The 71,380-nt window shown below is 48.6% G+C and overlaps 1 protein-coding gene across 4 annotated transcripts; it reads left to right on the top strand.

Annotated features, from left to right (window-relative positions):
* The first annotated feature begins 31,792 nt into the window (after positions 1-31,792).
* Positions 31,793-63,803, top strand: gfer (growth factor, augmenter of liver regeneration (ERV1 homolog, S. cerevisiae)). Of its 4 annotated transcripts, none has more exons than XM_072480854.1 (4): positions 31,793-31,983; positions 38,668-38,904; positions 40,451-40,483; positions 59,503-63,803. In XM_072480854.1, exons 1-4 carry the CDS (start codon positions 31,808-31,810, stop codon positions 59,516-59,518), a joined length of 462 nt encoding a protein of 153 aa, XP_072336955.1. In that variant the 5' UTR covers positions 31,793-31,807; the 3' UTR covers positions 59,519-63,803. The 4 variants fall into 4 exon arrangements, with proteins under 4 accessions (XP_072336955.1, XP_072336953.1, XP_072336954.1 ...); XM_072480855.1 differs by lacking the exon at positions 59,503-63,803 and adding an exon at positions 35,660-35,753 and having other exon boundaries at positions 31,890-31,983; positions 38,693-38,904; positions 40,451-45,980; XM_072480852.1 differs by lacking the exon at positions 59,503-63,803 and having other exon boundaries at positions 40,451-45,980.
* The last annotated feature ends 7,577 nt before the right edge of the window (positions 63,804-71,380 follow it).

Raw genomic sequence — 71,380 nt, 5'->3', positions numbered from 1 at the left:
GTGGTGCAGTCTATGGTGAAGATATGGAATCAATTGAGGAAGCATTTTAGGGTGGAAGGGATATCGGTGTTAACGCCGCTGTGTGAGAATCATGGGTTTGAGCCAGGGGGATGGATAGTGTTTACAGGACGTGAAGGGAAGTGCAGCTGGCCAAGGGATCTGTATTTGGAGGAAGGGTTCGCCAGTCTGGAGGAGTTAAGGGAGAGGGTAGATCTGCTGAGGGGGAGTAAGTTCAAGTATCTGCAGGTTAGGGACTTTGCGTGAAAGATCTGGAGGGAGTTCCCTAGGTTACCGGGATACACCCTGCTGGAGGGGCTGCTGCTTCCGGATGTGGAAGGGGAGGGAAGAATTGGGGATATATACAAGTGGCTGGGGGAGCAGGGAGGCGAGCGGGTGGTGAAGATCAAGGAGAAATGGGAAGGGTAGTTGGGAGGGGAGATCAATTGGGAAGTATGGAGTGAGGCACTGCGTAGGGTAAACGGGACCTTCTCCCGTGCAAGGATGAGCCTGATACAGTTTAAGGTAGTGCGCAGGGTGCATATGACTCAGGCGAGAATGAGTGTGTTCTTTCAGGGGGTAGCGGATGAGTGTGAGAGGTGTGGGTGGGGACCAGCAAAGCGAAAAATTGGGAAGATTCTGGGCGGGCGTGTTTGCGGTCTGAGCCAGGCTAGTGGAGGAGGAGGTGGACCCGGACCGTTTGGTGGCGATATTTGGGGTTTCAGAGAAGCCGGAGCTCATGGGTTGTGGGGGCGACACCCACGCAAGCACGGGGAGAATGTGCAAACTCCACATGGGCAGTGACCCAGAGCCGGGATCGAACCTGGGACCTCAGCGCCATGAGGCAGCAGGGCTAACCCACTGCACCACCATGCTGTCTCTTGGCGGCGAATATTACTGGAGTGGCGGTCGGCATTGCCACCGGGAGTAGCGGTTGGATAAGATAATACATGAGATAAGGGGCTCTGCAGAGAAGTTTCAGATAAGGTGGGTGATGTTTGAGACCGTGTTTGAGGAGCTGTTCATTGCAGGGGGGGAGGGAGGGGGAGGGTGAAATAGGTGAAAACATTTGTACAGACTGTACAGTTGGTTGCTGGAAAGTATGTTTCCTGGGGTGTTTATGTGTTGTAACCTGTTTTGATACGCTTTTGTAATAAAATACTTTAAAAAAAAAAAGTACATCCAGGATGCTGTTCGGTAGGGAGTCCCGGGTGTTTGACCCAGCAATAATGAAGTATTTCCAAGTGATGATAGATTTACATAGATTTACACAGAAGATAGGAGCAGGAGGAGGCCTTTTGGCCCTTCGAGCCTGCTCCGCTATTTATCACGATCATGGCTGATCATCCAACTCAATAGCCTAATCCTGCTTTCTCCCCATAGCCTTTGATCCCATTCTCCCCAAGTTCTATATCCAGCCGCCTCTTGAATATATTCAAAGTTTTAGCATCAACTACTTCCTGTGGTAATGAATTCCACAGGCTCACCACTCTTTGTGTGAAGAAGTGTCTCCTTATCTCTGTCCAAAATGGTTTACCCTGAATCCTCAGGCTGTGACCCCTGGTTCTGGACACACCTATCATTGGTAACATCTTCCCTGCATCTACCCTGTCTAGTCCTGTTAGAATTTTATAAGTCTCTATGAGATCTCCCCTCATTCTTCTGAACTCCAGCGAGAACAATCCCAACCTAGTCAATCTCTCCTCATATGACAGTCCCGCCATGCCTGGAATCAGTCTGGTAAACCTTCGCTGCACTCCCTCAAGAGCAAGATCATCTTTCCTCAGAGAAGGAGACCAAAACTGCACACAATACTCCAAGTGTGGCCTCACCAAGGCACTGTACAATTGCAGCAACACATCCCTGTTTCTATACTCGAAACCTCTTGCAATGAAGGCCAACATACCATTAGCCTTATTTACCGCCTGCTGCACCTGCATGCTTACCTTCAGCGAATGGTGCACAAGGACACCCAGGTCCCGCTGCACACTCCCCTCTCTCAATTTACAACCATTCAGGTAGCAATCTGTCTTCTTGTTTTTGCTTCCAAAGTGAATAACCTCACGCTTATCCAAATTATACTGCATCTGCCATTGGTTTGCCCACTTGCCCAACCTGTCCAGATTTTGCTGTAGGATCCCTGCATCCTTGTCACAATTCACCCTCCCAGCTAATTTGGTATCATCTGCAAACTTTGAGATGTTACATTTCGTTCCCTCATCCAAATCATTAACATATATTGTGAATAGCTGGTGTCCCAGCACCGATCCCTGTGGTACCCCACTGGTTACTGCCTGCCAATTTGAAAAGGACCCATTAATCCCTACTCTTTGTCTCCTCTCTGCCAACCAGTTTTCTATCCACCTCAATGCATTTCCCCCAATCCCATGTGCTTTAATTTTGCACAATAATCTCTTATGCTGGACTTTGTCAAATGCCTTCTGAAAGTCCAAATATACCACATCGATTGACTCCCCCTTGTCGACGGTACTGGTTACCTCTTCAAAGAATTCCAACAGATTTGTCAAGCATGATTTTCCCTTCATAAATTCATGCTGACTCTGACTTATCCTGACACTGCTTTCTAAATGTTCTGCTATAAAGTCCTTGATAATGGATTCAAGCATTTTCCCCACTACATATGTTAGGCTTACTCTTCTATAATTCCCTGCTTTCTCTCTACCTCCCTTTTTGAATATCGGAGTGACGTGAGCTACCCTCCAATCTGCAGGGACAGCTCCAGAGTCTATAGAATCCCGGAAAATGACCACCAATGCATCCACTATTTCCAGAGCCATCTCCTTAAGCACTCTGGGATGCAGATTCTCAAGCCCTGGGGATTTATCCGCCTTCAATCCCATCAGTTTTCCCAGCACCATTTCTCTACTAATGTTGATCTCCCTCAGTTCTTCCCTCTCACTAAACCTTTCATTCTCCAACATTTCTGGGATCTGATTTGTGTCCTCATTTGTGAAGACAGAACCAAAGTATGTATTTAATTGCTCAGTCATTTCTTTGTCCCTTTTTATGCATTCCCCTGTTTCTGTCTGTAATGGGCCTACATTTCTCTTTACCAAACTCTTTCCCTTCACATATCTGTAAAAACTCTTAGTGTCAGTCTTTATGTTCCCTGCAAGCTTCCTTTCGAACTGTACTTTCCCCTTCTAAATCAATCCCTTTGTCCTTCTTTGCTGAATTCTAAACTGCCCCCAATCGTCAGACCTATTATTATTTTTGCCAATCGGCATGCTTCTTCCTTGGATCGGATACTATTTCTAATTTCCTCTGTAAGCCAAGGTTTGACCCTCTTAGCCCCTTTGCTTTTGTGCCAGACAGAAATGAACGGTTGCTATAGTTCCTCCATGCGTTCCTTGATTGTTTGCCATTGTCTATCCACTGTCATCCCTTTAAGTAACTCCCCCCAATCTATCAAGGCCAACCCACGCCTCATATCCTCATAGTTTCCTTTATTAAGATTCAGCACCCTAGTCTCCGAATCAACTACTTCACTATCCATCTTGATAAAAAATTCTATCATGTTATGGTCGCTCATCCCCAAGGGGTCTCGTACAGCCAGATTGGCAATAATTCCCTTCTCATTACACAGTACCCAGTCTAAGAATGCCTGCTCTCTAGTTGGTTCCTCCACATATTGGTCAAGAAAACCATCCCGTATACACTCCAGGAATTTCTCCTCTACGGCATTGTGGCTAATTTGATTTGCCCAATCTATGTGAAGATTAAAATCACCCATGATCATTCCCTTGTTACATGCATCACTAATTTCTTGTTTAATGCCATTCCCAACCTCACCAGTGCAGTTTGGGGGTCTATATATGCCACCCACTAATGTTTTTTGTCCCTTGGTATTACTCAACTCTACCCAAACAGATTCACGATTGAGTTAATTTCCTCTTTAACCAGCAGTGCCACACCACCACCTTTTCTTTTATGCCTGTCCTTCCTAAATACTGAGAACTCTGGGACATTCAGTTCACATCCCTGTTCACCCTGCAGCCATGTCTCCGTAATCCCAATTATATCATACCCATTTATATCTATCTGTGCGATTAGTTCATCCACTTTATTGCAAATGCTCCATGCATTAAGGCACAGAGCCTTTAAGTTTGTCTTTTTCACAATACTTGTCTTGCTCCCAATATTTTTCTCTACTGCCCTGTTTGAATTTTGACCTTGGTTTGTCATTTTTCTTATTCACTTTTCTACCTTTTGCCTTTGTCCTTGCTCCCTCTTTCTCTGACTCCTTGCGTAGGTTCCCATCCCCCTGGCATTTTAGTTTAAACCCTCCCCAACCGCTCTAGCAAATAGCCCCCCTAGGACATCAATTCCAGTCCTGTCCAGGTGTAACCCATCCAGTTTGTGCAGGTCCCACCTCCCCCAGAACCATTCCCAATGCCCCAGGAATCTGAAACCCTCCCCCTGACACCATCTATTCAGCCAGGTATTCATCCTAATCCTGTAATTTCTACTCTGACTAGCACATGGCACCGGTAGTAATCCTGAGATCACTACCTTTGAGGTCCAATTTCTTAACTTTCTTCCTAGCTCCCTGTATTCTGCCTTTAGGACCTCATCCCTTTTTTTACCTATGTCGTTTGTACTGATGTGTACCACGACCACCGGTTGTTCACCCTCCCCCTCCAGAATGTCCTGTACCCACTCCGAGACATCCTTGACCCTAGCACCAGGTAGTCAACATGCCATCCTGGAGTCTCATTTGCGGCCACAGAAATGCCTGTCTATTCCCCTTACAATTGAATCCCCTATAACTATTGCACTGTCACACTTATCACCCCTCCCCTCTGCAGCAGAACCAACCGTGGTGCCACGGGTTTGGCTGTTGCTGTTTTCCCCTGAGAGGTCATTCCCCTCAACAGTATCCAAAGCGGTATATCTGTTCTGCAGGAGAATGGCCACAGGAGATTCCTTCACTACCTGCCTTTCTCTCTTGCTCTGTCTGGTGGTCACCCATTCCCTTCCTGCCTGCGGAGTATGAGCCTGCGGTGTGACCACCTCTCTATATGTGCTATCCGCGATACTCTCCGACTCGCGGATGCTCCACAGTGTCTCCAGCCGCCGCTCCAGCTCTGAAACTCAAGTTTCCAGGAGCTGTAACTGGAGACACTTCCTGCACACATGCTGACCCTGGGGACTGGAACTGACCACAGCCTGCCACATGGAGCAGGAGGAGCAGACCACGCCTTGGAGCTGTCCAGCCATGAATTATTCCTTTCAATTAAACCTTTGAAATTAAACTTTAGAAAGATGTTTTTGTGTCAGATAAAACCCAATCCCCGTATACTATTTAATTAGATTTTTTTTAAAAAGCTGAGTATTTATCCCTCTTGATCTGACAACAAATTAAAAATGGTCATTTAATTGAAATTTTAAAAGTTATTTAAATCAACTTAAAGATAGTAATTTAAATCATCCCAAAATAGTTATTTAAGTCAAATTAAAAATGTTTTAAATAGTAATTCAAATCAACTTAAAAATAATTATCTAAGTCAAATCAAAACTAGTATTTTAATCAGTAACTCCACAGATATTTAAATTTAGCCCAGTCTGCCTTTCAGCCAATCAAGTCACAGTTTCATGTGACGTCACTTTAGCGGGTTTTTTTCAATTTTGAAACAATCTTACCCGATAGCGCCCTTTACTGAAGTCTCGCCCTCTCTCTCCGTGCTCTTTACTGAAGTCTCGCCCTCTCTCTCCGCCCTCTTTACTGAAGTCTCGCCCTCTCTCTCCGCCCTCTTTACTGAAGTCTCGCCCTCTCTCTCCGTGCTCTTTACTGAAGTCTCGCCCTCTCTCTCCGCCCTCTTTACTGAAGTCTCGCCCTCTCTCTCCGCGCTCTTTACTGAAGTCTCGCCCTCTCTCTCTCTTTACTGAAGTCTCGCCCTCTCTCTTTACTGAAGTCTTGCTCTCTCTCTCTCCGCGCTCTTTACTGAAGTCTTGCCCTTTCTCTCTCTGTGCTCTATACTGAAGTCTCCGCCCTCTCTCTCTCTCCCCGCTCTTTATTGAAGTCTCGCCCTCTCTCTCTCTTTACTGAAGTCTCGCCCTCTCTCTCTCTTTACTGAAGTCTCGCCCTCTCTCTCTCCGCGCTCTTTACTGAAGTCTCACCCTCTCTCTCCGTGCTCTTTACTGAAGTCTCGACCTCTCTCTCTCCATGCTCTTTATTGAAGTCTCGCCCTCTCTCTCTCAAGTCTCGCCCTCTCTCTCTCTTTACTGAAGTCTCACCCTCTCTCCGCGCTCTTTACTGAAGACACGCCCTCTCTCTCCGTGCTCTTTACTGAAGTCTCGCCCTCTCTCTCTCAAGTCTCACCCTCTCTCTCTCTTTACTGAAGTCTCGCCCTCTCTCCGTGCTCTTTACTGAAGACTCGCCCTCTCTCTCCGTGCCCTTTTCTGAAGTCTCGCCCTCTCTCTCTCTTTATTGAAGTCTCGCCCTCTCTCTGTGCTCTTTACTGAAGGCTCGCCCTCTCTCTCTCCGTGCTCTTTACTGAAGTCTCGCCCTCTCTCTCTCCGTGCTCTTTACTGAAGACTCGCCCTCTCTCTCCGTGCTCTTTACTGAAGTCTTGCCCTCTCTCTCTCCGTGCTCTTTACTGAAGTCTCGCCATCTCTCTCTCCGTGCTCTTTACTGAAGTCTCGCCCTCTCTCTCTCCGTACTCTTTACTGAGGTCTCGCCTCTCTCTCCACGCTCTTTACTGAAGTCTCGCCCTCTCTCTCACCTCGCTTTTTATTGAAGTCTCCCCCCCTCTCTCTCCACGCTCTGTATTGAAGTCTCGCCCTCTCTGCCTCCGTGTTCTTTATTGAAGTCTCCCCCTCTTTCTCCATGCTCTTCAATGAAGTCTCGCCCTCTCGCTCCGCGCTCTTTATTGAAGTCTCGCCCTCTCTCTCCACGCTCTTCCCTGAAGTCTCGCCCTCTCTCTCTCCGTGCTCTTTACTGAAGTCTCGCCCTCTCTCTCTCTCCGTGCTCTTTATTGAAGTCTCGCCCTCTCTCTTTCCACGCTCTGTATTTAAGTCTCCCCCTCTCTCCCTCCATGCTCTTTATTGAAGTCTCCCCCTCTCTCTCCATGCTCTTTAATTAAGTCTCGCCCTCTCGCTCCGCGCTCTTTATTGAAGTCTCGCACTCTCTCTCCGCACTCTTTACTGATGTCTCGCCCTTTTTCTCTCCACGTGCTTTATTGAAGTCTCCCCCTCTCTCTCTCCACGCTCTGTATTGAAGTCTCACCCTCTCTCCCTCCGTGCTCTTTATTGAAGTCTCCCCATCTCTCTCTCTCTCTGCGCTCTTTACTGATGTCTCGCCCTCTCTCTCTCCGTGCTCTTTACTGAGGTCTTGCCCTCTCTCTCCGCGCTCTTTATTGAAGTCTCGCCCTCTCTCTCCGTGCTCTTTATTGAAGTCTCGCCCTCTCTCTCTCCGCGCTCTTTACTGACGTCTCGCCCTGTCTCTCTGCGCTCTTTATTGAAGTCTCACCCTCTCTCTCTCCGCACTCTTTACTGAGGTCTCGCCCTCTCTCTCCGCGCTCTTTATTGAAGTCTCGCCCTCTCTCTCCGTGCTCTTTACTGAAGTCTTGCCCTCTCTCTCCGCGCTCTTTACTGAAGTCTCGCCCTCTCTCTCTTTACTGAAGTCTCACCCTGTCTCTCTGTGCTCTTTATTGAAGTCTCGCTCTCTCTCTCCGCGCTCTTTATTGAAGTCTCGCCCTCTCTCTCTCCGTGCTCTTTACTGAAGTCTCGCCCTCTCTCTCTCTCCGCGCTCTTTACTGAAGTCTCCCCCTCTCTCTTTCCACACTCTGTATTTAAGTCTCCCCGTCTCTCCCTCCATGCTCTTTATTGAAGTCTCCCCCTCTCTCTCCATGCTCTTTAATGAAGTCTCGCCCTCTCGCTCCGCGCTCTTTATTGAAGTCTCCCCGTCTCTCCCTCCATGCTCTTTACTGAAGTCTCGCCCTCTCTCTCCGTACTCTTTACTGAAGTCTCGCCCTCTCTCTCTCCACGCTCTTTACTGAAGTCTCGCCCTCTCTCTCTCAGTGCTCTTTACTGAGGTCTTGCCCTCTCTCTCCGCGCTCTTTATTGAAGTCTCGCTCTCTCTCTCCGCGCTCTTTATTGAAGTCTCGCTCTCTCTCTCCGCGCTCTTTATTGAAGTCTCGCCCTCTCTCTCCGTGCTCTTTACTGAAGTCTCGCCCTCTCTCTCCGCGCTCTTTACTGAAGTCTCGCCCTCTCTCTCCGCGCTCTTTACTGAAGTCTCACCCTGTCTCTCTGTGCTCTTTATTGAAGTCTCGCTCTCTCTCTCCACGCTCTGTATTGAAGTCTCGCCCTCTCTCTCCACGCTCTTTACTGACGTCTCACCCTCTCTCTTTCCACGCTCTGTATTTAAGTCTCCCCGTCTCTCCCTCCATGCTCTTTATTGAAGTCTCCCCCTCTCTCTCCATGCTCTTTAATGAAGTCTCGCCCTCTCGCTCCGCGCTCTTTATTGAAGTCTCGCCCTCTCTCTCCGCGCTCTTTACTGATGTCTCGCCCTTTTTCTCTCCACGTGCTTTATTGAAGTCTCGCCCTCTCTCTCTGCGCTCTTTATTGAAGTCTCGCCCTCTTTCTCTTCACGTGCTTTATTGAAGTCTCCCCCTCTCTCTCTCCACGCTCTGTATTGAAGTCTCGCCCTCTCTCCCTCCGTGCTCTTTATTGAAGTCTCCCCCTCTCTCTCTCTCTGCGCTCTTTACTGATGTCTCGCCCTCTCTCTCCGCGCTCTTTACTGATGTCTCACCCTCTTTCTCTCCACGTTCTTTATTGAAGTCTCGCCATCTCTGTCTCCATGCTCCTTACTGAAGTCTCGCCCTCTCTCTCCGCGCTCTTTACTGAAGTCTCGCCCTCTCTCTCTCCGCGCTCTTTACTGAAGTCTCGCCCTGTCTCTCTGCGCTCTTTATTGAAGTCTCACCCTCTCTCTCTCCGCACTCTTTACTGAGGTCTTGCCCTCTCTCTCCGCGCTCTTTATTGAAGTTCGCCCTCTCTCTCCGTGCTCTTTATTGAAGTCTCACCCTCTCTCTCTCCGCGCTCTTTACTGACGTCTCGCCCTGTCTCTCTGCGCTCTTTATTGAAGTCTCACCCTCTCTCTCTCCGCACTCTTTACTGAGGTCTCGCCCTCTCTCTCCGCGCTCTTTATTGAAGTCTCGCCCTCTCTCTCCGTGCTCTTTATTGAAGTCTCACCCTCTCTCTCTCCGCGCTCTTTACTGACGTCTCGCCCTGTCTCTCTGCGCTCTTTATTGAAGTCTCACCCTCTCTCTCTCCGCACTCTTTACTGAGGTCTCGCCCTCTCTCTCCGCGCTCTTTATTGAAGTCTCGCCCTCTCTCTCCGTGCTCTTTACTGAAGTCTCGCCCTCTCTCTCCGCGCTCTTTACTGATGTCTCGCCCTCTCTCTCCGCGCTCTTTACTGAAGTCTCACCCTGTCTCTCTGTGCTCTTTATTGAATACTCGCTCTCACTCTCCGCGCTCTTTATTGAAGTCTCGCCCTCTCTCTCTCCGTGCTCTTTACTGAAGTCTCGCACTCTCTCTCTCTCCGCGCTCTTTACTGAGGCCTCGCCTCTCTCTCCACGCTCTTTACTGAAGTCTCGCCCTCTCTCTCACCTCGCTTTTTATTGAAGTCTCCCCCTCTCTCTCTCCACGCTCTGTATTGAAGTCTCGCCCTCTCTCTCCACGCTCTTTACTGAAGTCTCGCCCTCTCTCTCCACGCTCTGTATTGAAGTCTCGCCCTCTCTCTCCACGCTCTTTATTGAAGTCTCGCCCTCTCTCTCCGCGCTCTTTACTGAAGTCTCACCCTCTCTCTCCGCGCTCTTTATTGAAGTCTCGCCTCTCTCTCTCCATGCTCTTTACTGAAGTCTCGCCCTCTCTCTCCGTGCTCTTTACTGACATCTCGCCCTGTCTCTCTGCGCTCTTTATTGAAGTCTCACCCTCTCTCCGCACTCTTTACTGAGGTCTCGCCCTCTCTCTCCGCGCTCTTTATTGAAGTCTCGCCCTCTCTCTCCGTGCTCTTTACTGAAGTCTCGCCCTCTCTCTCCGCGCTCTTTACTGAAGTCTCGCCCTCTCTCTCCGCGCTCTTTACTGAAGTCTCACCCTGTCTCTCTGTGCTCTTTATTGAAGTCTCGCTCTCTCTCTCCGCGCTCTTTATTGAAGTCTCGCCCTCTCTCTCTCCGTGCTCTTTACTGAAGTCTCGCCCTCTCTCTCTCTCCGCGCTCTTTACTGAAGTCTCCCCCTCTCTCTTTCCACGCTCTGTATTTAAGTCTCCCCATCTCTCCCTCCATGCTCTTTATTGAAGTCTCCCCCTCTCTCTCCATGCTCTTTAATGAAGTCTCGCCCTCTCGCTCCGCGCTCTTTATTGAAGTCTCGCCCTCTCTCTCCGCGCTCTTTACTGATGTCTCGCCCTTTTTCTCTCCACGTGCTTTATTGAAGTCTCGCCCTCTCTCTCTGCGCTCTTTATTGAAGTCTCGCCCTCTTTCTCTTCACGTGCTTTATTGAAGTCTCCCCCTCTCTCTCTCCACGCTCTGTATTGAAGTCTCGCCCTCTCTCCCTCCGTGCTCTTTATTGAAGTCTCCCCCTCTCTCTCTCTCTGCGCTCTTTACTGATGTCTCGCCCTCTCTCTCCGCGCTCTTTACTGATGTCTCACCCTCTTTCTCTCCACGTTCTTTATTGAAGTCTCGCCATCTCTGTCTCCATGCTCCTTACTGAAGTCTCGCCCTCTCTCTCCGCGCTCTTTACTGAAGTCTCGCCCTCTCTCTCTCCACGCTCTTTACTGAAGTCTCGCCCTCTCTCTCTCAGTGCTCTTTACTGAGGTCTTGCCCTCTCTCTCCGCGCTCTTTATTGAAGTCTCGCCCTCTCTCTCCGCGCTCTTTACTGAAGTCTCGCCCTCTCTCTCCGCGCTCTTTACTGAAGTCTCACCCTGTCTCTCTGTGCTCTTTATTGAAGTCTCGCTCTCTCTCTCCACGCTCTGTATTGAAGTCTCGCCCTCTCTCTCCACGCTCTTTACTGAAGTCTCACCCTCTCTCTCTCCGCGCTCTTTACTGAAGTCTCCCCCTCTCTCTTTCCACGCTCTGTATTTAAGTCTCCCCGCCTCTCCCTCCATGCTCTTTATTGAAGTCTCCCCCTCTCTCTCCATGCTCTTTAATGAAGTCTCGCCCTCTCGCTCCGTGCTCTTTATTGAAGTCTCGCCCTCTCTCTCCGCGTTCTTTACTGATGTCTCGCCCTTTTTCTCTCCACGTGCTTTATTGAAGTCTCGCCCTCTCTCTCTGCGCTCTTTATTGAAGTCTCGCCCTCTTTCTCTTCACGTGCTTTATTGAAGTCTCCCCCTCTCTCTCTCCACGCTCTGTATTGAAGTCTCGCCCTCTCTCCCTCCGTGCTCTTTATTGAAGTCTCCCCCTCTCTCTCTCTCTGCGCTCTTTACTGATGTCTCGCCCTCTCTCTCCGCGCTCTTTACTGATGTCTCACCCTCTTTCTCTCCACGTTCTTTATTGAAGTCTCGCCATCTCTGTCTCCATGCTCTTTACTGAAGTCTCGCCCTCTCTCTCCGCGCTCTTTATTGAAGTCTCGCCCTCTCTCTCCGTGCTCTTTATTGAAGTCTCACCCTCTCTCTCTCCGCGCTCTTTACTGACGTCTCGCCCTGTCTCTCTGCGCTCTTTATTGAAGTCTCACCCTCTCTCTCTCCGCACTCTTTACTGAGTTCTCGCCCTCTCTCTCCGCGCTCTTTATTGAAGTCTCGCCCTCTCTCTCCGTGCTCTTTACTGAAGTCTCGCCCTCTCTCTCCGCGCTCTTTACTGATGTCTCGCCCTCTCTCTCCGCGCTCTTTACTGAAGTCTCACCCTGTCTCTCTGTGCTCTTTATTGAAGTCTCGCTCTCTCTCTCTCTCCGCGCTCTTTACTGAGGCCTCGCCTCTCTCTCCACGCTCTTTACTGAAGTCTCGCCCTCTCTCTCACCTCGCTTTTTATTGAAGTCTCCCCCTCTCTCTCCACGCTCTGTATTGAAGTCTCGCCCTCTCTCTCCACGCTCTTTACTGAAGTCTCGCCCTCTCTCTCCACGCTCTTTATTGAAGTCTCGCCCTCTCTCTCCGCGCTCTTTATTGAAGTCTCGCCTCTCTCTCTCCATGCTCTTTACTGAAGTCTCGCCCTCTCTCTCCGTGCTCTTTACTGAAGTCTCGCCCTCTCTCTCCGCGCTCTTTATTGAAGTCTCCCCCTCTCTCTCCATGCTCTTTATTGAAGTCTCCCCCTCTCTCTCCGCGCTCTTTATTGAAGTCTCGCCCTCTCTCTCCGTGCTCTTTATTGAAGTCTCGCCCTCTCTTTCTCCATGCTCTTTACTGAAGTCTCGCCCTCTCTCTCCGTGCTCTTTACTGAAGTCTTGCCCTCTCTCTCCGCGCTCTTTATTGAAGTCTCCCCCTCTCCCTCCATGCTCTTTATTGAAGTCTCGCCCTCTCTCTCCGCGCTCTTTATTGAAGTCTCGCCCTCTCTCTCCGCGCTCTTTACTAATGTCACGCCCTATTTCTCTCCACGTTCTTTATTGAAGTCTCCCCCTCTCTCTCTCCACGTTCTTTATTGAAGTCTCGCCCTCTATCTCTGCGCTCTTTACTCATGTCACACCCTCTTTCTCTCCACGTTCTTTATTGAAGTCTCGCCCTCTCTCTCTCCACGTTCTTTATTGAAGTCTCGCCCTCTCTCTCTCCGCGCTCTTTATTGAAGTCTCGCCCTCTCTCTCTCTGCCCCCTTTACTGAAGTCTCGCCCTCTCTCTCCGTGCTCTTTATTGAAGTCTTGCCCTCTCTCTCTCCGCACTCTTTACTGAAGTCTCGCCCTCTCTCTCCGTGCTCTTCATTGAAGTCTCGCCCTCTCTCTCCATGCTCTTTATTGATGTCTCGCCCTCTCTCTCCGCGCTCTTTATTGAAGTCTCGCCCTCTCTCGCTCCGCGCTCTTTACTGAGATCTCGCCTCTCTCTCCACGCTCTTTACTGAAGTCTCGCACTCTCTCTCACCTCGCTTTTTATTGAAGTCTCGCCTCTCTCTCACCGTGCTCTTTACTGAAGTCTCGCCCTCTCTCTCCGCGCTCTTTACTGAAGTCTCGCCCTCTCTCTCTCCGTGCTCTTTACTGAAGTCTCGCCCTCTCTCTCCGCGCTCTTTAATGAAGTCTCGCCCTCTCTCTCTCCGTGCTCTTTACTGAAGTCTCGCCCTCTCTCCGCGCTCTTTATTGAAGTCTCGCCCTCTCTCTCTCTTTATTGAAGTCTCGTTCCTCTGCCTCTCCATGCTCTTTACTGAAGTCTCGCCCTCTCTCTCCGCGCTCCTGATGGTCTGTGACTTAAAGGCTGTGGTGTTCTCATGTGCTTGTGCCCTTGTTTCTATAGGTGGTGGAGGTTGTAGGGTTGTGAGGTGCAGTTGAAGAAGCACTGGTGACTTGCTGATGTACATCCTGTGGACCGTGCAGACTACAACCACGGTGGCATGCTGGTGGAAGGAGTGAATGTTGAAGTTGGTGGATGGAGTGCCAATCAAGCAGGTTGCTTTGTCCTGGATGGTGTTGCGATTTGTGAGTGTCATTGGAGCTGCACTCATCCGGGCAAGTGGGGAGTATTCAGCTGCACTCCTGACTTGTGCCTTGTAGATGGTGGACAGGCTTTGGTGAGTCAGGAGGTGAGTTACTCTCTGCAGGATTTCCCAGATGCTGACCTGCTCCTGCGGCCACAACATTTATGTGGCTGTTCCAGGTGAGTCTCTGGTCAACGGGGAAGATGAAAAATTCAGGAATGGGATGAACATCAAGGGGAGCTGATTAGACTTTCTCTTGTTAGTGTGCGTTATTGCCTGGCATCAATGTGGTATGAGTATCACCTGTCACCTATCAGCCCCATCTTGAATGTTGTCCAGGATTTTCTGCAGTGAAGAACGTCAGTACTGACATGATAGAGGGAATGTCACTGATGAGGCAGCTGAAGATTGTTGGACCAAGGATGCTGTCCTTTAGCTAATTGGCCTCCAACAACCACAATCAGCTTCCTTAATATAAAAATATGATAGCACAGTGGTTAGCACTGTTGCTTCATAGCACCAGGGACCCAGGTTCGATTCCTGGCTTGGGTCACTGTCTATGCGGAGTCTGCACGTTCTCCTTGTGTCTGCGTGGGTTTCCTCCGGTTTCCTCCCACAATTCCCGAAAGATGTGCTTGTTAGGTGAATTGAACATTTTGAATTCTCCCTCAGTGTACCCGAACAGGTGCCGGAGTGTGGCGACTAGGGACTTTTCACAATAAATACACTGCAGTGTTAATATAAGCCTACCTGTCACACTTTTAAAGATTATTATCATTGAAGAATTTTCCCTCTAATCCCATTGACCTTAGTTTTACTCGGGCTCCTTTATACTACACTCAATTCAAAGCTTGAGGTCAAGAGCGGTCACTCTCACATTTTCTCTGGAATTCAGCTCATTTGACCTAAGGTCTGGAAATGGCTGGTGTGGCTAGATCCCAAAACTGAGTATGGGTGAACAAGTTATTTGTGAGCACGTGCCATTTGATAGCACGATGACCCTCAAAGCCCAACATACTGATTTGCTCATACAGGGCAGCACAGTGACACAGTGGTTAGCACTGCTGCCTCACAGCTCCAAGGACCCGGGTTCAAATCCGGCCTCGGGTGACTGTCTGTGTGGAGTTTGCATTTTCTCCCTGTGTCTGCATGGGTTTCCTCCACAGTACAAAGATGTGCAGGTTGGGTGGATTGGCCATGATAAAAATTACCCCTTAGTGTCCAAAGATGTGCAGGTAAACTGTCCCTTAGTGTCTAAAAGGTTAGTGGGTTTACTGGGTTATGGGGATAGGGTGGGGGCATGGGCCTAAGTAGGGTGCTCTTTCCAAGGGCCGGCGCAGATGCGATGGGCCTAATGGCCTCCTTCTGCACTGTAGGGATTCTATGATTCTATGAATTGGGAATAAAGAGCTCCCACAAACAGCAAGGTGAAAATGACCTGGTGATCTATTTTCACAATGTTTATTGAGGGATAAATACTGGCCAAGTGGCCGGGGATAACTCCTCTGCACTTCTTCGGGATCGTTTATCTCCAACTCATCTGAAAGATGGTACCGCTGACAGTGCAGCACTCACTCACCATTGCACTGATGGATTAGCTTTGATTTTGTGCTGAACTCCTGGAGTGTCATTTGAACCCACAACTTTCAGGCGCAAGCGTGCTACAAGCAGTGGCACGGGTGGCACGTCTTTTTTGCATCTTGTAGCAAAAGGTCTCAAAGTTTTAGTAGCAAACATTGACACTGAATCATATAAGGAGGCATGAGGACCAAAAACCAAAATCATGATCAAAGAGGTGGGTTTTACACAGCATCTAAAATGAAGGGTGAGGCGACGAGAGGAAGAGAGGTTTAGGAGAGAATTCAGAGAATAGACCATATCATATCATGGCTGATAGGTTTCTCCCCCATTCTCCTGCCTTCTCCCCGTAAGCCCTGGTCCCCTTATTGATCAAGAGCCTATCTATTGCTGTCTTAAAGATACTCAGTAACTTGGCCGCCACGGCCTTCTGTGGCAATGAGTTCCACAGATTCACCACCCTCTTGCCATGATATCCAGATCAGCATATCATGGTGCAATCACACACACACTGATGGACAGGCATTTGGACCAACCAGCACACACACAACATCGCTGCCAATCACTAGTAAGAGCACACGCACTATAAAAGGGGGAACACGAGCGTTCCCGCTCATTCTGGTAGGAGACAGCTCGGGACACAGAGCTTGCAACATGACACTCAGACATAGACCAAGTGCTGAGTGCCTCACCAACATTAGTGATAGGGCTAGGTCCATAGGTTAGCTGGTAGCGAACGTACCCAAGTCTATAGTTAGTTGCATCTGTTAGTTAACATAATAAAATCAAGTTGTACCATCTACAGCTGTGTTGGCTCATTTGTGTATCAGGACACGCAACACGACACCTCTGACTGAAGAAATTCCTCCTCATCTCTGTTTTAAAGGAATAATAGACCAGTGCATTTTCATTGGGACTCAAAGTGACCACGGGGGTGGCATGGTGGTTAGCACTGCTGCTTCACAGTGCCAGAAACCCGGGTTCAATTCCAGCCTTGCGTGACTGTCTGTGTAGAGTTTGCACGTTCTCCCAGTGTCTGCGTGGGTTCCCTCCGGGTGTTCTGGTTTCCTCCCACAGTCCAAAGATGTGTAGGTTAGGTGATAAAATTCTCCTTTAGTATCCAAGGATGTGTGTAGGTTAGTTGGGGTTACGGGGATAGGAAGGAGGAGTGGGCCTAGTTAGGGGGCTCTTTTAGGGGCCGGTGCAGACTTGATGGGCCAAATGGACCCTTCTGCACTGTACGAATTCTATGGTTCTAAAATGGTGAAACTTTAACAAACTAATCTCTCCCATTGCCCTGAGACACCATGATCAAAAAAATAGCACAATTGGGCGGACTATTCGGAAGCCTTACACCACTTTCCAGCTGGGCTTTGGCAAGTTCCGTCCAACATATGCACTTAGGTCTAGGCCATGAAAATAAAACCTTTGATAAAGTATAGGCAAAGGAATGTTTTATGCTGGTGTGCAGAATGGTAAGGGAGTAATGTGCGTGAGTGCGGGCACGTCAACACAGAATGATGCAAACTGAGGCGAGCTTTGTATATAAGCCACAAATCTGAATCAATTTAGACACTCAATTTGATTCGCTCGTATTATCATTACCTGTCACGTGCAATGTGGACAAGTCCTGTGGGTGAATGTGTTCATTGGGAGCTGTATAATTTAACTTAAATATGGGTAAATTAGGAAGCTGCGTTGATGACATACATTGTCCAGATTTTGTGGTGAGTGATGACCCCCTTTCGTCATGCTTATAGATTGCTCGTGCATGCCTGGGAGGGTGGATGAGGAAGAGATAACATGAAGGGTTGGGGAAACTGGCACGTACGGGTGAGGGCCAGTGTACAAAGCTGTGTAAATATATCATTTTGCCATGTATATATCTTGCTCTGCGCGATTTCTCGGTTTTTTTTGTTACGGGGGGGGGGGGGGGGGTTATTGTTTGTAAGGGAGAAAAATTGTGTTGAGAAACTTTAATAAATATATTTAAAAAAAATTTTTTTTTTAAAAATAGATTGCTCATGCAGCAATTTAGGATCCTTTACAGCAGTGCCCTCTACTGGCGATCTGTGGCATGTGTGAATGGGGCAAGTAACTTTCTTATTTACTGATTGATAACTTCTACTTTCTGGCAGGATATATAAAAATGCTAGTTGGTCATCTTTATATTTGAGGGGTGACATTCACCCAGCGATTGAATTATAGGTAAATAATATAAATCATATAAAGAGTAAGAATCAGGGACGCGATTCTCCGCTCCCGTGCCGGTTGGGAGAATCGCCTGGGATGCCAAATTTTCCCGCGACGCCAGTCCGACGGCCTCCCGCCATTCACCCAAGCGGCGAGAACGGCCCCGTCGGGTTTCGCGCGGCGCAGGCCGGAGAATCGCCCGAGACACCCAAAATGGCGATTCTCGGCACCCCCGCTATTCGCAGGCCCGGATGGGCCGAAGTACCGACGGCGTGACCCCAGTTCACGCCGTCGCTGTTCACAGCCGCTATTTAAAGTCTGGCTGTCGCTGACCAGTGAGGAGGTGAGCGGACTGTTCTGCAGCTCCTGGAGACCGGGTCGGCTTCCCCGGGAAGGTTGCGGCCAATGGGGGGGTGAGGGAGCGGAGTGCAGGTGGGAGGGGGTGAGGGAGCGGAGTGCAGGTGGGAGGGGGGATGAGGGAGAGTGTGCAGGTGGGGGGGGGATGAGGGAGAGTGTGCAGGTGGGGGGGGGGGTTGAGGGAGAGTGTGCAGGTGGGAGGGGGGATGAGGGAGATTGTGCGGTGGGGGGGGGGATGAGTGAGAGTGTATAGGTGGGAGGGGGATGAGGGAGAGTGTGCAGGTGGGAGGGGGGATGAGGGACAGTGTGCAGGTGGAGGGGGGGATGAGGGAGAGTGTGCAGGTGGGAGGGGGGGTGAGGGAGAGTGTGCAGGTGGGAGGGGGGTGAGGGAGAGTGTGCAGGTGGAGGGGGGGATGAGGGAGAGTGTGCAGGTGGGAGGGGGGGTGAGGGAGAGTGTGCAGGTGGGAGGGGGGATGAGGGAGAGTGTATAGGTGGGAGGGGGATGGGGGAGAGTGTGCAGGTGGGAGGGGGGTGAGGGAGAGTGTGCAGGTGGAGGGGGAATGAGGGAGAGTGTGCAGCTGGGAGGTGGGATGAGGGAGATTGTGCAGGTGGGGGGGGGGGTGAGTGAGAGTGTGCAGGTGGGAGGGGGGTGAGGGAGAACGTGCAGGTGGGAGGGGGGATGAGGGAGAGTGTGCAGGTGGGGGGGGTGAGGGAGAGTGTGCAGGTGGGAGGGGGGATGAGGGAGAGTGTGCAGGTGGGGGGGGGATGAGGGAGAGTGTGCAGGTGGGGGGGGGGTGAGGGAGAGTGTGCAGGTGGGAGGGGGGAGGAGGGAGAGTGTGCAGGTGGGAGGGGGGATGAGGGAGAGTGTTCAGTTGGGAGGGGGAGGAGGGAGAGTGTGCAGCTGGGAGGGGGGTGAGGGAGAGTTTGCAGGTGGGAGGGGGGGTGAGGGAGAGTGTGCAGGTGGGAGGGGGGATGAGGGAGAGTGTGCAGGTGGGGGGGGGTGAGGGAGAGTGTGCAGCTGGGAGGGGGGTGAGGGAGAGTTTGCAGGTGGGAGGGGGGATGAGGGAGAGTGTGAAGGTGGGAGGGGGGGGTGAGGGAGAGTGTGCAGGTGGGAGGGGGTGAGGGAGAGTGTGCAGGTGGGAGGAGGGTGAGGGAGAGTGTGCAGGTGGGAGGGGGGTTGAGGGAGAGTGTGCAGGTGGGAGTGGGGGTGAGGGAGAGTTGCAGGTGGGAGGGGGGATGAGGGAGAGTGTGCAGGTGGGGGGGGTGAGGGAGAGTGTGCAGGTGGAGGGGGGGGTGAGGGAGAGTGTGCAGATGGGAGGGGGGGTGAGGGAGAGTGTGGATGGTATCGTCCATCCGCGGATGCCACATGTCAGCCGCCCTGATATGGCAGGACGGTGACGAGGACACGGCCGCAGGTTGCCGTGTGGCTGATAGGCACAGGCGACTGGCACACTGGTGAGCAGTACGGTGTGAACTGACCGTTGGACACAGACAGTGACCAGGTGTTAGGCTGGCTGCGTGTCTGCAGCGTGACCAGGCCACCGGGGCACACAGGTATCCCATGCAACCCGGCTGGCGAGGTGTGGAAGAACCTCCGTGTAACATGTTGCTCTCTGCCCCCCCACCACCCTCCTGCAGGTCACCATGTATGCCAACCAGACAGCGATGTTCACTGCCGTGGTTGGAGCCGCAGCTCTGGAGTTTGCCATCCGGCAGCGTAGAGTCAGACGGCCCACAGTGGCTGCAGATGCAGCGGTCGCCGGTGCAGCAGAGGGGATGGCCGCGGAGTGGCCCGTCGTCGCCGCGCAGGTCGCAGGCGTTCAGGACCCGAATGTACAGGGGGATGCCGAGGGGAACATTGACCCCCTGACGGCGAGGAATGCAGAGGAAGTGCTTGGGGGGAGCAGGAGGAGGAGGAGCAGGAGGATCCACTGATGGTGGTGCCAAGGCGCCACAGGCGTCCAGCAAGGCCGAGGGTGTACCGTGACAGAATGTCGTTCGAGGCCCTAACGGACATCACATGCAGGAGGAGATTACGGTTCAGCGGGGAGACGGTCGCACATATATGCCACCTTGTGGCGCACCTCGCACCACTTGGAACTGGTGGAGGACACGCGATACCAGTCTCCGTCAAGGTGACGGTGGCCCTAAACATTTATGCGACCGGTTCCTTCCAGGTGCCGAGCGGGGACCTCTCCGGGATCTCACAGGCATCGGTCCACAGGTGCATCAGGGCCGTCACCAACGCCTTGTACGCCATGGCGGACAGGTACATTCAATTCCCCGAGGACCGAGCACAGCAGGAAGCACGGGCACGTGGATTCGCCAAGGTGGCCGGGACACCGATGGTCCAGGGTGTCATCGATGGTGTGCCTGTCCCCATGCGCCCACCTGCAGACAACAGGGGAGTGTTCATGAACAGAAAGGGCGCATATCCCATGAACATTCAGGTGGTGTGCGACCCCCACATGAAGATCATGCACGTGTGTGCAAAGTACCCCGGGAGTGTGCATGACGCCTACATTCTGGCACAGTTGTTCATCCCCGCAATGTTCGATGGATGCCCCCCCCCGGCTGAGGGGCTGGTTGCTGGGCGACAAGGGCTATCCGTTGAGGTCATGGCTGCTGACGCCAATACGGAGGCCTCAGACCAACGCGGAGAGCCTATACAACGAGGCCCATGCAGCAACCAGGGGTGTGGTGGGGCGGTGCTTCGGGCTGCTGAAGATGCGATTCAGATGCCTGGACCGATCCGGGAGGGCCCTGCAGTACCGTCCCGACAGGGTCGGTCGCATAGTTGTGGTCTGCTGTGCGATGCACAACATTGCCATGCAGAGGGGAGATGACCTGGTGGAGGAGTCGGAGGGAGGACCCGCCGGCACCGGAGCTAACGCAAACGAGGGGGATGGGGAAGAGGAGGATGCGGAGGAGGAGGATGATGGCGCGCATCAGGGTGGGGGGAGGGGCGCAGGATGCAGACACTGCCCGGCTGCTCGTTACGTCCAGGAGGCTGCGCGACGGCACCGCCGGGGACAGCGGGCACGCGACACGTTGGTGATCGCACGGTTCACGCACTGTGGGGGTGGGATTCGCTGAACACTGCCACTTGCACCATCACTCCTGCACACGGGCACCACACAACAGCACCCACCACCACCAACACCCCCCCCCCCCCCCCCCCCGGCACCCCCGCACCGCGTTCATGGCACCAATTCCACATCACCTTACCATTGCGGCACTATGGGATCGCACAGCAGTGATGATTGGGTAAACGGGTGTGATCAGTGCCATGTTGAATGATGACAGCCCGCTCTGCGCTGAGCTGTGTGCTCAAATTCGCCAGCCGAGGTCTGACTCATGGCTATAGCTGAACCATGCACTCCGGTGGTCACAGCCTTCCTGACGGATATTTCACCACATGCCCGTGTGGGGTGGCTGACGTCGGTGTGCCGAGGACAACGGTGTCCGATTATGGGAGGCAGGGGGGAAAGGGTCAGCACACCCGGAACAGACCTTGAACCGCTCGTATACCACTGCCCCACTCGGTCACCCTCACGAGCCCCCTGGCACCGGACATAGCACAGAGTCTTACAAGTCAGATTTAACAGGGAGTTTATTTGTGTGATTAACATAGGTGCCCTACCCCCTACAACTAAACTGTGCCCTGCACCCGTGCCAACTTCTTATGTGCCTAACTTCTTTGCCTTACGGGCCCTACCACTACGTCTAGGTGTGTTCCTAGATGGTACAGCAGGAGTGGAGGCGGACTGCTGAGAATCACGCCCTTCGACATGGCTCCCCTTCAGCACGCGTTTCCTGGGGCGGCCCGGCTTCGATGGGCCAGGCTGCTCTGCAGGCGGGCTGGATGGCGTGGTGCCACCCTGACCTGCCCGCTGCCCACCAGATGCGCCAGGGACGGAACTGGGGGAGGCCGATTGTACCGGGATGTCCCTTGATGGAGCTACCGGAACGGGCCCCAGAACCTCCTCCTCCCTCGGGGAGCCCGGTGGCCCCCGGGCCTCACTGTGGGACGGAAATGCAATTGGAGACATGCCCCGTCGCACCACCGACACCTGGCGCTGCCAGTCCTGGAGGCCTGCAGCGGGATCGACCACGGTCTGAATGTTCGCCGAGACGGAGCCCAGGAAGTGCGACATTCCTGCCAAGGACTGTGCGATCTCAACCTGTGACTGCGCCACGCCATCCATCATGTGCGTCAGGCGGTCTATGCTCTCCGAGACTGACTGTTGAGACTGTGCCATCGCCTGCTGGGACCGGGCTATAGCATGGTGAGACTCGGCCAGGGCCCGGAGAGCGGCGGCAATGTCGTGTTGGCTCTGGCACATGGCTATCTGTGAGAGGGCAGCCCGCTCCTGGGCCATGGATGACGCGTGCACGTTAAGCCCAACGCCTTGCAGAACCTGACCCATGGCCGAAACCCTTTCACCCATTGCCTCCACCGCGGACGCCACCCGTGCGGTGTCGGCCTGGGTGGCTGCGATGAGCGGCACCACTCCCTGCTCCTGGACACGGATGGACTCCTCCAGCTGCGTGTGCAGGTCCTGGAAGATGGCCCTCATCCCGTTATTCAGTCCCTGGGTGTCCACATGCATCAGTTGTCCGGGTGGGTCAAGTACATCCAGGAACCCGGGAGCAGTCTGGGTGGCAGCTGTTTGCTGGGCCTGGGCTGCCCTCCGACCGTCCAGCCCCTCGGCTGCTCCAAACTCCACCTGCTGTACCGGCTCGGCTGTGGGGTGTGCACCAGACCGTGACCCGGGAGCCTCATCACTTATATGCCCAACCGAGGTGGGTGTCTCGGTGATGGTGAACGGTGTGGGAGACCGCAGTGCCGCAAGCTCGAGGTCATCGTCCGTTAGGAGTTCTGGTGTGGACTGGTCCCCCTCATGGCCCGGCGCAAACTTCATGCCGGCCATGTCGTGCTGACCTCCAGGTGAATCCACCGAGTGTGTGGCCGTGATGTGCGATTCATCTTCAATGTCTGCCTTGTGCCCCTCACTATTGTTTCTCTCGGTGGTGTGAGCTTCCCGGTCCTGCGTCCCATACTGAGAGGTTTGCCCTCCTGTCCGACCGACTGCCAACCTCTGGCGTGCGTCCCTGGGTGCACTTGTGGTTGGCGATGTTCCGCTGTCTCTTGGCCGAGACGTCCCTGGACGTTCGGCGGCTGGCCCTGGGGAACATAAAGATTCGGGGTTCGTTAGACACGGTGGCCCGGGTGTATGGTGGTGGTGGGTGCAAAGTGTGAGGGGGGGAGGGGAGCGAGGGTGCAGTGGCATGAGTGTGAAGGGGGGGGATCGAGGCTGCAGTGGGCAATGTGTGAGGGAGACGATGACGGTTTGTGGGGGGGGGGTGCGAGGTCATGCAGGGTTGTCTCACTTGCTTCCGCGCCTCTGAGCTGGCATGTCGCGACCTCCCGGGTGGCGGATCCCCCAGTGAGGTCCAGGGCCCTCTGCTCATGAATGTTTAGGGGGTGCAGCACAGGAGAACCCCCTCCGGTTCTCATACGCTCACGCTGGTTGTGAGCTGTCTTGTCCTGGGGGGGGGGGGGTTGGATAAAGCATCACAATTAGGCGGGTATCATCAGGGCGTGCAGATATAAACTACATTTTTGCTGGTTCAGGGGACAGCACGCCATGGCATCGCTCCGGCGGGGGTCCCGGGGCTCATGTGGGTCGAGTAAATCGTTGGGCACCTGACCCCCCCAAACCCCCCCTGATGCACCCCTGATCCCCCCAAACCCCCCCTGGTGCCCTGACCCCCCTGTGGTAGTACCAGGTATTGCGGTACCTAAGAGGTGGATGACTATTGGTTAGACCCAGGAGTCTACCATTGGCTGTTGTACATAGCTCCACCCTGATAGGCGGAGTATAAGAACTGGTGCCATCCCAGCAGCCTTAACATTCTGTATCGAAGCTGCTGGGGAAGAGTTCTATCGGATTAAAGCCTTCAGTTATGAATCACTTCGTCTTGAGAGTAATTGATTGCGCATCTATTTAATCTGCTACAACTTCAGTTGGAAGGATGGATCTCCATATCAAACCGGAGTGCCTTCAGCTCAGCCCCCACGCGGACAACTCTGCTGCTATTTTTAAACATTGACTGGCGTGCTTTAAGGGCTACCTCGACACGGCCGCAGACACCCCCACGGAAGGACAAAAGATGAATCTCCTACGCTCACGAGTAAGCCCTGGGATCTACCCTCTTATCGAGGAGACGGAGAATTATGCTGCCGCGATCAAACTGCTAGAAGGACATTAAATCCGTCCTGTGAACCAGGTCTACGCTCGTCACCTGCTGGCGACTAGGCGGCAAAGCCCCGAGGAAACATTGGAAGACTTCTACCAGGCGCTGCTGGCGCTGGGCCGAAACTGTGGCTGACCGCCAGTTTCGGGGAGCGAGCACACGGAACTTTTGATCAGAGATGCTTTCGTGGCAGGTATGAGCTCCCCCGATATCCGCCAAAGACTCCTAGAAAGGGACACTCTGGGACATACTGAGGCACGGGCCCTGGTAGGGTCCATGGACGTTGCCTAGAAAAACGCGCAGTCCTTTGCGCCCGAACGTGCGATGGCCCCCTGGGCTGCGTGGCACCCCGCAGTGGCAGCCCCACAGGCCTTCCCCCTGACCTCGCAAGCCTGCGCGGTGAGACGGCCCGCTAACGCCGCCGGGCCCCGCTGTTTCTTCTGCGGGCAGGCGAATCATCCCCTCCCACGCTGCCCGGCCTGCATCGCCGCCTGCAAAGGGTGCGGCAAGAAGGGCCACTTTTCAGAGGTCTGCCAGGCCTGCACCGTGGCCGCGGTCTCCAACGACTATCGGCAAACCCCCCTTCAGGCCCCGACCGCCCAGCGCTCACCACCACCCCCCTATCCTAAGGCCATGTGCGACCCACGGGTGCGGCCATTTTGCCCCCCCGGACACCACGCTGGACGGGGTGGGCGCCGCCATTTTGTCCCTCGCCGCCGCCATCTTCTTCATCCCCGGACACCATGTGCGACCCATGGGTGACGCCATCTTGGATGGGGCCCCAGGCCTCCAGCACAGCCGACTGCACGCTGCCCGACCAGAACCTTCAATTACTTCAGCTGGCCTCGGTGACTCTGGACCAGTGTCGGCCCCGGACGCTTGCAACAGCTACAACGACGATCTCCATCAACGGCCACGAGACGTCTTGTTTGATTGACTCTGGGAGCACGGAAAGCTTTGTTCACCCCGACACGGTAAGGCGCTGTTCTCTTGTCACCCATCCCGTAAATCAAAGGATCGCCTGGCCTCCGGGTCACACTCGGTGGAGATAAAGGGGTTCCGCCTAGAGAACCTCACTGTCCGAGGCAGGGAATTCAACAATTTCTGCCTGTACATCCTGCCGCACCTCTGCGCAGCCACCCTCCTTGGGCTGGATTTCCAGTGCCATCTGCAAAGCCTGACCTTTAAATTCGGCGGCCCTATGCCCCCCCTTACTGTCTGTGGCCTCGCGACCCTTAAGGTCGACCCACCTTCCCTGTTTGCGAACCTCACCCCGGATTGCAAACCCATTGCCACCAGGAGCAGACAGTACAGTGCCCAGGACCGGACCTTTATCAGGTCGGAGGTCCAAAGGCTGCTGAGGGAAGGGGTCATCGAAGCGAGCAACAGTCCCTGGAGAGCTCAAGTAGTGGTGGTAAAGACCGGGGAGAAACATAGGATGGTCATTGACTACAGTCAGACCATCAACAGGTTGACGCAGCTGGATGCGTACCCTCTCCCCCGTATAGCCGACCTGGTGAACAGGATCGCGCAATACAAGGTTTTCTCCACGGTGGATCTCAAGTCTGCCTAACACCAGCTACCCCTCCATAATGGTGACCGCAAGTACACTGCCTTCGAAGCAGATGGGCGACTCTATCACTTTTTAAGAGTTCCCTTCAGTGTCACGAACGGGATCTCGGTCTTCCAGCGAGAGATGGACGAATGGTTGACCGGTACGGCTTACGCGCAACGTTCCCGTATCTGGATAACGTCACCATCTGCGGCCATGACCAGCAGGACCACGACACCAACCTTCGCAAATTTCTCCAGACCGCGAAAATCCGTAATTTGACTTACAATAAGGATAAATGCGTGTTTAGCAACGACCGTCTAGCCATTCTAGGCTACGTAGTGCGAAGTGGAGTCATAGGCCCCGACCCTGAGCGCATGTGCCCCCTCATGGAGTTCCCCCTCCCTCACTGCCCCAAGGCCCTAAAGCGCTGCCTCGGGTTCTTCAGCTATTATGCACAGTGGGTCCCCAATTACGCAAAGCCCGACCCCTGATCCAGTCCACAACCTTCCCCCTGTCGACGGAGGCCCGCCAGGCCTTCAACCACATCAAAGCAGACATTGCAAAAGCTACGATGCGCGCCATCGACGAGTCCCTCCCCTTCCAGGTTGAGAGCGATGCGTCCGACGTAGCTCTGGCGGCCACCCTCAACCAAGCGGGCAGGCCTGTGGCTTTCTTCTCCTGCACTCTCCATGCTTCCGAAATTCGCCACTCCTCGGTCGAAAAGGAGGCCCAGGCCATAGTAGAAGCTGTGTGACACTGGAGGCATTACCTGGCCGGCAGGAGATTCACTCTCCTCACGGACCAACGGTCGGTTGCCTTCATGTTCGATAATGCACAGCGGGGCAAGATTAAGAACGACAAGATCTTGCGGTGGAGGATAGAACTCTCCACCTACAACTACGAGATCTTGTACCGTCCGGGGAAGCTGAACGAGCCTCCTGATGCCCTGTCCCGCGGCACTTGTGCCACCGTACAAGTGGACCGCCTCCGATCCCTCCACGAGGACCTCTGCCACCCGGGGGTCACTCGTTTCTTTTCATTTTATCAAGACCCGCAACCTGCCCTACTCCATCCAGGAGGTCAGGACAGTCACCAGGGACTGCCAAATCTGCACGGAGTGCAAACCGCACTTCTACCGGCCAGAGAGGGCGCACCTGATAACGGCTTCCCATCCCTTTGAGCGCCTCAGCATGGATTTCAAAGGCCCTCTCCCCTCCACCGACCGCAACACGTACTTCCTTAACGTGATTGACGAGTACTCCCGGTTCCCATTCGGCATCCCCTGCCCAGAGTTGATCGCAACCACCGTCATCAAGGCCCTCCAGGGTATCTTTACACTGTTCGGTTTCCCCGCATACATTCACAGTGATAGGGAGTCCTCCTTTATGAGCGACGAACTGCGTCAATTCCTGCTCAGCAAGGGCATCGCCTCGAGCAGGACGACAAGTTACAACCCCCGGGGAAACGGGCAGGTAGAGAGGGAGAACGGAACGGTCTGGAAGACTGTCCTGCTGGCCCTACGGTCCAGGAATCTCCCAGTCTCCCGATGGCAGGAAGTCCTCCCGGTGGCTCTCCACTCCATCCGGTCGCTGCTCTGTACAACCACAAATCAGGCACCTCATGAACGTCTCGTTTTCCCCAGGAAGTCCTCCTCCGGGACCTCGCTCCTAACCTGGCTAGCGACACCCGGACCCATCCTGCTTCGGAAACATGTGAGGGCGCGCAAGTCGGACCCGTTGGTCGAGAGGGTCCACCTGCTGCACGCCAACCCCCAGTACGCCTACGTAGCGTTCCCTGACGGCCGGCAGGACACAGTCTCCCTTCGGGACCTGGCGCCCGCTGGAGCACCATGCGCACCCGAACCATTGCCCCCACCCCCACCCTCCCCACAGCATCTGACTGGAGGGTCAGTACTCCCGTCGCTCCTGCCTAGGCCCGACCACACACCGACGCCCCCTACAGGCGCTTTCCCCCCCTGTCCACCTTTTGCCCCAACAACACCTAGGGGTGACGAAGCTGCCAGGGAGGACAACATCACACTCCCGGAGTCGCAACCGCCGGGACCCCCATCAGAATCACCGCCGAGGCCCAGACGCTCCAGAAGGATGACCAGGCCACCCGATCGACTGATTGCTGCACTATGAACACTTTGTAAATTCCCTCGACATCACGGTACCTCCATGCCTGGTCATACCATGCGAAAGGCGACTATTAACGCTGGCCACCACCCCTGCTGGGCTCTTTTTTAACAGGGGGTGAATGTGGTAGTACCAGGTATTGCGGTACCTAAGAGGTGGCTGACCATTGGTTAGACCCAGGAGTCCACCATTGGCTGTTGTACATAGCTCTGCCCTGAGAGGCGGAGTATAAGAATCGGTGCCGTCCCAGCAGCCTTCACTTTCTGTATCGAAGCTGCTGGGGAAGAGTTCTAGCAGATTAAAGCCTTCCGTTATGAATCACTTTGTCTTGAGAGTAATTGATTGCGCATCACCCCCCAAACTCCCCCTGATGCCCAACCCCCCCTAATGCCCTAACCCCCCCCCCCTGATGCCCCAATCAACCCCTGATGCCCCAAAGCCCCCCTGACACCCCCAACCCCCCACCACCACCCCTCGTGCCGGGCAGGATGGGTCCGGGTGTCCCGGCCTGGGGGCACCCTCATGGCACTTACCCTCGCAGGTTGTGCAGCTTCTTCCGACAGTGCTCCCCGTCCGGGAGGTCTGCCCCACAGCACTCACAGCGGTGCCAACCTCACGCCAACCGCGCCTCACCGCGCTGGATGGCTGGCGATGCCCACGTCTTGGGCAGAGGGTGTCCCTTCTCTGCTCGACCTCATCCAGCAGGGTGTCCAGGTCCGTGTCCCGGAACCTTGGTGCGGCTCGTTGGGGCTCAGCCATCTCTTCCTCTCTCTTCTCCTCCGGGTCCTCTGTGCGTGGATCGCGCCATTTATGACGCAACGCCGCGTCATTCGGGCGTCGCGCGGTGACGACGTGGCTTTCGCGACACGCCCCCCCGAGTTTCTCGCGGCCCCGATCCTAGCCCATTTTCGGGCCCTGAATCGGTCGGGATCGGGGCCATTTTGCGCCGTCGTGAACCTCGACGGCGTTCACGACGGGGTGGGCACTTCGTCACGGGAGCGGAGAATCCCGCCTCCTGTTTCCACATGTAAGTCATGCACATTTTTGTGGGTGTACATTGAGACACCGGTTACTTCTGGTGTGGCACCCTGTGGCTAGTGGAACTAACTGATTTGTTGCTATGTTGATGTCACAGACCCACTGGCTGGTGCGTCACTAGATTCTGAATTAGATCATGCCAAGTCCATTAAATGAATTTGTGCATCACTCAACAAAGATCAAATGCTAGGACCTGAGCAAAATGGTCCCCACACTAATGGTATTTAAAGGGCCAGGCACCCAACGTACAAGTGAGTTGATGTTTAAAAGCTGATACTACTGTAACCCATCTCCATCTTCAACCATAAAGCCTCCACCTCCCTACTCCAGTCCCGCCTCAAACAGCCGGCGTATCCTTGACTTTGTCAAATGCGCCCTGTGCACCACTTTCAACTGTATCAACCCCAGCCTTGTGCATGAGGTTGAGGCATTCACCCTCTGCAGCACCTCACACCATAGTCCCTCCTCTAGCACCATCCCCAACTCCTCCTCCCAATTGGCCTTAGGCCCGTCCATAGACACCTTAATTTCCTCCAAAGTCCTCCCACAAATCACCAAGAAGTTGTTGGCGAGTTGCTGAGTCTCCTGTGCTCGTTCCACCCACCATCTGTTCTTTCGGTCACAAGTTATTTGTTGCACCTCAGCCTTCAGTTGACTGCAGGCTTGTTTCCTCTCACTCGAGATGACCCACCTTCCAACCCTATTACCAACAGCCCCTCCTCAAACAACGATGAGGCATGTGTTATTGGAAAGGTCGAAAAGACATTTTTCGCAAAGTCCCGCACCTGCTTATACCAAAAACCCTCCTCACACTGTAACCCAAATTTCCCCCTCAACTCCTCCAAGCTTGCGAACTGATCCTCCAAAACAAATCCTTCATCTCCTTCACCCCTCTCTCTTCCCATCCCCGAAACTTCGCATCCATCCTCCCAGGCTCAAATCCATGGTTCCCCGGATCGGCATTAGCCTCGGCCCCGCTTCCAACCTGGACTGTTGCCAAATTGCCTCTAAATCTTCAACATGGCAACGACTACAGGACTTCCCGAATACTTCCCTTGGGCAAATAGAAGTGGTGCCGTTGCCGCGCTCACAACCCCGACAACCGACAAGAACCCATCTCCATCCTCAACCATAAAACCTTCCCTACTCCAGTCCCGCATCTTCTCCGTGTTCCCTACCCAGTTATAATGCAACAAGTTCGGAAGGTCCAAACTCCCTAACTGCCAGCCCCTCTGAAGTGCCGCCTTCCTCATACTTTATTTAAAAAAATTTAGAGTACCCAATTCATTTGTTCCAATAAAGAGGCAATTTAGCATGGCCAATCCACCTAACCTGCACATCTTTGGGTTATGGGGGCGAAACCCAAGCAGACACGGGGAGAATGTGCAAACTCCACACGGACAGTGACCCAGAGCCAGGATCAAACCTGGGACCTCGGCACCGTGAGGCAGCAGTGCTAACCACTGTGCCACCATACTGCCCGTCGCCTTCCTTATCCTGGCCACCTTCCCTGCCCAAACACACGACAAAACCAACCTGTCCACCCCCTTAAAAAACAACTTCAGTAAAAAGACCAGGAGGCACTGAATTAAGGGTAGTAACTGCGGCAAAATGTTCATCTTAACTGCCTGCACCCAACCTGCCAGCGACAGGGAAGACTGTCCCACCTCAATAAATCCGCTTCACCCTCCAAACCAGACTCATAAAGTTCAGATTATGAAGGCACGCCCAATCCTGGGCCACCTGCACCCCCAAATACCTGAAAAGGGTTGTTGCCACCCAAAACAACAATCCTCCCACTCCAACCCCCACTGGAAAAGACACCACAAAATACTTGCTTTTCTCCAAATTCAACTTTGGGGATATGCACTGGCTCTGTGAGACAGCAGTGCTAACCACATCCACAATCACAGCTGGTTAGCAGTGCTAACCACATCCTCTCTAAATTCACAAATAACGCATGTTATGGTCAGACCTGGAGTGATAGAATGGGGGAGTAATTTTTACCCCTCCTCATATAGTTGTAACTATGCTCTCAATGGGCCTTCCTCTCCTGTTGACCATTTCTAGCATTTTCTGTTAACATTTCAGATTTCCAGGATCTGTAGTATTTGCCTCACGGATTAGAAACCTTGGAATAATCTAAGAAAGCTATTTGCCTGAAGCAATGGTGGGAGGGTGGGTTATTTCTGATTGGAGGAACCAAGAAGGGCTAAATATCTTCCTTATTCACAATTGTCTGTGAAATTGTGCTAAATGACTTTAAAAGGCAGGCGTGACCCCTTGTGGTTCAAACATGAAACATCAGGTAAAAGAAGGCAACCAGTTGGAGATTGAACTCTGAATGATAGCAAAATAGAAATGCCGTTGTATGTAAAGTGAAAAACAACTGGTGTTGTGTGAGGAATGGGTCGCGTGTACCGATTGGGGAGTGTGAGGAATGGATCCTGTGTGTCGACTGGGGAGTGTATGGAATGGATCCTGTGTGTCGACTGGGGAGTGTGAGGAATGGATCCTGTGTGTCGACTGGGGAGTGTGTGGAATGGATCCTGTGTGTCGACTGGGGAGTATAAGGAATAGATCCAGCATGCGATTGGGGAGTGCGAGGAATGGATCCTGTGTGTCGACTGGGGAGTGTGTGGAATGGATCCTGTGTGTTGACTGGGGAGTGTGTGGAATGGATCCTGAATGGCGATTGGGGAGTGTGAGGAATGGATCCTGCATGCCGATTGGGGAGTGTGAGGAATGGATCTGCATGACGATTGGGGAGTGTGAGGAATGGATCCTGTGTATCGACTGGGGAGTGTAAGGAGTGGACCCTGTACCGGGATTGAGGGGCATGAGAGTGAATCCTATATAAGGATTAAGGAGTGTGAGGAGTGGATGCTGAACTTGATTTAGTGATCTTGAGGAGTGGATTCTGCACTGTGATTGGTGGGTGTGAAAATTGGATCGCAGACTCAGATTGAGTGGAATGGTCCCTGAAATTGGATTGGTGAGCATGATAAGTGGATCGCGCATTGTGATTGGTGGATAAGAGGAGTGGATCTTGTAGTGAGATTAGGGATTGGCTCGTATGGATCTCCTGCTGTGTGATTGGGGAATGAGAAGTGGATCCTGCGGCTCCCAGAATGCCGCGCGGTCCAAGATGGCGGCGCCCAGGACGGGGCCGTTGGGCGGGTTTCCCTTCCCCGCGGGAAATAGTGGCGATCCCGGGAGCGGCGGGGAGAAGCCGAAGAGACCGTGCCGGGCCTGTGTGGACTTCAAGACGTGGATTCGCGAGCAGAAGAAGCAGGTGGTGTCCGCGGTAAGAGAGGAGAGTGTGGGCGCCGAGAGGAGGAAGTGGAGGTGGTCTGGTGGGTGGGGAGATAGCGGCGGGCGGGGGGGAGGAGGGAGAGGAGAGGAGAACAGGAGAAGGTCTGCAGGTGGAGGGGCGGGGCTGTGGAGGGGGTCACTGCAAGGTGAGAGTGTATGGCATGAGGGAGGGGCTGTGCCTGGGGAGAGGGAGGGGCTGAACATGGGGAGGGTGTATGGCATGAGGGAGGGGCTGTGCCTGGGGAGAGGGAGGGGCTGAGCATGGGATGGGTGTATGGCATGAGGGGGAGGGTGTATGGCATGAGGGAGGGGCCGTGGCTGTGCATGGGGAGAGGGAGGGGCTGTGCATGGGGAGAGGGAGGGGCTGTGCATGGGGAGAGGGAGGGGCTGTGCATGGGGAGAGGGAGGGGCTGTGCATGGGGAGAGGGAGGGGCTGTGCATGGGGAGAGGGAGGGGCTGTGCATGGGGAGAGGGAGGGGCTGTGCATGGGGAGAGGGAGGGGCTGAGCATGAGGGAGGGGCTGTGCATGGGTAGAGGGAGGGGCGGCAGAGGGGTAGGCTGCACGTGGGCGAAAGATAAGCCAGCTGATCTGAGAAATGGAATCTTGACCAAGGCAACTAGTTAAAGAGAAATCCAGGAGTTTGGACAACATCCGATTCCACAATTCTCTCAGTTTTCAATCAAACCTGCTGCATTTGCCTCCCCTGATGTCTCTTTTTGTATTCACTCACGATTACAAATATCACCCAAGTTATTTGGCGATCCGCAAACCGCTGCCCTCGCCGCATCCCGAGATCCAACGTCATGCACTGCCAAGCTTACAGTCTCACTCTCTCACTCCAGTGGCACTGACTCACTCTATCTCAAAAGTTATCCTAGTCCGCAGATCCATTTTGTCTTTTGATTCAGCTGACAGCTTAACAAAAAGCTTTTTTCTTTTTCAGCTGTTAAGGATCACATGCTTCAACAAGTTATGGATGCCATGTCGTTCCAGATTCTCTTTTCCCATCCTTTCTTCCAGTTTTGATTCTTGCCATGTTTTCACAAATCCCTCTGACCTTCCTCACTCCACCCCAGAACAATCTGTCCTCAGCAAAGGCCTCGTGTTCATCCTGTTTATTAAAGAATTTCAAACCTGGCACGATACTGAGCTCTCCTTCCATCGCTTGTCACATCCATCACCACTTCTTTAGCCAGGAATATTCATAATTCTCATTCTAAGTGGATCCCTCCACCTAGCCTCTTACCCTCTCTCGATCTTACCATTATGAAGGCATAACATTGACTCCTTATTTCGTCTCCTCGCATTTGCTCTCACCAATCTACTTCTGAATTTGCAACACTCCATTCTCTTAGGTCTAATCCTGTCACTGTCGTTAAATCTGCTGTTGTCAGGCAAACTGTCCTCCACCAAGCAGAGCCTGAACGCCATCTCTCTGACGCTTCATCCTATCTCTTTCTGAACTGTGACTCTGCCACCCCTGATATTTCCAAGGCTGTCACTGATGTCACCTCCTCTGATGATCTTCCTTCCACAGCCTCCAAAGTCATTGACCCCTAACCCCAAACAGCCCCCTCCTACGTTCCCGGGATCCGAAAACAGATTCTGGTGGACTCACTGTTTCAGCTAGCTCTCGCCTCACAGAACCCAATACTTCCTATCTCGACTCAATTATTTTCTCTGTGTGCAGCCTCTTTCCACCTAATCTGCAACTCTTTCACTCACTCTAACAGTTTCCTGACCTGAGCTATCACCTTTTCAATCTCTTGCACATCCATCTCTCACCAGGGCAGTTGGAGAGCTCTCGGTTTGCTCCTTTAATGGAAACTCTGTCTGTCCCCCATCCATCACCATTCTTGTCTACCTGTTCTGCGCTTGTTCACCATTCTCATCTGCCTGCTCTGAGCTTGTTCTGTCATTGAACTTTTAATTCCACTCCTTCCTTGAAATAAAAAGTATTGTTGTGAGAACCCCCAGGGTCGTAGCTAGGCCTGTTTTTTTGTGGGATATATGGAGCATTCTTTGTTCCAATCCCCTTTCCTCGTACCTCTTTCCAGTATGTCGATTATTGGTTTCAGTACCATTTCCGCTCTCGCCTTGAACTGGGACATTTCATCAACCGTGCCTCCAATTTCCACCTTTCCCACTTTTACATATTCAATTATAATAAATAATCAAATTATAATTTTCTTTCCATTACTTATGCCATTGTTCAGCAGAATTATTTTTAAACTAAGTACACAATTTAGTCAAATATCTCCGGCAGTCATGTTAAGTAGGCATTTATTGTACACCAGAATTGGAGTTGCTGTGGGCAAATTCATAAAATCTTACAGTACACCGGGCAGACATTTAACTTCTTGTGCCTGCCCTGGCTCTTTAAAAGAACTACTAGGTTAACTAACTCGCTACCTGACAAAATCTAAAGGAACATTTCCAAGTCACCAGCTTCGTATAAGAAAGGCTATTTCTTTCCACCAAGAGATACTGACCCGATCTGGAATACTACATTCAGTTTTGAGCACTGAACGCCAGTGGGCGCAGTACAGATTCACCCAAATGATATAAAAACAAAGTGCTGGATAAACCTAGCAGGTCTGGCAGCATCTGTGGCGAGAGAACCAGAGTTAACGTTTCAAGTTCAGTATGACTTCACCCATATGATACTAGGCTGAAATAGTTAAATTACAAAGACAGGCTGCATAATCTTTGCTTGTATTTCATTGAGTTTCATTTGACTAAGTGATCAAATCAGGGTCTTCAAAATTATATTGAGCCACTTTATGCAATATTAAGGAAGATGACCCAAAGTTTGGTCAAATATGTAAGCACGTCTTAAAGGAGGAACGAGCTGGTTCAGACAGGGAAATCCGGAGTGGTGGAGGTTGCTCCTCTTCATTAACAGAGCATTGGTGACATCATCAGAAAACAATGTTAATTATCGCGTTTAAACTGTTGCCATACTGCTCTACGTTACGGCTGCCTGCCCCAACTCCACCGCTGTCTCCAAGTTAGCCGACATTCAGAACTGAATGAGCAGAAATTTCCCCCAATTGAATATTGGAAAGACTAAATGCACCGTCTTTGGTGTCTGCTACAAACTGTTCTTTAGCAAGGGCCCCGGCAACTGACGGGACTGGCACTGGTGGTGGGGCGAGTAAGATCAGGATTCTCGAGGCCAGAATTGGAGGAGTGCCTTGGAAGTTGTGGAGATAGGAAGGGGTGAGGCTATGGAAGGATTTGAAAACAAGGATGAGAATCATAAAATCACAGGGTTGCTTAATGTAGGTTAATGAGGGGTGAATGGGATGGTGGGTGTAAATTATGCAAGGCATTGAAAGTCAAATCTCAGGGTTTTAGCAGTGATAATCTTTATTAGTGTCACAAGTAGGCTTATATTAACACTGCAACGAAGTTACTGTGAAAATCCCCTAGTTGCCACACTACAGCACCTGTTCGGGTACACTGAGGGAGAATTCAGACTGTCCAATTCACCTATCAAGCAGATCTTTTGGGACTTGTGGGGGGAAACCCGAGCGCCCGAGGAAGGGGTGGAATCACGAAGGGATGGAATCAGGTCATCGGACTCGAAACGTTAGCTCTTTTCTCTCCCTACAGATGCTGCCAGACTTGCTGAGATTTTCCAGCAGTTTCTCTTTCATTTCAGATTCCAGCATCCACAGTAATTTGCTTTTATGGAATCAGGCAATGTTACCAAGGTGAAAATAGGCAACCTTATTGAACCCACAACCTTCTCAATTGTAAGTAAAAGTGATATAAGTGACCTTCATACACCTCCCCCTCCCACATATGATTGCACATGTCCACACCAATTAGAAAGCAGATAGATTTTTCATTATCCAATTGGCTGATTCTTGACTGTTTGTCAAATGGACCGTCTTCTCATGCACAATATGTTTTATAACTATTAAACTAAAGTGTTCACAGAAAATCACTTAATGCCACTGTAATTTTGTTTTGGATGCGCCTCACAGCATTGTCCTGTGATGCCGATTGGCACATGTAGATTTGATTCACACTTATCATGAGGCCCGTTCCCCTCCAAGCCACTCACCATCCTGACTTGGAAATATATCTCCGTTCCTTCGCTGTCGCTGGATCAAAATCTTGGAACTCCCTCTCTAACAGCACTGTGGGTGTATCTACACCACAGGAACTGCAGCGGTGCCAGAAGCAGCTCACCACCACCTTCTCATGGGCAGTTGAGGATGAGCAATAAATGCTGGCCCTTATCCCGAAAATGAATTGAAGGAATCAATTAACCCTCTTTCAAAATTCTCCCCAGTCCACTTTGTGCTTGGACAAAAGAAAATACAGGTTTTTGCCAGCAAGTGGGTTATCGCACACTTTCTCCATCGGTGCACTTGCGGTTTCTCCGACTGCTGACAACATTGGCGTGCACTTGTTTTCTGGGCCTACTTTTCACTTATGCATTGTCACTCTCTACCTGCATTTCAGGGAGCTGTCTTTTCTGCCTCTTCCCTGTTCCCTCCACTGGCCTCTCACTCGTCACTCTCTTGTGCCCTCTCCACCCTTCAGAGCTGCAATCTCCATTTCTCCTTCATTTACTGATGCTCCCTGACCAAATGCCATTTCTCCTTAATTTATAAATGTTCAATAAGAGTTTCCAACACTTGCTATTGCTCCTGGGGTTTGTTGCTTGTAATGCACTTTCCGGCTGGATTGAACCCGGTAACCCTGACCCTCCCTTTGAGTTTAGGGACTGCAGCTGCCTGGGATGTCGCTGGCTTTGGGGGTCACCGGTATTTCAACTACATTTGTGGGTAGTGCAAACTCAGCCAGAAAACCAGTTTTCTCAACTCTGAATATTTTGCAATTACCTGCAGGCTGTGTCCTCTGGTTACCGACACTGAAAATAGTTTCTCTTCATTCATTCTTATCAAAACACCTCATGATTTTGAACACCTCCTACTAAATCTCCCCTTAACTCTCCATGCTCTAAAGAGAGCATTCTCAACTTCTATAATCTCTCTACATAACTGAAGTCCCACAGCCCTGATGCATTTCTAGTAAATCTTCTCTGCACTCCATAGATGATCATGACTGCCTTCCTAAAGTGCGATGCCCACGCAAGACCTTTAGTAAATTCATGAACAACATTGATTGAATTTTAAAACCGAACCACTGAACTTACCCTAATCCAATACATAAGGCCATAAAACATAGGAGCAGAATTAGGCCACTCGGCCCATCAAGTCTGCTCCGCCATTCAATCATGGCTGATATTTTTTTCATTCCCATTCTCCTGCCTTCTCGTCATAACCCCTGATCCCCTTATTAATCAAGAACCTATCTATCTCTCTTAAAGACACTCAGTGATTGACCTCCACAGCCTTCTGCGGCAAAGAGTTTCACAGATTCACCACCCTCTGGCTGAAATTCCTCCTCATCTCTTTTTCAAAGGATTGTCCCATTAGTCTGAGATTGTGTCCTCTGGTTCTAGTTTTTCCTACAAGTGGAAGCATCCTCTCCACGTCCACTCTATCCAGCCCTCGCAGTATCCTGTAAGTTTCAATAAAATTCCCCCTCATCCTTCTGAACAACTACAGACCCAGAGTCCTCAACTGTTCCTCATACAACAAGCTCTTCATTCCAGGGATCATTCTTGTGAACCTCCTCTGGACCCTTTCCAAGGTCAGCACATCCTTCCTGAGATACGGGGCCCAAAACTGCTCACAATACTCCAAATGGGGTCTGACCAGAGCCTTATACAGCCTCAGAAGTACCTCCCTGGTCTTGTGCTCTCGCCATCTCGACATGAATGCTAACATTGCATTTACCTTCCTAACTGCCGACTGAACCTGCACATTAACCTTAAGAGAATCTTGAACAAGGACTCCCAAGTCCTTTTGTGCTTCTGATTTCCTAAGCATTTCCCCATTTAGAAAATAGTCTTTGCCTCCATTCCTCCTTCCAAAGTGCATAACCTCACACCTTTCCATGTTGTGTTCCATCTGCCACTTCTTTGCCATTTCTTTCCCCACTCTCCTAGCCTGTCCAAATCCTTCTGCAGCCACCCTGCTTCCTCAATACTCTACAGATCTTTGTATCATCTGAAAACTTAGCAACAGTGCCTTCAATTCCTTCTTCCAGATCATTAATGTATACTGTGAAAAGCTGTGGTCCCAAACAGACCCCTGCGACACACCACTAGTCACTGGTTGCCATCCTCAAAAAGACCCCTTTATCCCCACTCTGCCTTCTGCCAGTCAGCCAATCCTCTATCCATGCCAGGATCTTACCCTTAACACCATGGGCTTTTAACTTATTTAACAGTCTCCTATGCGGCACCTTGCCAAAGGCCTTCTGGAAATCGAATTAAATCACATCCACTGTTTCTCCTTTGTCTAACTTCCTTGTTATCTCCTCAAAGAACTAACAGATTTGTCAGACATGACCTCCCCTTGACGAAGCCGTGCTGACTCAGTTCTATTTTATCGTGCATTCCCTTTGGAAAAATGCGACTTGACAATGCAGTACTTGTTTTTTTTTTTTAAATAGTCGTTGCAAGGGTATGGCAGGTTTTAAAAAAGTTGAATGTGGCTCAGTGTACTCTGCAATGGAATGCTTGTCAAATTGCTCGTGTCTAAATACAAACTGTTTGCGTCATTTTTAAGATTTATAATTTTTTAGATTCGCTATAATTGTTCAACTACAGGATGTTGCAGAAGACCTGGATAAAGAGCGTCCTGTCGAATGCCCTTTAGACCGTGAAGAATTGGGAAGAAGTACCTGGTCTTTCCTCCACACAATGGCAGCGTATTACCCAGACAAGCCCACCAATAATGAGCAGGAGGACATGAAACAGTTTATTTCTTTGTTTTCAAAGTTCTTCCCTTGTGAGGAATGTGCAGCAGATTTGAGAGACGGGTCAGTGCGTATTTAAAATTTGCCTTTTATTTTGTCAGTTGGTTACTGGGAGAATCCTTCGACTGACTATTGAAGGCTCATTTCTCTCTGAGCTAACCTGGATTAAAATTGCATCCAAATTACCCAAGCAGCAATAGTAAATCTGTATTGGAGCTTTAATCCTATAAAAGTACCACCCCCAAAAAAATTTAGAAATAACTTGAAACTATCCCTGTTTTGTTCTGCTATCTGTAATTCAGTTCACTCACTTGCCCTTTTTTTTTGGAGTTTTAACTATTTTTTTTATTATGCCTTTCCTGCCCATCTCTCCCTTATCTTTTTATCCAAGTTTAAAATAGGTTAAAATGGCTCTTTTTCATTTTCGTATCCACACTCCTGCTGTGCCATTTGGAGGTTTAAATGACGTTGGCGAAACTTGCTTGACCAAAACCTCGATCCAATTTATTAAATGGAAAAGCAAAAATGGATTTGCCAGCATATCAATTTTTGCGACCTTGGATTATTTCTCACTCCGGTTTTCACTCATTCCCTCCTTTGCTGAAGGGCAGCTGGAAAATGCCAGGTGGTCATTATTTATGGATAGGTATCCTGAGCTGAGCTCATTCTTGACCTTCCCTGATGACAACAGGCTCAAACAGCAGAGGTCGCTGGATAGCGAAAAGAATCAGGGCTGTTTTTCTCTTTTCCTTCCTGGCACTGAAACCAATTGTTAAATGCTATAGCTGCCACTCCAGTTTGGCACAAGGTGACTTGAACCCATAACATTTCCAGCCTGAACAATGTGGTTGTACACTATGTATAATTGTTTAATATATGAAATGTTTGCAGTACAATAAATTAATTGAAAAGTCTAGCGTAGCGTTCAGCTGAAGCTGATGCTCGGGAAGGATCTGAGGATGATGGGGTTGCTGGGCCATGAGTTCAGTCTAACGTAGCTGGATGGATGGCATTTAGCGATTAGAGGCTGTACCCCAAAACTGAATTTTAGGTCAGCCCCACAGTCACGGAGGCAGCTTGAGGTTATGGCAACAACGGCAAGATGTGGGATGGCCCCAAAACTGAATTTTAGGTCAGCCCCAAAGTCAAGGAGGCAGCTTGAGGTCATGGCAACAATGACAAGACGTGGAATGGCCAATGTGTTCGGTGAGGCTGACCTTTGGGTGCAGAAAATAACGGATTTGAGTGGAGGGAGCAGGCTGCAGCCAGGCCCTCAGTCAAAGTCTGTGGTCGTGTGTGGACTGAGGAATTAGGCATTGGTGTTAAATTGAGTGGATGGAGAGGCCGGCTGCGAGTTAGATGGCAGTGGGGAGGCAATGTGACTGTTCTGTTTTTAGATTGTCGACGTGAACACTGCTATCCACCTGCAAAAAGGTGATTTCCTTTCCTGGCCCTGTTAGCAAGCCCTGGAGACTCGTCCCTGTGCAACGTAGCAATGTCAAGCCAAAATAAGATAAATACATATTTTGCACAGTGAAACATTTGGGAAAAACGTCAGTTTGGAATCCTGTCTTGATGCTAATCCTGTGTTTTTAATCTCCTACTGTAGACTGAAGACAATGCCTCCAGACACCAGCAACAGGTATAAATTTTCACAGTGGATGTGCCTTCTCCATAATGATATTAGCAAGCGTGTAGGAAAACCAGAGTTCGATTGCTCCAAGGTGGATGAACGATGGCGGGATGGATGGAAGGATGGTTCATGTGATTAATTTTTAAACTTCACATGTTTTATTTCCACTCTGTGCTATTTTGTACTTTTTCCCCTGTCCTTGCATATTAGTTGTTACCCGGTTTTGATTGTTTGGAAATTGCCGTACGTGCTAGCTTAATTTTCCGTGCCTGTTTCTACATCCTCACCTCTCAATTGCCAAATTAAAATAGATACCTTCTCAACATGCTCCCTCACCTGGGACATCCTCTAGGGGGTGCATTTGCTTCAGGATAATGATCTGTTTGTGTGGAGGGAAGCTTTTTGCTTGTTCCTGATTGCGTTCTAGCTACAACAGACGGTTGAGGCAAAAAGGATTTTAAATTTTAATCCACAAACCAATTTTGCATCCGAGAAGTGAATGTTTTGGTTCTGCACCTCCCTCCTCAGAGTTGCAAAAAAATGGAGAATTTTGCCAGGTTTCACTGATCTTTCAGACTGTCTCCATCCAGATGAACTGGTGATAATTTCAAACATCTTGTTCATTTTGGTATCAACCGGGTAACATTGAGCCACAACGTCATAAGGGGAATCAGAATAAACCTTGGGCTAATTAGCTTTCAGTATGTCTGACTGAGGGAATTTTAAAATATCAAATTAATTCGTAAATTTGTGAACTTTCTGGCGATTATAGTAGTTCTGATCTCTGTGCTATTTAGCAAAACTTTCGCAAACAAGATAAATTAAACCTACATGTCATCCAGTACAGTATCCAAAGAAGGTAGTTTAGTACTTGGTGCTTTAGCACAAGTGCTATTACAGCTGTACTACTGTATTTTCAAGTCTGGTACTGAACATAATTGATTAAGTATTGGGATCAGTGTTGAAATATCAATTAGAAAAGTTGATCTGAGATGGTAAATACGAATTTTGTGACATTGTACGTACACTGCAATATGTAAAATGTGTAATTCACGCACGATCTGTCACCCATCGCACCAACCCCATGTTAATAGTTTAGAAACTACATGGAAAGGAAAGCCAAGATGCTGTAAGCTTTAATAAGTAATTATACCACCTTGAAGAATATGTGTTGAAAATATGTCTCGTGTTGGAACCGTCAACAGTTCTTAGTCTCTCAGGCTATGCTTCTAGAAGCCTTCAGCTATTATTAAGCTGGTCTCGGCAGCTGAAGGCTTCTGGAGGTGCCTGTGACACACTTGAGAACATTGCGGGATTAAATCTGAACAAAGAAATGAAGGACTAAATTAAAATTCTGAAGAGTTGCAATAATTCTTTTGCACTAAATTTGTACAAATGCAACCAGATACAACCTGATTGTAGAGTATCTGCAAACATTCGGAGTTTGAATAACCCGGTTGTCAACCATCATGAAAGATTCATTTCCTTAAATGGCCATAGTTATATTTGTTCGCAAGTTCCTCAGTGGGACTGTTGTAAAGTTTCATTTCGGGGAGAAAGTGCAAACAGTTGGCACCCCACAAAAGACTGATTCTAGTCAGATCATTATGACCACCCAGCTGTGAATGCAGCACAGAAATAAAGTTTCAAATTCATATTTTGAAGAAGTGCAGAGATATGAACACCTTTTGTAATATTTGAGTGTTTCAACTGCTCAAAGGTTTAAAGGTTTGTAATTATTTTGCTCATTTGGTTAGTATTTTTTACTGTGAGCTGTGTTCTGCTAAGCCTAGGTATGTACAGTGCCCCGATGAATTAGCTCAAGTCTGAAGACTGAGCACCATTTCTGAATCAGGGCATGAAACATATAATGAGGTGTAAATGTGCTGATTGTTAGTACCGTGGGTTACTGTTCAGAATACAATCTGCCCATTTCTTGTGAATTCACCAATGATGTAAACAGTAAAACATAGTCGGGTTAGTCATGTATGATAGGGCACCATGTGGCTTGGACTGTACCACCATCATCTTATGCAATTACCATTGGATATAGTGATAGCAGAGAAATTTGAATATTCTGTGGAATCAATTTAACTATGAAGGAGTTTGAATAACTATTGCAATCTGATATATTGAAAGGAAAATAAACGTGATGCTCTTTCATTTCAAATCAGGTGATCAGATTATAGGAGCTTGCTGTCCATTGGTGTTCACCCTGATCATGTCACTTGTGTTGGAAGAGAAGAGCTGTTCTCAAATTAATCTTTTTTTCAGGCTGGAAAATCCTCTAAAGAGATAAGGTGCCTCTGGTTTCAGAATTGCTAAAATACCGAAAGAAGTTTGGCAATCCTGAGCTCCTTAATATTGTTACTGTTTTGAAATAAGTTCCCACCACTGAATTATCCTGTTTTTAACTCTGTCACCGACATGAAAATCATTCTCACTGTTGTGTATCTTACATGCTCGCATTGAAGCTTAACCTGTGGTAGAAATCTATGACATGATTTTTGGTCAGAGAGTAGTGAATGTTTAAGGAGGCATGGTAAACCATATTGCACTAATTTTGAAGAGTTAAAATCCAAATGGTGGACATGGCTGCTGATGCACACAACATTCCCATTACTGCTACATTACACAGGATTGTATCTACTTTAATGTACTGTATTTTGTAGGTATGATCTAAAGAGGTTTGAGATTTTTAAAAGGTTTCTTGCCTGTGCACTTCAGGATTTATCATTTTGTAAAAAAAAATGATTGGAAATAGCACATGCTCAAATGCCTGCTGGCTTTAAGACTCGAATTGCTCCAGGAGCACATGCAATAATGAAACCATCACATCAGACTCTGTACCATGTGACGCAAGGGATACTCAGACTACAATGACCAGCACGTCAACATTCCCTTGCGTTGCTTCAGTTCCAAGATCTGTTTCAGCAAATGGAAGATTTTTCTCAAGTGTTCCACTGCCAAGAACTTTCAATCAAGTTGAATGAGACAGCTTTCTGAGATTTCGATGGGAGGGGTGCAGGTCAGATGTAAATATTTGAAGTAATGCTGGGTTTAAATTTTATACACTAAATTAATAATTTTGAATCACTCGGTGGTCAGCTGGACTGTTATAATTTGATCTGACTCTTTTAAAATGCCGCCTCTACCCGCTCCCTCACACAGCATTTAGCTGTTTCTTAGATGACCCAATACCTGTGCCTCAGCACCAACCTTTGATCATCTTCAGTATATTTTCCTGTTTTCCCTTCCTAACCCTGTAGCTGTTCCCACATGTCCTCTATTACATGGGCCAATCTGGAGGTATTATTTCGTTTTATTTGCTCTGCCCTGCTCGGCATGTTGCATACGCCCTAAGGTGCCCTTTCGGACTCCTTTTGAAGCTGCAGACCAGCTCCTCTTTATGACTTAGGAGACCAGTCTCTACTCTCCCCCTCTCTCTCTCCCCCCCCTTCTGCATCACCCTATAATAATGTGCCAGTAAGAGTGGTAAACATGTGTAGCTTGATCATAAATCAGGCTTTCAACTGAAGGGACTCAGCAGTATAACTCAGAACTCTGTTTTGTTTATTCTCATCTTGCACTGTTGGACAAGCTGAGCGACAAGTTGACTAATCTCCCAAGGTATCTGGCAGCTTTCTCCCTTGGTGAATTTCATGTTGCTGACAGAGTGCGTCAGCTGTTTTACTTTGCACTTTTCTGTCTCTTGTCACCAATCAGCCCACTGCAAATCCTGCCAGGTTCACCTGGTAAGATCTTGGCTGCCTACTGATTTCAAGGTAAAGCAGCCTGATATCCTTTGAATCTACCTGTCTTGGATTGAGACTACAAGGTAGGGCAGGAAGAGGGTAGGGCCCTGTGCAAATCCATGGGCCACCCCACTAAAACACTTGTCACCATACCGGGCATAAAATTCTGAAATCTTTAAAAATGAGGTAATAAATCATGAGGTGTTTCCTTTCTTTGGGTCAAGGGAAGGGAGGATTCCATCACTCACTTTGCATTTATGGAATCTTAAAAATTGGTAGGTTAATTTGACTTTACAATAAATGCAACTTCTTGCTCAAGGACTAATAATCTCAATGATTTTTATTTCCGGCTCTCTGAAGAAAGCAGATGCAGTAACATTGGCAAATTAATCACATGTATCCTCAAAGATAGTAACAAATTTGATGCAGCCCTTTTTTGATGTTATATTGTCTTGGCCGAACCCGGGAAAATTTTCTCATGTTTTGCCCTCGGCATGGCACAGCCTCACGGAATGGGACAAATGCAAAAGCCTTAAGTGCACCTAACGTTTTTTAATATAAATTTAGAGTACCCAACTCTTTTTTTTTTTCCCAATTAAGGGGCAATTTAGCGTGGCCAATTCACCTACCCTGCACATCTTTTGGATTGTGGGTGTGAGATCCACGGGGAGAAGTGCACCTAACATTGCCAGCAGGAGCGTCCATACTGAAGGCCTGCTGCCTTTCAAATTAAAAAACATCAGATTATCCAAACTTTGTACCTTGAATGTATAAAAGAACACTATTAATCCAATATTACAGCTATTTTGTTAAAATTACTGTATATAAATTTTAAAATTGTATAGAATGCAATTAAAATGTGACCTGGAACATGGCCTGCTTTTCTGTAAAGATTTTCAAAAGTTCATTCTCGTGATATGTGCATCACCAGAATTGCCTATTCCTAGTTTGCCCGACGAAGGTGGTGGTGGGCCTTCTTAAACACTCCAGTCTGTGGTGAAGGTTCTCCTGAAGTGTTGCTAGGCAGAGAGCTTCAAAATTTTGACACGCAGTGTCGAAGCCTGTCAATTTATTACTTCATAAATGGCAAGAGAACGTTCTGGGTTGGCGGTGCCTCACCTTCAGAGGAAGGTGAGAGACAGTTCACTTAAACCAGCATTAATAGCTCCTCTGTTGTCACCATCTTCATTTCCATTTGAGAGGAAAAATAAGTTATGTATATCAGTTGGAAACTTCTTTTCAGTAGCTGGAAAGCAGAATATATTCATAAGGGAGAGGATTGGCAATGAAGATACAAAGCGGAATCCATGTCGGAAGTTTTATCGTGGAAACTATTGTTCACTCGTGAAGCAATGCTGATTAAATTAATTTTCCACAAAGCAATTTCTAGAATGGATGTAAATGTGTTTTGTAATTCGGTTACTGTAATTGTTTTGTTTCACCCACGCAAATGCTTCCTTAGCAACTATACCACCACCAATGAACAGGGGACCTAACTTAAACAATTAAAAGGGACCAGGAATGACAGGCAATAAAATAATGACTGAATTGCCCCTTTTTGTTTAGCTTTTTGAACATGTCACAATCGATCATTGTGTGATTTTGGATGTTTTATTAGGGAAAATGAACAATGATATTTCTTATTTATATCCCATCTATATGTTAGGAATTAATTGAATGCTTCATGATTTTGTTGCTGATCATTATTTACTTGGTTCCAGCCATTGAATAAATATCCAGCAAGTCCTTGATGTAAGAATCTTGTCCCTTGATTGAAACGAGTTGCATGTAATTCCAGTTAACCGCTACAGCTCATGAGGTGAAGCTTTTCTTTCCCCCCACCCCCACTGCTATTAGGCATTTTAACCCAACGATGATACAAAGTTTGATATATGTTGAAACCTGTGAATTTATTTCCTCATTAATGGCAAGAAAATGTTTTGAGTTGGCAACTCGACATCTGTAAAAGATGACCGAGCTCACTCGACCAGCATCAAAAACTCTTTTCCTGTAACAGTCTTCATTATAACTAGATAATTTTTTTTTAAAGTCTCCCCTTGAGAAAAGAAAAAATTTGCATCAGTTGGAAACTTTTTTTCAGTGATTGAAAAACAATTTATTCACTGTGAGAGGTTTGATAAAGATGATTTAAGAATACAAAGGAGGAAGCCATTTTGGAAGTTACATTATCAAGTCTTGTTGATGAAGGTAGTGCAGTCATTACGGATTTACTAAAGTTGTTTGATAAAATGCCATGCCATAGACTTGTTGACAGAAGGGCCAGGGATTACAGAGGCAGTGGCAGCATGAATACAAAATTGTTGGTGTGATAGTGAACCGTTGTGTATCAAGCTGGAGCGAGTAGTGGTATCCCGTCCCAGGGATAAAGCCATTGCTCTTTTTAATATATTATTGACCTGGATATGGGCATACAGGGCTACAATTTCAAGATTTGCAGGTGGCACACATTTGCAGATGCAACAAACCGTGAGGAAGCTTGTTGAAGGGCGTCAGGCGAACATAGACTTGTGGAATAGCCAGGCATGTGGCAGATGAAATTTAATACTGGGAAGTGCAAAGCGATGCATTTTTGAGGAAAAATTAGGAGAGGCTATATAAATAAATTGTACACTTTTAAAGAGAGAGTAGTAACAGACCTGGGGAAATGCAGGCACAAATCCTTGAAGATGGCAGGACAAAGTGATAGGACTGTTTAAAGGCAATGATTCTGCATTTGTTCTTTAGAAAATGGAGGTCTATAGCCCAAAAGCAAGGAGTTTATGCCAAATCTTTATGAAACACTGATTAGGCCTCAACTACAGTATGGTTTGTTTTTAAAAAATTGTTTGTGAGATGAGAACGTTGCTGTCAAGGCCAGCATTTATTGCCCATCCGTAATTACCCTAGAAACCGTGGTAATGTGCATTCAGTGTGGTGAAGGTGCACTCATTGGTGTTGGATAGTCATAGAATTTACAGTGCAGAAGGAAGCTGTTTGGCCCATCTAGTCTGCAATGGCCCTAGAAAGAGCACCCTACTTAAGCCTCCCCCCTGTAACCCAGTGCCCCCACCTAATCTTTTTGTACACTAAGGCCAATTTAGCATAGCCAATCCACCTAACCTGCACATCTTTGGACTGGTCCGCCCACGGTAGCACAGTGAGTTTGAGGATTTTGATCGGGTGAGACTAAAAGAACAGCAATATATTTCCCAGTCAGGATGGTGTTGCTGGGAGGAGAACTTGCCGCTGGTGGTGTTCTCTTCCCACTTCTCGAGGTTGCAGATTTAGAAAATGCTGTTAAAGTCAAGGGGGGTGGGGGAAGTTGGGTGGGGTGAGGCAGGTAGTTGTTGATTGTGGGGGTCAGTTGCGAAGTTATACAGATGTTAGCCTAGGTTTTAATTTGTCCAACATTTCCTGGGTGGGTAAGTACCAGGAAATTGTCCGAAGCCTCCAACCCTCAGAGTTGGTAACATTTGTGGGAGGTGCTGGGGAACAGAGGAATTGCACATCGGAAGCTGAAAGTTGCTGGGCAGTTCCCACATAGGTCTGCATGTCAGATCGTCCATGTGGTCCTGACACACACACTCAGTCATACATCCAGTTTCCACGATCCAGAGACCAGAAGATCTGACCCCATGACTTCTTTGTCACTAAGATTGAGACCATCAATCACTGCTGCTGCCATGCCCCTTTTTTCTCCTAGACAATTTCCTCTAAAATTCCTTGCTGTTTAACCTTGAACTCCCATCTTTCACCAGTGTCCTATCTCTCCACATGCCCGCTCTTTGATTCCACCTGGTCAATGGCATCCATTTCCTGCACCCTCTCCACCACCAGGGTACAGTGGCAGCAGTCTTTCCCATCTACAAGATATCCTGCAGCAACTGACCAAGGCTCCTTCAACATCATCTTCCAAACCCATGAACTCTACTATGTAGAGCAACATGGGCAGCAGATGCACAGGAACACCACCACCTGCAAGTTTCCTCCTCCAACCCACACGCTTCCTAACTTGGAACTATATTGCCGTTCCTCTACTGTCGTTGGATCAGAAATCTGGAACGCCTTCCCTAAGAGCACTGTAGCTGTCCTTGTATCACCTGGACTGCAGCCGTTCAAGAATCTATAGAATCCTTGCATTGCAGAAGCAGGCCATTCGGTCTATCGAGTCTGTACCGAGCCTCTGAAAGAGCACTCTACCTAGGCCCACTCCCCATTCCCTATCCCCGTAACCCCACGCATGGATATGGCCAATCCACCTAATCTGCACAGCTTTGGACTGTGGGTGGAAACAGGAGCAGCAGGGAGACATGGGGAGAACATTGAAACTCCACGCAGTCACCCAAGGCCGGAATTGAACACAGCACTCTGGTGCTGTGAGGCAGCCATGGTGCTGTGAGGCCACCATGCGGCCCTTAAGGTGGTTCACCATGATTTTTTGATGAGAACAATTGTTGGTCTTACCAGTGATGATCAGATCCCAAGAAAAACATTTAAAACGGCTTTGGTGCCATGCCCTCACGATCAGGTATTCTATATTTGACATAGAAACCAAAAACAGGAATAGGTCTTTCGGCCCTTCAAGCCTGCTCCTCCATTAAATATGATCACGACTGCCCCTCAATCTCAATGCCATATTCCCACTTTCTCCCCATATCTCTTGATGCCATTAAAATGTAAAAAAAATATATCACTTTCTTGAAAACATTCAGTGATTTGGCCTCCGGAGCCTTCTGCAGCAGAGAATTCCACGGGTTCACCTCTGAGTGAAGAAATTGTTCCTCCTCTCAGTCCTAAACAGTCTACCCCGGTTCTAGATTCCCCAACCAGGGAAAACATCCTCCCTGAATTTAGCCTGTCCACCCCACTACGTGTTCGCCCACTCATTCAACTTGTCTAAATCACCTTGAATCCTCACAATTCTACCCAGCTTTGTCGTCAGCAAACTTGGAAATTTTACATTTGGTTCCCTCATCCGTCATTTATATATATTGTAAACAGACTTCCGGTGACGGCGGGCGGGAGGCGGCCGCACAATGGAGGCCTCCCGTTCGGAAACGCATTTTCAGGGCTTTAAGCCCGGTCCCAGGGTCCACGGAGGCGGCACAGTGAAGGCACAGGGGGAAAAAAAAGAAAATTGTTGAGGGTGAGCAAAAAAACGGCCGTAAAAAAAACAGCTGAAGGTCCGTCGGGGAGTGGAAAGGTCACCGCGGGGTCACCAAGGAAAATGGAGGCTGGAGCACCAGGGGAGGTCGCATTGCTTACGGCTGAAGAAATAGCTAAGGTGATGGCTGCGGAATTCGAAAAGCAGTTGGCGCAGATTGCGAAATGCATGGAGACGGTGAAGAAGGAGATGAGGGAGGTTTTGAGTGTGCTGGTGGAGGAGGCGGTTTCCCCGGTGAGGACGGAGGTGGTGAGTGCAGTGGCGGAGGTGCGAGAGCAAGGGGAGGTGCTGAAGGAAGTGGAGGAGACGTTATAGCAGCACGGAGATCAACTTGCCTCGATGGGGAAGGAGATGCGGAAGGTGATGGACATTAACAAGGATCTGCGAGGAAAAATGGAAGACCTGGAAAACAGATCCAGGCGACAGAATTTGAGGATTGTGGGGCTGCCCGAAGGAATTGAAGGACCGAAGCCGACTGAGTATTTTGCCGCGATGCTGGATCCCTCCCGATATGAACTGGATCGGGCTCATCGGTCGTGGAGGCCTGTACCAAAGGCGAGTGAGCCGCCAAGGGCAGTGACTCTGTGCGTCCGTAGGTACAGTGTGAAGGAGAAGGTCCTGAGCTGGGCCAAGCAGAAGCGGGTGGTGCAGTGGGCTGGAGCTGGTATACGTGTATACCAGAACTTTACGGTGGAGCTGGCGAGGAGGCGGGCTGCCTTCAACCTGGTGAAGAGGGCACTGTACATTAGCAAGGTGCGGTGCGGCATTTACGGTGGAGCTGGCGAGGGGGCGGGCTGCCTTCAACCTGGTGAAGAGGGCACTGTACATTAGCAAGGTGCTGTGCGGCATTGTATATCCAGCGAAGCTGAGGGTGACTTATAAGCTCAGGGACTTTTATTTTGGAACGGCGGAAGCAGCGGAGGAGTTTGCGAAAGCAGAAGGACTGTGGCAGAACTGACATTGAGGAATGGCCATGTGCCGATGTAACCTCATGACTGTATTTTCTTCTTTTTTGTATCACTGCGCGCGGGTGTAGAGGCTAAAGGAGCCAATGTTGTATATATTTGGACAAGGGAAGGGACGGGACTGTCACTCGAAATGAGGGCTCTTTGGGGTGTAGGTGGATATGCGGGGTTTGTGTGCTAAAAGGGGATCTTTGGGCTTTCCTGGGACCGGGCAAGGGGGAAAGAGACCCGGGCGGGGGCCTCCACGCTGGCCGGTTTAAGCCGGCCAGTGAACGGGAGTGAGGTGGGGGGAGGGGCTGCGGCCATCGGAGCCTGGCAGAACAGGGTCCGAGTGGTCTAGCCGGGGTGGAAAGTTGGGGGGAAGGAACCGAGGTTGGGAGGAGGAGTTTTACAAGAGGCAGTGGACGGGAGGAGCTGGAGACTTGGGGGGGGGGGGGGGGGGGGCTGGGGGGATGGGGGGTGTGGGGAGCTGAGTAAGATTAAGGGTGACTAACGGGTAACCCCTGATTCCTTTTTGTCATTTGTTTATGTCAACAGGTTTGGGGGTCGGTGGGTAGATGGGATCGTTGTTATTATGGGGACTGACATATCTTGCTGATTATTGTTTCTTGTTGATGGATGTAAATGTGGGAGAAAATGTGAAAAAGGAGGAGAATAAAAAAATAATTTAAAAAAAATATATATATTGTAAACTGCTGGAGCACAAGCACTGATATCTGTGCTACCACCATTCACTGCCTGCCAATCGGAAAAAGACCCATTTATTCCCACTGTGTTTCCTGTGTGTCAACCAATTCTCGAACCATGCTACGACAAATGCTATATCCCAAATGCTTTTACTTTTCCCACTCACCTCTTATGAGGAAGCTCATCAAAAGCCTCCTGAAAGTCCAAAAACACCACATCCACTTGTTCTCCCTAATCTATTTGATTAGTCACCCATTTGCCCATGTTGCTCTTGTCAGACTGCAGATTCCACCCGAACGCTTTTATCTCGACTCCCAGAACTGGAAGATCCACAATTGACTTGATCTTCTCATGATCGGCTGCAAGTGAAATACTGAGAGCAAAAGAGACACACTGTATATTGCAGACATCGATCGCACCAAGGCAATCGACCATATGAGCAGAGGCAATCTATTTACGCTGCTGCTGAACGTGATCTCTTGTTTCCAAGACAACATGATGGGTGAGGTCAGCCACAACAGGGCAACATCAAAACCACCGCAGTGGGGTCAGACAGGGTTTTGTTCTGGCACGAACACACTTTGACATATTCTTCTCTTTGCCGCTGTCATTTGCCTTCAGACCACCTACAGAGGGTGTCTACTTACCGGAACTGGCGGAAAGCCGTCCAGCACTGTTCACCTGAGATCCAGGACAAATGTGCCGCAAGTACACATCAGAGAGCTTTACACTGACAGTGCCACACTGACAATCCACACTGAGGATACTGCAAAGGCTATGGGCCCTGACAATATTCTGGAGATAGTACTGAAGACTTGCAGTCTACAAATTGCCAAGCCCCTAACCAAAGTGTTCCAGTACAGCTTATACTGCCAGCTACCCGGCAATGTGGAAATTCACCCAGGTATGTCCTATACAGAAAAAGCAGAACACATCCAACTCAGTCAATTACTGCCTCATCAGTCTACTCCCGATCATCAGTAATGTCAACTCTTTTAGGAACTTTGATGTCAGGGATCTTATCTTGCCAATTAATTTTCATTAATTGCTTCAAACAGCTTAGATGACAGTAATTCTGTTTTTTTAACGTGTAGTGAATATGTTTTAACAGCAGAAAGCAGGGTTATCAACAGTAGCCTTGTGTAGCTTGAGGGTTAAAGTAAGATAAGCAGCCAGTGGGTAGGTAAGGTAGTCACAATGTTTTCAAAAGTGATAGAATTTTAACTGTTACATGCCACTGATTCGTGTTTTCCAGTAATTAAAAGTGACTGCCAATATTACTGATAAAACAGTTTTTTCTACAGTGCGGGGGCATGCATTGTTCAATCTATTATTCATAAACAAATCTGGATGACAAGCCTATTGTCTGTCTAAACCAATGTAAGCCCCTCTATGCACTGAATATATCTGGTTATTAACACCTCACTCATTGTCTAATGTTCCCCGTGTCTATAGACCAAATTGCAAATTACTCTTTCATAAATCCTGTTTTTGCAGTCGATCAAATTGCAGTGCATTCACTTTAACCTTACTAAACCCTCAGACAATTGTGGATTATAATTCAGGGCATGCAAGAAATTTCAGCGCCACGTTACAAATACTTCTGAAAGAGTACTGATGAGTCATCCCGAGATATCTCTGTCGAGGACCTGCATAGGAGATTGATTGTCATTTATCAGGGATGAGAGACTTCAATTATGCAGAAATTACTCGTGATGAGGGGATTGATGTCCTGAGATCAGAGAAGGCTAAGGGGAAATTTAATAGAGATGTTCAAAATTTGAGGGATTTTGATGGCGTTAATAAGGAGAAGCTGTTTCAGGGGTTGGGGGAATCTATTTAAAAGAAATTGGTTTTGAGATTATTAGCTGGAATTACAGGGAGAAGTGAAAAAAATGTTTGTACAGCAATTATTACAATCTGGAATCCACCGCCTAAAAAGATAGTGGAAGCAGATTAGCAACCTTGAAAAGTGAATTAGTGTTACGGACGGGAGAGATGGTCCTCCCTTTTTTTCTACCTCTCGACTAACCATAACTGTTTTGTTATGTTTCCTTTGTAACATAAGCGGCTTCCTTGTGTTGCATTTGTAAAAGGAAGGTCGAGACGTGTAAATAACTTCAACTCATTTATTTACACTATGTACACTTTTATAACTTGAGTTCGACACTACTGCTAATCCTATTATAGCTACCTAACTGACTAACCATCTGCTGTCTTCCACGTGGTGGGTGTGATAATGAATCAACCCTGTGCCTCTCCTCACTGACTGTCTCCACTGGCCAAAGGGGCTGATCATGTGTGTGGTGTCCTTTTTGTATGGGTTGGTGTAATGCCCCCCTGTGGTCATGTCACCTCCTCGTGTATCGTGAATGTCCATTGGTCTCCTCCTATCTAACTTATCTATTGGTTGAGTGTGTGTGTGTGTGATGTTTCTGGTGCTCCCTCTAGTGTCTGTCTAGCTTACATGTATTTACAGTGATGCACATCACCACATCCTCCCTTTTTTATATGTTCATATTTTCTGTACACTTTAAGAAAAACTGAACAAAGAACAGGTAGAGAAGGTAAGGTATATACAAGTCATGGGAACGGTGATTAAACAATAAGTCCAAATCATTCATGTGAGTCCATAAACCATTAATCATCATGGTCAAATGTCTCTCTTGGTTATGAATGCCATCAACAGGAACCAAGCAGTGGTCGAATCACTGCGCTGTCCGATTTGGAGTCTTTTTTCTTTTTGTGTTTGTGGTGGTGCTGTCTGATGGCATCTTGTAGCTGATAGGTCGTTGACATTGAAGAGGTACCATCAACAGTATCATTCGAGGTCATGGATGTGCCAGATGTTGAAGTCGGATGAGACTGTGCATACTGGTTCTGGCCACATGCTGTGCTGGAAGGGTGATTCTGCTGAGAAGCGTTGGAGCATGTCGATTTGGAGACAGAATTGCTGCTCGCATCAATGTCTGGTGATGGTGTGAAACTAGAACCTTGCATCTGATAGGAATATGCTGTCTGGCCAGGCTGTGGTGCAGCAAATCCTGGGCAGTGACTAAGGCATCCAGTCTGTAGTGCAGGTTGCGCTGGAGGTAGTCCTCCTTCGGTCTTGATTCCATTAGTGGGCAATCCGTAGTGCTGGCCTGTTTGAGAATATGCTGCATAGACTGCTGGCTGCTGCAGGTTTGAATACTGGGTTTGTCCAGCATGAGCTGTCATTAGCCGCACTGTTGGTGTGGAACAAATGTGTGGGCATAGCTGTGGTGAAAATTGGTGTATTCGTCTTGGACTGTAGCTGCTGCTTGTTATTGCTGTCCCAGTGTGATTGTCACGTGATCCATCTCCTGTCGTTGTGGCATCTGCTGTCACCCTGAGCGTGCCATCACTGAGGTTGCGACACTGCCTGTCTGGAGTAAAGTCTGGCTTACGTGAATCAGAGTCGGCATTTGGTTGCACCCCATCTGGAGTCTGGTCTGTTTTTTGTTGATGCTCCCCGTCCGGAGTCTTAGCAGGTTCACTGGAGTCAGCTGAGATTTCTTGAAGCTGCACGTCTGGAGTCGGAACATGCAGGAATGCATTGACTAGTGGAGAAGCTTGAGCAATTGAGGGTGGAAGTAGTGTGGTGTCACCGGAGTCACCAGTGGTCTCACCGTGATCGGCGAGTGTCTCTGTACACACTAGCTGAGGTCTGTCACTTTGCACCTTTTGCATGGGAAGTGGGTTGCTGTTCACTAGGGTTGGGTAAATTGTCAGAGTTTTCATCTGGTGGTGCAAACAATGTGGGTGGACTGTCATTGTCTTGCCGTTGTCCTTCATTTGGACTTTTCTTCTTTGGAATTTTAAATCTTCCCCCAGACATTACAGAACCTTGTTCATTTCCCTCAATTTCTCCCATATGTAGGGCAGCAAATGTTAGATCCAATGTTTCTTTCGTCATTGTACCAGTTTCCAAAGAACAGTCCGTTTCAATTTTCTTCTCACTTACTTCATATGCATCCTTTTCTAATGTACATGCCTTCATAGTCTCTGGCTCTGATTTTGCTGGGACTGGCACAGTGACAGTCTCTCTTTTACTGTTCTCAATTGCCCACATTCTACTCCCCAGACATAAATGCTTAATCTCTGGAGTTAATGTGGTACAATGGATAATCGGGTCGACCTTATCTGCATCTTCATCATCACTGGAAGGCACAATTGGTTCACTTGAAACTGCTGGGGGTTTTAAGTGCTTTATCTGGCTACTCTATGTCGGTGTCCTCAGGATTCTTGCTCCAATGTTCTGCTCATTTATCAGTGGAGTGCGCAGAGGTTCAATGCGATTAATATTCCCATCAGGGGTTGAAGAGTCATTACTGACTAACTGCTGGTCTCTGTAGTTGGGACTTTGCGGTTTTGTGTTGAAGGGAGACAGTTGTCCCTGCTGTAGATATGATTCAGGTTGTGTTATTTCCATTAAATGAGGATCAATGTCTTGTCCATTTTTTCGATCCGTACTAAAGCAATGGCAATTTTTAGTCTGCTCCTTGCAAGTTAGACATACAAGCAATTTCTTTAGCAAATCCTCAGCATCCTTCTGTGACTGTGCAGCATTATTACTATGTCTTCGGCTAGAATGATCCTGAAGGTCAGCGCACAATCTTTTTTTCTTCGGGCTTGGAAGAGGCGATTCCTTTGGCTTGTCTTCATTTGGGCTTGAACAGTCATCAGCGCTGTGCCCTTCATTGTAGCATGATAGACCGTCATGGTCGTCCTGCTGTGCAGTGGAGCGTGGTAGACTGTTATAGCCTTCTTGCTGTTTACGTGAGCATGGCAGACTTGCATCGTCTGCCGCTAGTTGGTCAGAGGAGGTTGCTAGACCCTCATGGTCTTGTTCCTGCCAGGACTGCGCATCGGAGTCATGCGTTTCTGCAATTGTGGAGTTTGTCCACGAGCTTGCTGTGGAGTCTTGTGACACTGGAGTCACGTCTTGTTCATGCAAGGACTGCGGTGTGGAGTCTTGCATGTCTTCTTCGTAGAGTCGGGAACCCTGAGCGGGGCGTGGACCACGCTCTGTGTGGCAGCAGGCCGCTCTCTGTGGGATTGTACCACTTTCTGTCTCTTAATTTCAGGCTGCAGCATCATCCTGCACTGATGAGTTGGGACGTCATATCTGTTGGGTTGAAGATCCTCAAATCCGAAAAATGAATCCGCATCTGCGTCGGATTCAATGCAGGGGTCGCCAATGTGCAACACGAAAGGTTCGTCCGAGTCATAGTCGTCTAGGACCATGGAGCTGTCATTGGGCTTGCGAGGTCCAGAGAAAATGTAAAGGTCGGTATCGAAGTATTCAAGGTCGGAATCATCGGTTTGGGCGTAGGTAACTGCTTGTTGCAGGGTTCTTCGGAGGTTAAATTCATTTCCTCATTCAATTTGAGGCATTGTGCTGTCATTCCAGGTGAAGGGAGGTCGTTTTACAGCTTTAAAAGATTTTTTCTTTGATTTGGGACGTTTCCCCTTTAAACTGGATTTGTGACGTTTCCCCTTTAAATTGGTGCGGTCTGAGGCCTCTGACATCATGACGCGCGTGACGTAGCACGTAGGAAGCGATTGCGCATGCGCAGATCACTGTTCCTTTACCGATGGCCGTTTTCTTGATTGCGCATGCACGGCGTCTCGCGCATGTGCAAACGAACCTTCCGGTTCTGCGCACTTCTCGCGCAACTGCGCTAGTGTAGTCCCTTTAGCAAGATGGCCACCGACCTCGACCCAAATCGCTCTCTGGTCCGGGTTTTCGGCCTCGAGGTGAGTACTGGCGCTTCTCTTACATTTCCTTGCCGATTGGAGTGTGTTTTCCTCACAGTATTTGCCAAATTTGTCCAGGACTGCCTGGAAGTCGTACCTGTTTTGCCCCTTGGAGAACTTGAATTTTTTTAAGATTTCTTCTGCTCTTGCACCGGCGATGGTGAGGAGAAACTCTATTTTTTCATCATCGGCCAGGTCTTTCAGTTCGGCTGCCACCAGGAAGAGTTCAAATGTTTGCCAGAATAGCTGCCAGTTTTCACGGAGATCGCCGTGGTACTGGAGCGGCTGCGGAACCGGGAGCTTGTACATCTTGCCTGGGTATTGCTGGTTGTCACTGTCCGCTGAATTATGGCTAATGGATTTAAGCAGTCCACTACTGGAACCATGTTTTGTTCTGTTTCCTTTGTAATATAAGCGGCTTCCTTGTGTTGCATTTGTCAAGGAAGGTCGAGACGTGTAAATAACTTCAACTCATTTATTTACACTATGTACACTTTTATAACTTGAGTTCGACACTACTGCTAATCCTATTATAGCTACCTAACTGACTAACCATCTGCTGTCTTCCACGTGGTGGGTGTGATAATGAATCAACCCTGTGCCTCTCCTCACTGACTGTCTCCACTGGCCAAAGGGGCTGATCATGTGTGTGGTGTCCTTTATGTATGGGTTGGTGTAATGCCCCCCTGTGGTCGTGTCACCTCCTTGAGTATCGTGAATGTCCATTGGTCTCCTCCTATCTAACTTATCTATTGGTTGAGTGTGTGTGTGTATTGTTTCTGGTGCTCCCTCTAGTGTCTGTCTAGCTTACATGTATTTACAGTCATGCACATCACCACAATAACAAGATGTCCCATAACTCGCTGTCTGTTTTGGGACTTAAGTTGATTGTCCGCCACATATGTGTGGCACGACCAGCCGGACGTGTACACACACGGGCATACCATAAGACCATAAGAAATAGGAGCGGAAGTAAGGCCATTCGGCCCATCGAGTCCACTCCACCATTCAATCATGGCTGATTTCAACTCCCTTTACCCGCGCTCTCTCCATAGCCCTTAATTCCTTGAGAAATCAAGAATTTATCAACTTCTGTCTTGAAGACACTCAACGTCCCGGCCTCCACCGCCCACTGTGGCAATGAATTCCACAGACCCACCACTCTCTGGCTGAAGACATTTCTCCTCATCTCTGTTCTAAAGTGACTCCCTTATTCTAAAGCTGTGCCCCTGGGTCCTAGTCTCCCCTGCTGATGGAAACAACTTCCCTACGTCCACCCTATCTAAGCCATTCATTATCTTGTAAGTTTCTATTAGATCTCCCCTCAACCTCCTAAACTCCAATGAATATAATCCCAGGATACATGCTGGAACATGCCACGTGCCACCTCCCGGTGCAGTTTTTTTCACTTGCATTCCTTAATCCACTGTGCTGAAGAGACAGAGGAAAAAGCCAGGGACACCGTTAACTTGACCGGCTTGCCCAAGTGTTGGGTGAGTTATTACACTTCTTTATTTGCACTTTCTTTTCTCGGTCCAGGATCATTGAGCAGAGACAGGAGACATCGTGTGCCATTTTTTATGTGGGTTAATGCTTTATTTTATTGGTGTTTACCATTTATAAATATGTTTAAAATGCAAATAAAGTGAAAGGAACATATATTTTTATTTTGTTAAAACTTGGTTTGTCATGAGGCTGTTAGTTCCATTAAATCTGTACTTTACTGTGTAAAGTGAGTTTGGCGTCACAAAGTGAAAGAACAAAGAAACGTACAGCACAGGAACAGGCCCTTCGCCCTCCAAGCCTGCGCCGACCATGCTGCTCGTCTAAACTAAAATCTTCTACACTTCCGGGGTCCCTCTATTCCCATCCTATTCATGTATTTTTTTAAACTTTGATTTGTCATAAGGACGTTATTCCATTAAAGGAACTGCAATGGATAGAATGGGTTTGAAGTAAATGTAATCTTCAACGATCACTTGCTAACAAGCATACTTGTCCACATAAGATACTCTGTGTTACTGGTCATGGGCTCTGTGGGACCTTGCATGGCTGATGAGTCTGATCTTCAATCACTCACTTGGCAGGAATTGTCAAAAGGCGAAATCAGTCCTTGGACTCTAGGTCGCGGGTATTCCTTTCTCAGGCTCCTTTTCTCGGCCACCTCTTGCCGTTGGTTTCTCTCGAAGAATTGCGTCCTTTGAATCAGGAGGTTCCTCCATGTAGGTCTGTTCTGAGCAGGGGTCTCCCAGTCATTGAGGTTGATGCTCCGTTTCTTGAGGGAAACCTTCAAGGTGTACTTGAAGAGCTTCCTTTGTCCTCCTCGTGTTTGGGATCCTTCCTTGAGCTGGGTGAAGAAGAATTGCTTTGGCAATTGAAACTCTGACATTGTAAGCATATTGGCGGCCCAGTGGAGTTGGTTTTGGATGATCATGGCCTTGATACTGGTGGTATTGACTCCTTCAAGGACACTGATGTTAGCATGCCTGTCCTACCAGCTGATTCAATGCTAAAGTACATTTGGATTTTTCAATCTATTTTAAAATGTGTTGTTTAAGAGTCTCCCTGATTTAATGTTCATCCTTAATGATTACTTCAAATGCTTTAACAAAGTTTAATGCCTTAGTTGATGTATGCAAGCCTCCTGTGAACTAATGTGAACTATCTGTCTGACAGGTACTGCAGAATCTAGTGCAGGTTCAAAATCTGCAGAAGAGCTAGGCTACATCTCCACCTGGCGAGGAAGCAAATCAATTACCCACCCCTAAAAGTGTACAGGCGAAGGTTATCCTGAAACGATGTCAGAAGAGATGTGTGACAGGATACTGCACTTCAGCATCTGCTGCTTTCGTACTTTGAGCTTGTAAAATTAAAAAATTGGTATGTCTAAACTATCTCTGCTTCCTCATCTCACTCGCTCTCTCTCTCCCCTTCCCCCTCTCTCCCCATCCGTTTCCCTTCACAAATAGACAAAACCGTTGTATTTATGTAGAAAAATATATTTTATTGACCATTCTGTTTTAATGAGCAGATATATTTTATTGCAAGAAATTTGAAAACGTTGAGGTTGTTGTTACACAAAATGTCATTGTTCAGCTGATAAGGTTTTTAAAAAATTTACAGTACCCAATTCATTTTTTTCCAATTAAGGGCAATTTGGCATGGCCAGCCCACCTAGCATGCACATCTTTTTGGGTTGTGGAGGCGAAACCCATGCAAACACGGGGAGAATGTGCAAACTCCACACGGAAAGTGACCCAGAACCAGGATCGTACCTGGGACCTCTGTGCCGTGAGGCCGCAGTGTTAACCCACTACGCCACCGTGCTGCCCCTGTTCAGCTGATAAAGTTAAAATTAAGTTGATTGGGCAGCACGGTGGCACAGTGGTTAGCACTGCTGCTTCACGCGCCGAGGTCCCAGGTTCGATCCCGGCCCTGGGTCACATACGAAATTGCCCCTTAATTGGAATTTAAAAAAAAAAGTTAAGTTGAATGTTACCTGGTTTCAAAGTTTAGTATTTAGAAAATTATTTTTGTTAATAAATGTTTCACATTAAACTTTGCTAGCTTCTACAAATGCGTCTGCACCAATCCTCTGAAAGAATACCCTACCTAGGCTCACTCTCCCACCCTATCCCCAGAACCTAACCTGTACATGCCTGGACACTAAGGGGAAATTTATCATGGCCAATCCACCTAACCTGCACATCTTTGGACTGTGGGGGAAAACAGAGTACCCGGAGGAATCCCACGTAGACATGGGGAGAACATGGTCGGAATTGAAGCCAGGTCCCTGGAATTGTGAGGCAGCAGTGCTAACTCCGGGTGCTTTGTTTTCCTGCCAGTGTCCAAAGATGTGCAGGTTAAGTAGATTAGCATTACAAAATTGCCGCTTAGTGCATAAAGGTAGGTCGGGTTATGGAGATAGAACGGAGGTGTTGGCCTGGGTAGGGTGCTCTTTCGGAGTGTCAGTGCAAACTCGATGGGTCGATGGTTTTCTTCTGCACTGCAGTGATTCTATAAACACAAATCAAAAAATTTTCAGATGTTACAAGGACAGTTACAGCAAAAGCCCAATGACCATAATCTAAATAAAAACATAAAAACATTTTTATGCATGCCACATGTAAACTTATATAATAATACCGTTCAGATTTAATTGCTTTTGCAGATTTAAAACAAATAACAAAATCTATGCTCGCTTATAAATAATCACCTTTAATCATAAAAAATAAAATTCAAAATTACTTTAAAAGAACCAATAACAACAGTAATGCCTGTTTAAAAGAAAGAGAAAAAGAACTGTTTAAAAAAAAAACTTCTGTAGATATTTACACTTGTTGAACTGTTGCCCTGTTGGGTTCAATCTAGTTCTGCAGTTTAAATGCCTGCCCTCAATGTACATTCCCAACCTGGGCGTGGGAATCTGGACAGTAAGTCAGCAAGTGCAGAGACTGGAGATGAGCATGGTACCAGGGCCAGGCTGGCTAAGAGGAAGCGCAGGCTGGGAGAGGTCGAACTCAGTGAGCCTGGAAATCTGGAGTGTACCTGCTTCAATGCACGGAGTATAAAAGGTAAGACAGATGAACTTAGAGCCTTGATTCATTGCTCGGAACTTGGATGTGGTTGCGGTAACGGAGACTTGGTTAAAAAAGAGACTGGACTGGCAGCTAAATATTACAGGATATAGGTATTTTAGGTGAGACAGAGTGGAAGGTAAAAGAGGTGGGGGAGTTACAATACTGGCTAGAGAACATATTACAGCTGTACAGAGGGAGGACACCTTGGAAGAATCAAGTAACGAGGCACTATGGGTGGAACTCAGAAACAGGAAAGAGGCAGTCACTATGATGGGGGTGTACTACAGGCTTCCCAACAGCCCATGGGAAGTTGAAGAACGGATATGTAAGCAGATTCTGGATAGATGTAGAAATAATAGGGTTGCTGTGGTGGGAGACTTTAATTTTCCTCATATTGACAGGAAAGCCCTAAGGGCTAGGGGTCCGGATGGTGAGGAATTTGTTAAGAGTGTCCAGGTTTTTTTGGAACAATATGTGGATAGTCTGACTAGAGAGGGGGTGCTACTGGACCAGTACTATGTAACGAGCCTGGCCAGGACGTCAAAGTTGCAATGGGGGAACGTGTGGTGAACAGTGACCACAATTCCGTAAGCTTTCAGATACTCGTGGAAAAGGACGAGTGTTGTCCTAGGGTTAAGGGGCTAAATTGGGGGAAGGCTAACTACAACCAGATTAAGCAGGAATTGGAGGCTGTTGTTTGGGAGAGGCTGTTTCAGGGTAAATCCACATTTGGCATGTTGGAGTCTTTTAAGGAGCAGTTGATGGGAGTGCAGGACAGGCATGTCGATGAAAAGGAAAGGCAGGATTCAAGGACCATAGATGACCAGGGAAATTGCAAGTCTAGTCAAAAAGAAAAAGGATGCATACATTTCATTTCATTTCATTACATGTGGTCTAGGCAACTAAAAACAGATGAAGCACTTGAAGAATACAGGGAAAGTAGAAAAGAGCTCAAGCAGGGAGTTAGGAGGGCAAAAAAGAGTCAGAAAATATCCTTAGCAGACAGGATTAAAGAGAATCCCAAGACATTTTATTAGGAACAAGAGGGTAGCTAGAGAAAGAGTTGGTTCACTCAAGGACAAAGGAGTGAAATTATGCATAGAACCAAAGGAAGTAGGTGAGATCCTTAATGAGTATTTTGCATCGGTATTCACAAAGGAGAGGGACATGTTGATTGGTGGTGTCTCAGAGGGATATGTAAACACTTTAGAACAAGTTGTTATTGTGAGGGAGGAAATGCTAAGTGTGTTAAAAAGCATTGAGGTAGATAAACCCCAGGGCCAGATGGCATCTATCGCAGATTACTGAGGGAGACAGATGAAATCGCTGGGCCTCTAACCGAAATCTTTGTTTCCTCATTGGCCACAGGTGAGGTCCCAGAGGATTGGAGGATAGCCAATGTTGCCCCGTTATTTAATAAAGGTAGTAAGGATAACCCGGGTAATTATAGGCCAGTGAGCTTGACGTCAGTGATTGTGAAATTGTTGGAAAAGATTCTCAGAGATAGGATCTATGCACATTTGCGTGGCAAAATTTGGTTCCATCTACAAGTTTGCTGACGACACGACCATAGTGGGTCAGATCCCAAATAACGATGAGTCAGAACACAGGAGGGATATAGAGAACCTAGTGGAGTGGTGCAATGACAACAATCTATCCCTCAATGGTCATTGACTTCAGGAAGCAAAGTACTGTACACACCCCTGTCTGCATCAACAGGGCCGAGGTGGAGATGGTTCAAATTCCTAGGGGTGCACATCACCTAAAATCTATCCTAGTCCACCCACGTCGATGCTATCACCAAGAAAGCTCAACAGCGCCAATACTTCTTCAGGAAACTAAGGAAATCCGGCATGTCCACAATGACTCTTACCAACTTTTATAGATGCACCAGAGAAAGCATCCTATCGGGCTGCATCACAGCCTGGTATGGCAACTGCTCGGCCCAAGACCGCAAGAGAGTCGTGAACACAGCCCAATCCATCACACATACCTGCCTCCCTTCCATTGACCCTATCTACACCTCCCGCTGCCTGGGCAAAGCGGGCAGTATAAATCAAAGCCCCCTCCCACCCGGCTTACTCACTCTTCCAACTCCTTCCATCAGGCAGGAGATACAAAACTCTGAGAACTCGCACGAACAGACTCAAAAACAGCTTCTTCCCTGCTGTTACCAGGCTCCTAAAAGACCCTCTTATGGACTGACCTGATTAATACTACACTCCTGTATGCTTCACTCGTTGCCAGTGTCTATGTATTTACACTGTGGACCTTGTGTTGCCCTAATATGTATTTTCTTTTTATTTTATTTTATTTCTCATATACTAAATGATCTGTTTGAGCTGCTCACAGAAAAATACTTTTCGTTGTACCTCACTGCACGTGAGAATAAACAAATCCAATCCAATTTGGAAGTGAATGGTCTTATTAGCGACATACAGCATGGTTTTGTACGAGGGAGGTCATGTCTCACTAATTTAATTGAGTTTTTTGAGGAGGTGACAAAAATGATTGACGAGGGAAGGGCTGTGCATGTTGTCTCCCTGGACTTTAGTAAAGCATTTGACAAGGTCCCTCAGGCTGGTGCAAAAGATGAAATCACACAGGGTCGGGGGTGAACTAGCTAGATGGATTCAGATCTGGCTTGGCCATAGAAGACAGAGTGTAGCAGTCAAACGGAGGTCTGTAACTAGTGATGTTCCACAGGGATCAGTACTGGGAACTCTGCTGTTTGTAATATATATAAATGACTTGGAAGAAAACATAGTATCATCCGCAAACTTGCTAATCAGACCAGCTAAGATTGCAGAAGTTGCAGATAGTGATGAAGATTGTCAGAGAATTAAGCAGGATTTAGATAGGCTGCAAAATTGGGCGGAGAAATGGCAGATGGAATTTAACCCGGACAAATGCGAGGTGAAGCATTTTGTGAGGTCCAATTCAGGTGGGAGCTATAAAATAAATGGCAGAACCATCAGGAGGATAGACACATACAGAGATCTGGGCGTGCATGCCACAGATCCTTAAAAGTGGCAGGACAGGTGGAAATGGTAAAGAAAGCATATGGACATGGTATCTCCTGCCTTCATTGGACAGGGCATCGAGTAGAAAAGTTCGCAAATTATGTTACAGTTATATAGAACATTGGTTAGGCCACATTTGGAATACTGTGCCCATTTCTGGTCACCACACTACTTGGAGGCTTTGGAGAGGGTATTGGTGATTGGTGGGGCAGACAGGCAGGGCAAGGGTTACCCCCAGAATGGTTACACACAATCCATGGTTGCTGGCATGGTGGTGTCATGTGCGGTTGCCCCCCAACACATCCCCCTCTCCCCTATGGAGGCCCATCCCTGCGGAGGTTTGCCTACCCTCAGCTAAGCACTGGGGTGGAAAACCCAGCACCCCAGGCTCTTTGCCTGTGAGCAAAGATGGCTTCTCACCTCCTCATCAAAGCCCTTCTGCCAGGTTCATATCTTTCAAAAGGAGTACTAATTGGCGCCAACGTGAGCACTTGCTGGGGAGGCCGCTGAATGACGGGAGACCATTGGATATGGGGTCACTCTCGTTACTTGTATGGAAATGGGGTCTAAGTGGTGATAATTGGTTTCTTGCCATGCTACGGCGAGATCCCGATTTCGCCTGTGGGAGTGGGTCGGTTGCATCGGAAATTGTTTGGCGCCCGGGCGCGGATCTCGTTTATGGCCCCTCCCGCTATTCACCGGCCTCATTACACTTGAGCAAGAGCGCAACGAAACCGGAGAATCGCGCCTGTTAATTCTCATTGATTGCTGTTTTCTACGATTGATGTAGCAAGGAAGAAAGTTTTTGCAATTATATAACATCTTTTGTGTCTTCAGGATGTCCCAAAGCACTTACTTAAGTACAGCCAAGATATGCAGACCAATGTCTCAATAATAGCAATGGGATAAGTGTCTAGTTGATATATTCTTCCTGGTGGCTGTGCCTTCAGCTGCCTGAGCCCTAAGCTCTGGAATGTTCTTCTTAAACCTTGCTATTTCGTTTTCCTCATATTATTATTAGATGTCCTTAAAACCTACCTCTTTGACCAAGTGCTTTGGTTACCTTCTCCAATAACTCTGTGATATTTTGTTTTATAACGCCCCTGTGTGGCAGTCTGGGGTGGTTTATTGCATAGAAGGCACTACATTGACAATTTGCTGTTGTTGATTGAGGGATAAATGTTGACTAGGACTCTGGAAAAGTGAGAGAGTTTATATTCACCCGGGAAAGGTACATAATTATCATTGTCATCACTGAATGACAATCACCAGACTTGCTGTGAGGCCTCATAATTATAATTCACTTGTGGGAATTGCTGTATCCTGTACGAGTTGAGTAATTCTATGCCTTCCCCTCCTTTGCAGTCAAGCAGGGTCTCAGGTTCAAACCCAACACTAACTCACAATAAATTGAAATGCCAGCCAAGAGTAAGCGTGGAGATCATGGAATGGGCCTTGAACCCATGACGTACTGCCACAGAGTTGGGAGTGCTCCCACAGAGCCGGGAGTGACAAATCGAGCTACAGAATCTGAAGGTTATGCACGATACATGGGCTCTTAGGTGCCACAAACTCTCAGCCCATGGTTGGAAGTTACAGGCCATGGCTGTGACACAGAGCTAAATGGGTGAATTGTGATCATGAAGCAATCACCCAGACACTTGACATCAAGCAGATAATCTCCAACCAAAGCAAAGTTGAATCCCAACCCTGCCTTTAGAGTTTATGGTCTTGACAGACCAACCTATACTGTCGGTGGAAACAATTATACTATTTTCTCTTGACAGGGGATTGGCTACAAGTGTAAGTATGAGCAGGAATGAGTATTCTTCCTTAGAGGTTTCGATGCCTCCTCAAGATGAGGCCATTTTATTCCTCACTTCCCTTGACAGAAAAAGAAAATGGTTCTTTTCAGAAACCTAAATTACTTGGCCCTGTTAAACATTCTGACAAAAGATAAAATATCCTTTTCTGCTGTTATTAATTGAAACAATGTGTGCCTACAATAGTATTATAATCAGATGTGAAATCATCACAATAGGCTTCTAACGTTATGTAACTAACAATGGGACAAATTTTCACAATACTGCATGCCAAAACATGCAATAAATATAATTAAATTAAATATAATTGTCTGTTCTCTTCAGGAGTACACGATATCCAAGTCTTAACTATACAACATGCAGTTAATTAGTTTGCAAATCCAACTAGCCTCATTGTTTTCAACTGATATCAATGACGTCTTCAGAAACTCAGTGCGACTTGACCTGATGTACACTTAACAGCTTTTTTAAACGGTAAAAACCAGAGCCTTATAAAGTAAAATTCGACACAAGTCTACTTGAGGTGTTATCAAACTAGATAAAGAAAGAAAGTCTTGCACTTATGCAGCACTTATCATGACCACTGGACATCTCTAAGTGCTTTTGCAGCCAATGATGCACATTTGAAGTGTAGTCACTGTTTTACCGTTGGGAATGTGGCAGCCAATTTGTGCATCACGGGGGCTCACAAATAGCAATGTGATGATAACCAGGAATCTATTTTTGATTGAGAGATTCCAACCTAGAACCTTGTGACTCAGAGGCGAGATTGCTACCCGCTGAATCACAGCTGGTGGATGGCTAAGTTGCATATCTTGTCCAAATCATTCTGTAGTTATTAAGGCCAATCTCCACATGTGGCACTGGAATTTTCCAGTCGGTGTGTGACCCCCCCCCCTCCAGTGAGACTGAAACGTGGCCAGAGGATGGAGGGGGTGGTTTCTCAGCAGCAGACCACAGCCTACTCAAAGTAGAATAGGGTTGCTGCATTTCCTTATTTCCTTAGAGTAGAACATCGACCGTACTTCAGACGTGCTCCATTGTTCCTGCAGTGCTTTCTGACATTTTGGGATCGCAGAAAAGTGCTTTAAAAAAGCAAGTTGTTCCTTTTAGAACTCAGAGGAGGCAATGATCAAGTCTCGGAGCACTCACATCAGACTGCATACTGAATACTGCATCCAGCTCTGAACATTCGGATTAAAAAAGGGGGCATTCAAACATCAGGAGAAGTGCAACGAAGAGTCAAGTGGCCAATTGCCAGTGTCAGACATCCCAGTTCTGATTAAAGAGTGGAGAACTTTGTTTTTTTCAAACATAGGAGCCAACATCGAACGGGATAGTACAGGGAGAAGAAGGAAAACTCTGAAGAAGTCATACAGACTTGAAACACTGGGTGGAATTTTTGGTTTTTTTTTTGCAGAGGTGCACAGCAGGTGGGAAAAAAAAGTGGTGAAACCTGCTGGCTCCAAAGACAGTTTCCTAGAAACATAGAAAATAGGAGCGAGAGGAGGCCATTCGGCCCTTCAAGCCTGCACCGCCATTCATTATGATCATGGCTGATCACCCAACTCAGTAACCTGTTTCTGCTTTCCCCCATATCCTTTGATTCCTTTCGCTCCAAGAACCAAATCTAAATCCTTCTTGAAAACAAACAGAACGGGATTCTCGTTGGCTGACGCCGAAATCGCAAAACCCGATGGGGCAGAGAATTGTTCCTGCCGCCAAAATTGCGGCGCATGCCAATTTGATGCCAAATCGCTATTCTCCATCACCTCGACAGCGGCGTCAATGCGTACCGGAATGTATGTACAGTAAACACCGTTTGCATATCATTAGCGGGCCTGATCCGGTATTCTCCGCGATTCTCCGCCTCCACTGGGCTGAATTCCCAACAGCACGGTTCACTTGTGCTTTTAAAAATCATGAAATCGGCGTCAGGCTGTTGAGAGAGAGAGAGAGAGAGAGAGAGAGAAGGCACAGAAAGTGTCCGACATTGTCATGCTTTGCTGACAGTTGTGCCGCTGGCCAGGGGCCCTCTACCGGGGTCGGGTAACGGAGGGTGGTGGCCAGGAGATGGCCAGTGGGGTCGGGTTGGACTTGCACGGAACATTATTGCCGCAGCTGGAAAGGCAGCCATGCAGCTGCCCACACCGCTAACAGCCCACTGTGAACTTAGGGCCACTGGCCCCAGCTGACCCATCAGTTGTATAGGCATGCTCCAGCACAACACATCTTGTTGGCTGGGATGGTGTGTGTAGGGAGTTAAGTGTGTATATGAGACTACAGCTTGTCAGCGTCCTGAGTGTTAATCACGGACTCGGTGAATCCCGCACCGTTTTTCATTGGAATCGATTGTGTTCCACGTAGCGCCGGTGCGAGCCCCTCCACAGTTGCTGAATCGATCCAGGGTTGGCGCCAGTTCTGCTGTCATGAAAGTCCACAAATCCTGCGTTGGGGTCAACACTTAGTCTCAGAAACACAATGTTTTGAACTCAACTGCATTCTGTGGTAAATGTTTCCTCCTATGTACTTTTAGGCACTTAGGGAAAAAAAGGTTAAGGAGCATGTCTCACGACAATACGCTGGCGGAAGGGCGGCATGGCGGCGTAGTGGTTAGCACTGCTGCCTCACAGTGCCAGGGACCCGGTTCGATTCTAGCCTTGGGTCACTGTCTGTGTGGAGTTCTCCTTGTGCCTGTGTGGGTTTCCACCGGGTGCTCCGGTTTCCTCCCACAGTCCAAAGATGTGCAGGTTAGTTGGATTGGCCATGCTGAATTGCCCTTTAGCGTCCAAAGGTTAGGGCGGGAGGGTGAACCTGGGTGGGTTGCTCTGTCAGAGCAAGGGCCGGTGTAGATGCGATGGGCCGAATGGTCTCCTTCCACACTGTAGGGATTCTACATAAGAGCGCACCCTGCCAGAAACTTAGGTTTTCAAAAGATGGGGATGCCCTTTTTAAAGATGAAAAAGAATAAAAGTAGAAGCCCCCCTTTCCCCCAACATGGAACGTCCCCCCTCATGTCAACACGAATGGACAACACAACGGCAGTGGGGGGAACTATCAGGCATAAAGATCTGGCAATAGCATTTAAATCTGTTCAAATAATGATCAGTTTTCCCGTTATGTCATTGGCAGGGGGTGGGGACAATCAATCTGGGAAATCCCACAATCGTAAAATCTGCTTTGGGACTCGTGTGGGAATTTCCACCTCTGCGGCCGTTCCAACCCCTGGAATTTCTACGCTTCACCCCAACCCCGCTAACTCTGTTTCTCTCTCCACAGATGCTGCCAGACCGGCTGAGGTTTTTCCAGCATTTTCCGTTTTTATTTCAGATTTCCACCACCTGCAGTATTTTGCTTTTATTCCGGAACAAGAGGAGCCAGCTTGAAAGTGACAAGGGTAATTTTTGGGGGAAACTCTTCTTCAAACACAAGAGTGTTCAGATCGTGAATCGAACTCCAGGCAGAGTAACCCGGCTGAAACCTCGGGAATCGATTAAAGAGCAACTGGTTACCGTGACGTTAATTGTCTGAGATGGATCAATCAGGATGGACTGAAAACAGATCTCCTCTTGTCAACCACAATTTTCACTACAAGTTAAAAATGTCTGCTACATTGTTTTCGGATGCGTTTGGCGGGTGTTTCTCGACGGCTGCAGTGTCGAGAACAACTTTGCTATTCAATGGCACTTTGCCATTTTTATGATCTTGGGGAGTTTCTCCCCGTCAAGGCTACACTTAGGCAGCCGTCCTGCACTACAAGAACGACTCCTTGCAGATCGGGGCACCATTTTGGAAGGCTGCCCTGATCTCTCGATCCCCCCCATCAGACTCCCACTGGCTATCTGGACCCACCCTTTAACACCCCCTCCCAACCTTCTTTAGGTCTCTGGAACCCCGCATTGCACCCCATCCCCCAATGGGCAAGACCTCTCCAGACCCGATCACTGGCAGTGCCAACCAGGGTGCCTGGATGGCATGGACAGGATGCCAGGCTGTCAGTGCCAAGGTGCTTGGGTTCCAGGGGAAGTGTCAGGATACTACCCTGTTGTGTCCCCGACCACCCGGGGGTCTCTATTGGCCTGCGAGACCCCCTGAGGTGCCATCACATGGTTCATGTTTTTGGAAACCAGTTCTAAACGGTGCCCTGTCGAGATCTGGCAGGCCGTTGACGCCAGGGCGCCGGGTGAAAGTGGCGTCCGGGTATTTAAATAAGCCTAATGAGTCCATTTTGGGCCACTCCTACAATGCTCCCGGCGGAATAGAATTGAGGGCGGGCATAACGCGGTGAGGAAATCGCACCCCTCATCGCATAACTATCATCCCTTGATTCCATCCCAGTAGATCTCCTCTGCACTCTTTCTAAGACCTTGACATTCTTTCTAACGTGTGGAGCCTGGAATTGAACACAATACCCCAATCTGAGTTTTGCAACATTCCAGCATACCTTCCTGGCTTTTGGGACACTATTCCTGTATTAATGAAGTCAATAATCCCATTTATTCCTAAGCAACCACCTAAACTTGTGATGCCGTCAAATATTAATGTTCATACTCCTGGGCCTCTGTTCCTGAACCCTTTAAAATTAGGCCATTTAGTTCTTCTTGACTTGCCCTTCTTCCTGTCAAAGTATAGTTCACCACACTTCTCTGTATTAAATTTTACCTGCTATGTGCCTGCTCATTTCACTAGTCAATATCCTCCCCATATCATGTGGAAACATTGAAATTATACCCTATATGCCCATATAAATGCCAATAATTTATTACGATCCCAGACCAGACCAAACAGTGGCTAGGATACTGGACAGAAACTCCAATATTTTAATTTTGTTAGACTGTGAGGAAAGGATACCTCGCTCCAGGAGTGAGTTCACAAAGAAATAGGGAGATGGTATATTAAAACAAACGTTACTACTAACACAGCATTAAAATATTTTAACTACACACCAGAAAATAGCTTACAATTACCCCTTAAACAATGCTACTCAATACAGTGAATACAATACCCTTAATTGTTATCTTTATTCCCACTTAAACAATAAGTAAACAACCATCTCAGCTCCCAATCCACGTTAAATACCAATGGCACAGAGGAATACTTGCTTTACAGAGTAATTCTTTGAGAAAGA

This window comes from Scyliorhinus torazame, chromosome 17 (genome assembly GCF_047496885.1).
Source record: "Scyliorhinus torazame isolate Kashiwa2021f chromosome 17, sScyTor2.1, whole genome shotgun sequence".
In the NCBI taxonomy this organism is placed as follows: Eukaryota; Metazoa; Chordata; class Chondrichthyes; order Carcharhiniformes; family Scyliorhinidae; genus Scyliorhinus; species Scyliorhinus torazame.
Note: the sequence above shows the minus strand (reverse complement) of the source record. Positions and strands in the feature narration are given on the sequence as shown.

Bases quoted from the DNA above. Each gene is read 5' to 3' on its own strand.
- gfer (XM_072480852.1), top strand. From the start codon at position 31,808: ATGCCGCGCGGTCCAAGATGGCGGCGCCCAGGACGGGGCCGTTGGGCG. The intron at 31,984-38,667 runs GTAAGAGAGGAG...ATAATTTTTTAG, and splicing joins AGAAGCAGGTGGTGTCCGCG to ATTCGCTATAATTGTTCAAC. The intron at 38,905-40,450 runs GTCAGTGCGTAT...CTCCTACTGTAG, and splicing joins GCAGCAGATTTGAGAGACGG to ACTGAAGACAATGCCTCCAG.